This window comes from Argiope bruennichi, chromosome 10 (genome assembly GCF_947563725.1).
Source record: "Argiope bruennichi chromosome 10, qqArgBrue1.1, whole genome shotgun sequence".
Lineage (NCBI taxonomy): Eukaryota > Metazoa > Arthropoda > Arachnida > Araneae > Araneidae > Argiope > Argiope bruennichi.
In genome coordinates, this window is record NC_079160.1 from 63,715,748 (window position 1) to 63,772,176 (window position 56,429).

The 56,429-nt window shown below is 29.6% G+C and overlaps 2 protein-coding genes across 2 annotated transcripts; both read right to left on the reverse strand.

Annotated features, from left to right (window-relative positions):
• Positions 1-2,104: 2,104 nt before the first annotated feature.
• LOC129989352 (uncharacterized) lies at positions 2,105-8,276 on the reverse strand. The gene is made up of 2 exons (XM_056097840.1): positions 6,466-8,276; positions 2,105-2,285 (listed from the first exon to the last, which is right to left on the reverse strand). Exon 1 carries the CDS (start codon positions 8,116-8,118, stop codon positions 6,481-6,483), a length of 1,638 nt encoding a protein of 545 aa, XP_055953815.1. The 5' UTR covers positions 8,119-8,276; the 3' UTR covers positions 2,105-2,285; positions 6,466-6,480.
• An 18,355-nt stretch (positions 8,277-26,631) lies between these two features.
• LOC129987560 (acid-sensing ion channel 1-like) lies at positions 26,632-55,019 on the reverse strand. The gene is made up of 11 exons (XM_056095527.1): positions 54,945-55,019; positions 52,922-53,160; positions 49,654-49,844; positions 47,607-47,856; positions 44,237-44,427; positions 40,599-40,729; positions 38,921-39,077; positions 32,856-32,930; positions 31,977-32,070; positions 29,608-29,684; positions 26,632-26,786 (listed from the first exon to the last, which is right to left on the reverse strand). Exons 1-11 carry the CDS (start codon positions 55,017-55,019, stop codon positions 26,632-26,634), a joined length of 1,635 nt encoding a protein of 544 aa, XP_055951502.1.
• Between the last annotated feature and the right edge of the window lie 1,410 nt (positions 55,020-56,429).

Below are 56,429 nucleotides of genomic sequence, written 5' to 3' on the forward strand. Positions count from 1 at the left end.
TGACATTAGAGTACGAGATTGCGTTTTCTGTTGGGAAAAAGAGTGAAAAAATCACAGAAAGATAATCTGGTTATTCTCAAAATAATCAGGAAAAATCAAGTGAAAAGTGTTCTTATTCTATGGCAAATTTAGAAAGTTTGCTTTCCTGGAAAAATGACTTGCAAAATAAGCCAAAATGTCAACTTCTGTATTATTTATATAACATCTCATCTTTTTCGTTCTTCTTCAGGGTTGTAAAGATCCTGTAGTCTGTAAAGACTCTTTCTAGGGGAATGCCAGGAGTATAGAAAACGACGTTTGTATTCTTCTTCAACTAGGGCAGCATTACTATTTCATACATTATAAATCTTCAGTATTTTCATACGTACATTGTTTTAAAAATACACCAATCTTTAAAAGAACACACAAAGAATTTTCTGTTTTGCATTTCAGAACATTATTGTATTGTGTATAATTGTTGTGTTGTTATTTTGTGTACTATATGCAAACTTAAAACATTGTTTTATTTATAAATCTTTCCACTTATATCCATTCAACTGACAACAAATCCTTGACATTCCAAGATTGGGGTATTCTGTGGCGAAAAGGAAAGAAAAGTGCTTCTATGAGATACCTTAAATATTCACTTTCTCAAGCTTCTTTTCTTTTGCTTATAAAATCGAAATTGCAGTTGTCGTTCGACTAAGGAAAGCAACATTATGCTTGATTAGTAAATATTTTAGTCATGATAACTTGATGATGTACTTTTAGACAAATATTTGCAAAATGGTTGTTTTTCTGTTCTGAATAAATTTGCAATTCTGAAATAAATATTGCCATTTAGTTTTGAAATGGAAGCGTTTTTCGTTTTAAAATATTTGTTTTGATTATTTCATGGCATAAAATGATTTATGCCATAATGTTGTATTTGTTATTAGTTATATTAATATTTAATGTTATATTTGTTATTAGTTATATTGATATTTGATGTTGTATTTGTTATTGGTTATATTAATATTTAATATTGTATTTGCTATTAGTTATATTAATATTTAATGTTATATTTGTTATGTATTTGTAACTATATATCATAATGTAGTACGCGTAATTACACACATTCATACAAATCAAACATTTTGAAAAAACTGTCGGAAAAACTATGGAATTATTTTTAAGCATCTGCTGTTATCACAGAATATTTATTTTGATTCTTTTATGAATTTATTTTATTTTAATATTTTAGGATATTTAATAGCATCCAAGAAACAGTTCTATGTATGTCAAAATACAAAAAATTTCATGCAGATCATATGCTAAAATGTACCGAAAAGAAACAAAAATATTATTAACACTTTCAACGCTACCGAAGAGATAAAGACAAATATCAATTCTTCCGGCTGTTGACATTTTTTATACAAAAAATAAATGAAAAAAGTAAAGGTATTCTTCAGATAGGAAGTTCAACCTACCTAAACTGGCATAAGAGACAAATTTTAGCCTACAGAAACCTATAATTGGAAGTATCTGAAAGACGAGATATCTCGTCGGTAGCGTTGAAAGTGTTAAAAGCTTTTTTGATATCTCAAAAAATTATTTTCTTACTACTAAATGAATAATCTTTGTATTCACCTACAGCAGAATATTTCATAATTAAACTTCATGCTTTAATTGAAAATTGATATATGTTATTAAGAATTGAATTCAAATTTGGCTGGAAATATGAAAGAATTAAAAAAATTGTACTTCGAAAGAATTAAAAAACTTTGAATAATATAAACATTTATTTTACATTTCGTAGGAAAGTTAAGTGTCTGTTCTTGTATGTCCAAGTATTTTAAAATCAATATTTTTAAGGAACCAAAGAAAAGAAGAAACTCAGAAGTAGTTATAGCATGATTTAGTCAGCTATGTTATAGTAATGATTTGGTTATATTAAGTGATATCTGCCACAAAGATATTCAAATTATAATTTGAAGTCAATTTATATAAATTTCATGCAAATACTTATAAATTTCTCATTAGACGTTTTAAAAATAATGTACAATGGAAATGATACTTGGCATAGTTCATACTATTACTGTACAACTTCAACTGTTTTTGAATGAAATATACACTCATGAATAAATATTTTATTATTTGTGAAATTTACACAAGCGACTTATAGCATTATAAATAACATAGAAATGAACATTATTTAAAATCACAGCTTTCTTTAACTTCATGTAAAGAAATTAAAACATAATTTTCTACACAATTTCACAAAATTTCTTATTTCTGATCAATTTCTGCTAAATAGAGCAAGAGTCCTGAAATAGAAAAAAGAAGGCATCATATATATATATATATATATATATATATATATATATATATATATATATATATATATATATATATATATATATATATATATATATATACACACACAAACAGTTAAGTGAAGAACTCATGTTTCAACATTCAATATATTATAAAACAATAATTTCTCATATTTTGATGTATTTACTACTGATTTTAAATATTCAATGTATACATATTCATATTTAAAAAATGTAAAAAAATCATATTATTTGAATTTTTTATAATTTTTTTTATTTGAAAACTTGGTTTATAATATTTTCTTAATTGGACTGTTAGATTCCCCTACCCTTTCGCTCCAACTGCCTTGCAAAAAAAGTCCCCACAAAACGCAAATGTTTGGAAATGAATTGTTCTTATCTGTTGAACTGATCTGTTGTCATCAGGATCGGATTGAACCTTGTTGGAATCCTTAGGCAAAATATTTTTTGAGAACTCCCTTTTCCTTCCTTAATTTTCAAAACCAGATATCTTTTATTGAAACTGATTTAATCCTTATTTTAGAAAATTTTAAATAGCAAATACAATGACAATATAACTTTTGATTGAAAGTTATATATATAAATGCTGATTTTACTATCTCAATTAAAAAAATTTAAAAAACAAAATCCAAATATTATAATACAAAATTTGTCTAAAAATCATTTAGCCACATTAATTGACCAGGAAGCATGAAAAAATGCACAAATGAAGAATAATGCATTTAAATTCAATTGATACTTGTATTAAATTATTAAATAATAATTTAATACACGTTAAGTGCAAACCAAAATAAAATTGATAAAATTAAACACTATCATATAAAAACTTAAATAAAAGATTCTTAAGGTCTCGGTTATCCTAAACAGTTGCCTATGTTGCCGGTTTTATAATATGGTTATGACTGCCAGAAAAGCTACTGCAGGTGTCCAGGCATAGGGGTAGCGCGTCTTCCCTGTGATCTGGGCGTCCCGGGTTCGAGTCCCGGTTCGGGCATGGCTGTTCTTCTTCCGTGAATTATCTGTGAATGTGCCCCCATGTAAAAAGAGGTTGTGCAAGCGAATGTGACGCATGAAGTAGCTAAGTCGCGCTCTTGGCTCTAATTGGCGCTACTGAAAAAACAAGAGACGCTCACTCGGCTTAAATCGCTTACAGATAACTGTCAGCGGATTTGTAAAGTGCCATAATTCACAATAACAACAACAAAAGCTATTGAAAATTTGTTAATCTTTGACGGTAAAAGTTCACAATTTATTCTAACTATTAAAATTATTGTTTGGTAAGAAAAAATACTTGCATAGAATAAATGTATTTCTTCATTTTATAAAGTTGTAACTTCACTTTTCATTTTATTTTTCTTGTAAACTAGCAAGCATTAAACAGAATCTTTCTTTAGCTTTCAACCATGGAAGAATGGAACAAAAGAATAAAATGGAACGACATTCACTCTATTGAATGAATATTTGATGAAACAATGAAATAATTTCAAGGTAACAATATAATCTATTGTTGGAAATTAAACAAAAAAAATATTAAAAAAAGTACTGAAATTCAGGAAAAATTCGCTCGACTGTTAACTTATTATCATGAAATTGACAATTTTTTAAATATCTTAAATAATTAAGCATAAACAATTACCAATTAAAAGACATCAGGCAATTGCCTATGTCATGAGTTTGATAATCTTGTTTTGACTGCCAGAAATCACTATAGATACATTTAATAACCATTAGCATTAAACTCATAATATATTCTAATTTTTAAAATGACACTATTGCAAGAAAAAAGCTTGCTTTGAGTGAATTGATTTCTTCCACAAGCTCGAAAAGTAATAATGTAGTTTAATGGAATTGATTTAATCACTTCGATTCGGTTTCTTATGCATCTAGTTAGATTGATTTAAATTAGGGGATAATTGGATTGATATAAATTAGGAGACTGCAATTTATTGCGACATTGAAGAAATATTTTGGAGCTTCGTTTTAGACTGCGGCATTTGTCAAACTTTTGATATACTTAACTTTGCCCATCCTTAGCAGTTATTGATAACTGAAATAATGAGAAACCTTTAGTTTGCAAAGATAGCTAACAATTTAACTATCATAAAGATAAATGATCCTTTCCTTCAACAGCCTGCTACCACTCAGAGGCGGATTTATACATTTTACTATTTGAGGCAATTCTCATTAAGAGGTTAATCATTCTGTTGAATTTTTAATTTCAATTTTTGGCACATTTTCAATTTAATAATCCTTTTTATGATTTATTATAGATTATTTAATTTTATTTCACTGTAAAATTTACATATTATTTATTTATTTATTTACTAGTCACCTTTGGCTACATGCTGATTCGCCAGAGCTACTGATTATTTTATTTCAACTAAATCATTTAGATAAAGCACTGCGTCCATGAATTTACCAAATTACCAGATATTAAAACATTATTATTTTAATCGTTTTACATCTGTCCATTGTATAAACGAGACCAATCCCTTGACATCATAGCGCTATTAAAAAAGTCAATGTAAATTTCAAGGCATTGGAAATTCACTCTTTTAAAAGTCTTTTAATCTACAAGGATATTCTTTTTTCTTCAAAAAAATGAAAAAAAAAAAAATGGAGCGATTAAATATTTTAGCATTGAAAATGATTTGAATTTTAGGGTAAAAATGTAATCGATTGTTGGAAATTAGGCTATTTAAAAAAAAAATTGAGAGAAAATTAAATTAGTATAATTGAAAAGACCATTTTTTTTTAAATTTTAAGATGACGCAAAAAATAATTTCGCTCAAGTTTTGATTAATTAAAATTTCAAAAGACCACAAAGAAAAGAAAGGTGCACATTTCCATTCTTCAAATTATATCTGTATCATGTTTGGTAGCTCTATATCAAATGATCTGGTGCATGTGTGTGCGTGTCAACACACACACGCGCGCGCACGCACACACACACACTCACACACCTGATTTGAAATTTTCTACTGGTTACAACTCCATTTTTACAACCTATGAGTGGGAACTTTACTTTTTAAGTAAACTCATAAAACAAATAGGCATTGCAAATAGGGAAGTGTGTATTTACATATGCAAAAAACAAATGTTTCTATAGTGATTAATAAAAATATACCAATGTACACTTTATCATATTTTAATGCTCGGTTGATGAACTTTAGTTTTTAAGAGTAACGAGTCAATAAAAACGAAGGTGCAGCAATGCATTTCTGTAGCAAAATCGAACAAAATTACCTTACTTTTTAACAGTATTATTATACTTTCTGTGTTTAATTTTATATGTCAGTATCAATAAAATGTGTAATTTAGGTGTTATTAGTTGCTGCTATAACACATAAACTTAAAAAATAATTTTCAATTTTTAAATTAGATTATTAAAAACTAATATTTTTATTTTAATTAATTTCCACTTATTAGTTTATTCTACTTTTTAGATTTATATATAAATCATTATTATAAATATAATGAAATCCTGAAATTATTTAAAAAAAATTTAGTACTAGGTGGCTCCTCCCATGAGGAATAAAATTTAATTTAATTAACCCATTAAGTACTAAATTTCTGGAAACATTAAAATAAAAAATTGGTTATAAAATTTCATCTTCACAAACATGCAAACAAATTAAATTAAAGAATATAAAAATAAAAATAATAAAAAATTCAATCGAAATACTATACATGTACATGAACTATCTAATAAATAACTGCTGCGTCCAAGAAAAGTTTTATGAACTTAAATGTTCAGTTATACTTAATGGAATAAAAATCCTGTATTAAAATAATTACCAATGGGATAAATAATAAATTATTAATAAGATTTGTAAGTTATGATATCTTATGGACTCTCATAAACATTAGCACACATAAAATTATATCACTTACGTAAATATAAGGATTTAAAAACATGCTTGCCATATGCATGTACAGATTCCATCAAAATCTGTAAAAATAATGTTTACTTGCTTAAATTTAATGAAATTCAAATGCGGTTTTGTTAATGGCTAAAATATGATACATGTTACAGAATAGGGGACTACTATATAAGGGTTTAAAAATTATCATTAAAAAATTTTAATTCCCGTTTTACAGTAAATTTAATACGTGAAATTGCGATCTGAAAGAATTCCTCATTACTTACCGAAACAGAAGATATTTAATTCTTTCTGAATTTCAGATGTATAGAACGAAATGTTTCTATTGTCAGCTGGGGATGATACTCTTCTAAAGATCTCCATTTTTCAGAGTTCAGGATTTCTATATCTTGTTTCGCGATGAAATACTGGACGGCTTGCTTTAAATCTTCATCTTCATGTCTGTCTGCTAAAAGAAGAATTTCGCAGCAGTTTAAAGGGGACAGATTCTGTTTCAAAAAAGACGAAGAAATGTCCTTTAGAGAAAGAATTTTGTATTTATTTGAAGCCATGTACAGACCTTTGGCACATTCCCATTCTAAATTTTCTAATGTGTCCGTGTAAAGGAAAAGTATCATTTTCCTTATAGTTTCTGCATCTAGATCTTTTATGTTTATGCTCATACTTTTACCCTCACACTTGGCACGTGTGAACATGTCACAGAACACAGAAGATCTTATACTCAGAATAAGGCTGTGAACTGGAAAACATGTGGATTCTACCAGTAGTTCTGCATCACAAAACGTGCCTTTTTCATACAAGAGTAACAAGTCATCATTCCAAGTATGTAAAGAGTTAAAATTGTCATTGAATTTTAAAGATGTTGTTGAATTATTCTCTGTATGATCTAAAGACACCAACTCCTCTTTCACAGAACCGGGATCATCAGACGATTGCTGATCATACTTTCGATCTGCAAGTGACTTAGAATAATTTTTAAGAGATCCAGAAATATTTTCTATTTTTTCATTACAGGATATATTATGAATATCCTGAAAATCAGATTCGAGCTTTTGGATCGGTTCTGCTTCAATTCCTGTAGCAAATGCGATTTCACACAGTAAAGTGAGGGTGTCATTCCGTAAATAAAGTTCTTTATTCTCCATGAGGTTTCTTTTGGTAAGAGATAACTGAAATTTCCAATCTGGATCAGTTGTTTTACCAACTGTAACCACTTCGAATCTTCCACATTTTAATTTTCTTCCTGAAACATCTACGAGAAAAATCTGACATTTAAAGTGTTCCACCAACTTTGGATCCAATACAAAAATTTCAAAAATGTAATTGTTTAATTTATCCAAGAAAAGCCCAAAAGAAATGCATGGTTTTCCTGTTAATGTATTTTTTACAAACTCTGTTCTCTGTCTGCCAGGCTTGAGACCGCTAAATGCAACAATATCCCAAGTTAATGAGCATCGTTGTACTTTTATTTCAGTTCCACCTAAGTATTTTACCATCTCCAGTCTCGAGGTATCAGTTGTCCATATTCTGCAGCAAATTCTTAGAGTGTCATCTGGTAAAGAAGATTCCTTATTCTCCAAGAGATCATCATGGTGCAACCATATTGGTACACTTCTGTTTTTATGATTAAAATCTACATTGGAAACCTTTATTGAGTGCAGAGGAGATCCATCTTTTTGAAGGAAACTAAGTTCGTAATCCACTAAAAAATCGAATAATTCTCGACTTTCTTTCCGAAGAATACAAGAAACACAATTTTTAGGAGTTGATGGATAAAATAATAATGACCATGAAGTGTTATTATTTCCTGTCAAATCGAAAATCCATTTTAGAAATTGATGTTCTCGATACCAGAGGAAACTAAAATTTTTTATTCTCCACGTAAATGTGAAATTTCTATCACTCGTTGATACTTCCATTCTATTCAATGATATACATAAGATAAGAACATTTTCATTAGCAGTTACAGCTGTATTAGAATAGATAGCAAAACAACTTTTGTAAAAACGATTATATCTTTTTTCGTATTGAGCCGAAGCGTTTCACTTTAAGACTCTATTTACTTGTCTGATCTGCGAATGTGACCGAAAGCAAATCATAAACTTGTGATAACATTAACTCCCTTATCTATATCACGTCTGCATTATTCGAAGAAATCGAATAATGTAGACGTAACACTGTCTGATTGACTGCAGCAACTGTATTTTTGTAAATGAAAACTATCTACTCAGAGTTGATTGAAAGATTCAAGGAAAAAAAAATCATCTGAAACTCTAAATGACTTATCAGTTTTTTAATTGCGTTTCTATCTTTCTGGGGCGGCCTTTCTTTCTTAATCTTCTTTCTTGTCAATTAATGCACCAAATGTTGGTGAAAGATAAAAATCACAACATTTCTTTATGTTTAATGACAAAATTAATAACATAAGAAAAATCTGAAGAGTCCCTTTTTTTCAGTTTCGTTTTTCAGCAAAGAAAAAGACAAAAGCCCTTACAACTAAATTAACAATAGAATCTAGAAATTTTTGTGAGATCGCACAGAAGTTAAATAAATGCAATAGACTCTCTGCTCTTGAAAATGCCAGGCTATAAAGGGGGCTGGATTGGTGCGTGGTGAATTTGAGAAAAAATTCATAATATATTTACATTAATGTATTAATAAATTAAAGACTAAAAAGTAAGAAATAATTAATGCAAAAATTATTTTTACTTTTTGGAATCATGATAAAAATACTTTAGGGAACTTCTTAAAATTAATATTCTTATTTCAACAAGAATAAAATGTTATGAATAATTAAAATTAATAAGGAAAATGCATGAAAAATGCGATAAACAATTGTATAAGGAGCAGTTCAATTAAATAGCATGTTTTATATTCATTTGCAAACATAAGTGAAATATGAATTGTATCTTGAATTTCATGGTTGATATATGTATAAAATTCAGTCATTTCACTTGACATTACATTTAAATGAAATTTATTCCTTGAAGGATTTTTTTTTGAAATGTTAAAGAAGGTTTTTAATAAATACAAAAAAAAGAGAAAAAAATCAATGAAATTGCCAACTCCCACCCCCTAATCCCGTCTTAATCAAAGTTTCATTGAAATCCATTAAGCATTAAACTACTACACACACAATGGTAAGTCAACCATCTAACTCTCCGACCCGCCCTAAGGCACACGGATTTAAACCATAAAACTGAATGACCGGACAGCCGCAACAGCAATTGGCGGGAACTGTGGTTGAGTCCTAAGGGCCGTCACCGGCCACGGTACAACCCTCCCCGAAGGAAGTACGTCCCGTCATCGATGGGAGGAGCCAGATCCCCCACCTATTAGTGTACCCTCCAGGGTGGCGAGATCCAACCACCATGCCGGAAGCATCTCATCCTCATTTCGAGGTGCCCCCCCGAGGGTCACACACAATGGTAACAAAGAGATTAACAAACAGTTAAAAGAACAGTTAATAATGTAAAGAAACAGTTTTTCTAACAAGATAATCAAATTTTTTACTAGTACAAAATAAAGGAATTCTGATAGTGATTTTAGTTTCAAATTTTCGTAATGAAAATTTTATAAACTTGGTGTGTACAGAAACTTTTGTGAAATCGAAATCCTCTTTAGAATTTCAGCTGTTGTTATAGATGACAGTGAGCAGTTTAACTAGTTTATTCCAGAAAGTAATTAATTTCTGTATCACTGTTGTGGTATCTGCTGCATAGTTATTCTTTTAATGTTAAACGGATTTAACTGTGTTTTGATCAAAACATTCTGGTATTTTTGTGACAAATTTAATAATTTATTATTCACTTCTTTTTTTTAAAATTTTTTTATTAAGCATCTCAAAAGGTCAATTGAGGCGAATACTATCATCTCTTATATCCTATCTCATCTTTTTCAACCACTTCCTTTAAACCTTAATGATTAGTATGACCGCCAAACTCGTATGGAACATTGCATGCGATAACTTGCCAAGTTTGATATTAGGTTTAACTTTTTAAGACTTAACGATTAGCAAAGGGATGACGGATGTTTCATTAACTGAGCGATGCACAATACTTCATTCTCTCTACTCTAATCATCTTAAATGATATGGCTCTAAAAAATATATCTCCTCACATTTCTTTTTCCCCAATTATTTCTGTTTTTAAGCTGTATGAAAACTTTTGAAGAAAAGGACAAACTATTCAATATTTTTACGTCTTAAAAAATAAAAATGATGCATTGTTTGCAGGTGAAAGAAGGAATATCCAAATCCTGCGACTTCAACGAGGATTGTGATGCTGATGAATGTTGTGTTTACAACACTTATAGAGAGTACGGCTTAGGATGGTGTGGAAAGCTTCAAGTAGAAGGTGTGTAAAAATTGGTATTTTTAAATAATTAACATCGGCAATAAGATAAGTACCAGGACGTGACACTCCCTGCAATCTCCTCTCACATTCATTTTTGGATCACTACGAGATCCTAATTCGCTCGTCAATTATATAGTATATAGCCGATAGGAACCGAGATATGTCTGATTGGTCCAGAACCTTCACGGTCCGTAACCAGGGAACTATAAAAAGCCAGCAGTTTCAGTCAGTAGTCAGTCATGTCCAGAGTCGTGTATCGAGTCGTCGAGAGGATAGACAAGAACAAGCGTTATGTGGAGCTGAAGCGATTGCTGAACTGAGCTGTGTGCCGAGTCCTGACGTTTATTGAAGAAGCAGCATCGAGTCGTGTGTGGAGTAGCCAGTCTTGTAGTTGTGAGTCGGCAGTTGGATACAGCTAAAGCGAGGAGACAATGGTGAATTGCAGATGTTTGGAGACATCGTAGAGTGAAGCTACACAGATTATCTCCTTCCGCTGAATTCTGTCTGGTCGCTTTGTGTGCTGTGTTTATTACTATTTGTGGGCTAGTGTTTGCTGTAATGTGCTACTGTGTGTTGCCTGTGTTAGTCTCATCTGTATATTTGCTGTCCTTGTGTTAGTGTTTTCGTGTTCAATAAAAGTCGTTATTGAGACCTGCTGATTGTTTTCATACCATACACCCACTACAAGAGAACCTGGTGATTTTACCGACTTAGTGGAATTTAAGTGAAGTTCCGTAACAATATTATATAATATATATAATTGTTAGGAAACAAAAATATATAATTATAAAATGTCTAAAAATCAAAACTGAATTTATTTCCTTTATCTTCTCCCTGTTTTGATAAGATGTATTTCATTAAAACTGGTCGATTGAATCAAAGATTGAAAAGAATGTTGTATAAGAGTGCAGCTAAAATATTCAGAGCTTATGAATTCCTTTTGGAAAAAATAGTTATATGTAAAAGTGGTCACCAACACTATTTCGTTAAAACTAACCTTTATTTCAAAGCTTTTATTTGTAATTAATTTCGCTATTCATAATTTGGCAGAGAAAATTTAAGAAAAACACTATGCAATGATAATATAATAATAATAATATTAATTTATTCGGTTATTTTAAGGTAATCTTTGTCATGAGAAAAATATTTTGTTCTTTGATTATTTATTAATTAATGCAGATTCGCGTTGGCGAATCTATAAACTTCTTTTGGAAAAAAACAGTTATTGGTGATGGCGGTTACAGACGTTATTTTGTTAAAATTAAATTCAAGGCTTTCATTTGCAATTAATTTCGCTATTTATTCGTCTGTAAATAAAAGTTACGAAAAACACCAAGCAATGATAATAGAATAATAATACTACTATTTTATTCAGATATTTCAAACTAATTTTTGTCACGAGTATAATATTTTGTTTTCTGTTTATTTATTAATCAGTGCAGATTCACAATGGAGAACTTATAAATTCCTTTAGGAAAAAAGAGTTATATGTAAAATGGTCACCGATATTATTTTGTTAAAATACCTTTTTAATTCAAGGACTTTATTTGTAATTAATTTCTATTCGTTGATAAAGAAAAGTTACAAAAAAGTAATATGCAATGGTAATATAATAATAATAATAATAATGTTATTTTATTCGGTTATTTCAAGCTAATGTTTATCACGAGAAAAATACTGTGTTCTCGGATAATTTATTAATTAATGTAGATTCGCGGTGGCAAAAGCTTTCATCGTTAAATGAAAAAGATGGTGACTAATCATGAATCTAAATTAGTTAACGATTATCTTTATTACATAATTATTACCATCATTATTTAAGCGAAGTAATACCACGTCATCGGAATGTCCTAGTTCTAATTCGATAATTTCTTTGCCTAAGTAGCAAATTCAAATTGAAGACAAAAATAATAGCATTATATTTCAACGAAGAAAAACCTTAATGTGTTTTTGCAAAGCACCTATTATGTTTATAGAAGTGAGATTAAAATGTAACACTAACTTCTCTTTTCTATTTCCTTCTTATAGATCTATAGTTTCAGATTAAGGAATAAATGCTAAATTTATGCTGGATAAATAAATGCTGGATTTTCGAGTTTTCATACTCCTGTGTGCAAGGACCCAGAGAAATAGTTTCATAAATGTTACTTTTGAGGGTAGCTGGATATGAAAATATGACATCCATTGAGGTCAAATTTTTTAGAAGTCGCAATACTTTTTAATTTCTTGTATATTAAATCTGGAGAGTATATTAATCATTAAAAAAAATCGAACTCCAAATTTTGACCATGCCCACGTTTCGTATTTCCATGAGTCAGATCTTTGGCTTATATCTGCCTGTCTATGAACACGTTTCTCAAAAGAGCTTTGAGATAGTTGGATGAAATTTGGCAGAGAATTTTATCATAAAAATATAAATTCTCAAGAATAAAAATATTAAATATAATAAGAATTCATAAAAATATAAATTCTTAAGAAATTATATTCTATCTCTGTCAAAGAGCTGACCGTCTGTCACCTCTGTATTTTCACATGCATATAAATGCAATGGAATTCGGCATGCTATCTTGTGATTGTAACTGTAGTTCCATGTCAAAATTTGGCCGAGAAAAAGCCGTTTAAAATATTCTCACGATAAATGCAGTTAAAATACTAAATTGGCGCCAAAGATCTACATATATTTCGTAACTACTTTTCGCCAACCTTATCCAAGGTCTACAATTTTATACGAGAGAAGGGGAATTAAAAAAAAAAGGCCTTTATTGCAGATCATGCGAGATAGGTTAAGGAAGACTACTCTTGTAGGATTATGTTTCGTGTTTGAGAGAATAAAAATGGAATTTTATTTTTTTTCCAATTAGGAGAGGAATGCACGGAGAGACCAATGGCAATGGGAAGGTATTTGTTTCGTTGCCGCTGCATAGATGGATGGACATGCAGACCAACTCGAAAGGGACTTGTTAAGGTAAGGAAAAATACTTTTACATTCTTCAATGTGCTGTAATGAAATAATATTCAATCGATTTATTTAATTTAAATTTTTTATTTTAGTATCTTTATGAGAAGATTCATTTTTTAATATCTGAAAAAGTTAACCATTTCTACCAGTTAATTATTTTCTTATTTATAAATAAAAGCATTTAATTATTGTAATGGATTACTATAAAAATTTTCAACAAAGTAGAGTTTAAATTTAATTTGTCAGTATTTGTCAAGTATAAATTGAGTCAGTTAAATGAATAATTAATATTCCTATCGATTGCAATTAATTAAGCTAATTTGCAATCATTTTAATAATTCAATCTAAATATATATTACAGCCTATTATTTTATAATCCACAGAATTTGTATTTTCTTACACATTATTTATTTAGCAACTATGTAGGTAATTTGAGCAGGGCCGGCGATGGATGCTAGGCACCGAGGCCCCGCGGTTGAGGAGGCCCCAATATGATTAAGATTTAAATTAATATTCTTTACAAGAATAGAGGAATGGAAAGAAGTGAAGAAGAAATTTAACTGGACCAATCGACGAGGTTTGAAATATCCGAAATTTATAGATAAATTATAGTCTAGTGCAAGGGTCCAACATATTATAAACACATGGTAAATAGATTTACGATCATTCACTTTACTTACTAAGTTAGATTGCACATTGCAATAAGATAAATCATAATATAAAATGTGTAATATTGTTGATATAATTATGTACATGCCAAGGAAATATCCTTCTGGCTCTTAAAAAAGAAAATTAGCAGAAAAGAAAGAAGAAAAGCTAAATTTCGAGTAAACCTGTTTTTTGTCTACGAAGTAATTCTGTAATGAAATTGCTCCGAATTCAGAAGTTACAATTTAAGCTGCAACTGGAGAAGAAAGTTCCGTACAAACTATGCAATATCGCAATAAAAATGTAGAAACTGTGAAATTTGTAGAATCATATGTATATGCAAATATGATTGAATCAGAAAATGACTATAACAAATATGATTAAGCGAATATAAGTGATCTTATTATAACTGATAAATTTAGAATGTTTTATGTTAAAACCGGACCTGTACAACAGAAGGGAGTTTTCCCTAAGAATACTGAAGGTAGACTAATTTTCCACTACGTACAACTTTTAAAAAATGCCAAATGGTGAATTTTAATTAATTTAAAAACTTAAGACTCGGTATTTTGTTTTTGTTGTATACTATTTTCCAAAAGAAAAGGAAATGTACATTCTACACAATTTATGGTTGGATATAATAACTGGAATAAGCCATCAACTGTAATTTAAGATGATCATGGGCATTTTATTTCTAACTTTAATTCGTTTATTTCTTGGAAAAAAATCACTGGAAAGGCTAAATTTATGTTCTGGATGTATAAAACACACAAGACGTATTGAAAAACATACTAAATAATAATTATAATAAGTTATTTCTAAATGCATTAATTGTGTTGAAACTTTTCTTTACGTTTCCATAGTACCATCTTAGTTGCCATTTAATTACCATAGCAAATGCTGATAGTTCTTTTCAGGAAATTAAAATTAATAAATAATTATCTTTTGTGAAGCATGGGTGCAGATTGCTTACAAGCATTAAGCATCGAAAAAGAAACCGTAAAACATTGTGATTTTTCTAAAGTAATTAATAGAAAAAAAAAAAACAAAATCACGCATTAAATAAACATGCAATAGTAGTATATGTTCGTATTTGTAATTTTTTTGTTTTTTACTTTACAAAACCCTTAGGGCCCCAAATGGTTTCTTGCATCCAGGGCCTTTTGTAGAGAAGGCTGGCTCTGAATTTGAGATGCCTCTAACCTAACTGTAAAGTAAAACTCAAAGAGCATATGAAAAATATATTTGTTTTTATAATGTATTAATTAATTTATTTTGCATTATAGGGTGTTGTAATGCAATTGGATTGGAAATGTGTGAATCCTGCTTCATACTAAGCTGTAACAAGATGATGCATACTGACGCTTTTTTTTGTTTAATTTCAAAATTTCTTCTTTAGTTATTTTTGGAGACTGAAATAAATTAATTTGATACAAATAATCTTTCAGTTTTTATAATTATAATGATTATAAGGTCTACATAATATCTGAAAATTGCAATTTGTATGATGCAAAAATCTGTCAAAACACTGGGTAGACTAAACCATTGAACCTTAAATTAAATTCGGTAATTTTAAGGATTCCTTCTTTATTTTTAAAGGTGATACGTGCTGAAAAAGAAAATTTCTTTTTAAAATTAAAAAATATATTTTAATATTTTTTAAATATATCATGTTCCTAAAATGGACTAAAAATATAAAATAATTTCTTTTATCCCCTTCAAAATTTATAACTCCAAAACAGATTTCCAACCTCCTACAGATTGTCCTGAAAATTTCTGATTCTTAAATTTAAAAATTCATAGTCACAAGTATAAAAAATACTGACATGCGTTTGTCTAGAAGAAATTATTTTATACTATTTAGTTCATTTTAAAAAATCTTATATTAATAATTTTTTCCCCTTGATTATTAACTCTAATTAATAACTTTAGCCTTATGTGCGTAAAAGGGCAATCGATTTAAACCAACTTTCCAATAAACTACACCATATAACAGAACTTGTACCTAATAGACAAGAAAGCATTTCATTGTCATTCATTTCTGAGCTATGTTTTGAAGTTTAAAATATTCATAATATTCATATATACAAGTTCATAAAAACATTAAAAATTAATAAAAGTTATAAAGTTTTTTTTCCGTTTCGGAGCATATTATTTATTGAACAGCACCATATCCGCAAAACTTTAATATTTTAAAATGTTAAAATAATAATAAAAACACCCGCTTATATTTGTATCAAATTTTGAAATAAATCCATCGAATATCTTGACAACTGTCAATTTATATGTTAACATATGTATAAAATTTTAAAAATTCAAAGCAGCAAAGATCAAGATACATGAAACTTAGTATATGGTCTTTGTTATTAACATTTTTTTATATCTCTGACTTAATCGGAAAAATGATCTTAACTGGAAATATGTTCTTTCACATCATATAACAAATCACAAAATATTACGATAATGTAAAAGAAGTTAAGGAATAAAAAATTTTAAGCTGATTCTCTTTTGAAAATAATGAACAAAAAGTTATATCCATATGGCTCTTAATTTATAGGCTAGCAAAACAATTTCCAAAATACATATTCTCGCGATTGGTTCAATAAAAATGCCAAATATATATATTTCTGAATTATTTTTTATGAAGTCATGCAAAATATTCACGGCCTTACCCAAGGTCCACAACTTTATACTGCGGAGAAGGATAAGAATTTTATAGTTTGGAATGAAATCTGAGATTGATATGAAATATGAGATAAAAAAAAAGGTTTTTGAAATATCTGTTTTTTTTTTAATTTATTGTATACGTAGTATAGAGAAAATACCGATATCGCTAAAAAATTCGAACTCAAGATTTTGACGAATGTCTACTTTTTAGACCTCCCTAAGTTCGAGAAACACGTTTTTAGAAAATGTTTTCTGTGACAAAGACAAAGAAAACATACTTTGAGCTAGACGGATGAAATTTGGTACATGGTCTGTATATCAAATTTATAGATTTCTATCAAATTTTGAGAAAGATTCATTCAGAGGAAGTCTGTCTGTCTGACTGCTCGAATATAATTTAACATGCTAAGTTTAAAATGAAAAGAGCTAGAAAGACAAAATTTGATAGACAGAAATAACATCTATGGATTAGACACCTATCAAATTTTAATCCAAATCCAATATACGATTGACCATATGTCGGTCGCTTCCTCAGAAACATGTAAATGCAATAACTGAAAGATGTAATGATTTAAATGAATCAAATTTGGTATGTGATTTTTGTCACTACAAGTGTAGTTTCGTGTCAATTTTTTGTTTCAGCCGGTTGGGAAAAAACGCATTAGAAACACAAATTCGGTTTCGGATTTAATTGTATGACAGGAATTAATCACCAAATAACTCGCCAAATATGATACAACAGATTCAGTAAAAATGCTGAATTCACACTAAAGGTTAATATTTCGAAGTTATTGTACGCAAATGCTATCCAAATCGTTCTATGGGAAAACATTTTTATTAGAGTATATGCGGGAAAATTTTGGGGTGACAACTCCTACTGCTTTGAATTCTGTTTTTTCCTGTTTAATTCTGTTTAATTTTTTTCTATTTAATTCTGTTTAATTCTTCTTTTTTTATTGGTGATTTTCTTTATAAATGCTTTCAGCTGTAGGAAAAGCATTTTACCATGACTGTGCAATTTCAGTTGATAGTGAAATAAACTAATTTTTTTTGCAATGAAAAAACGACAAACGAAATAAAAAACAAATGGTAGAATTTTAAGCGAATAAGATTTAATTGTAAACTGAGGAGATATTTATAAATGCTGAAAACTTGTATTATTATATTATTTAATATATTTACTCAGTCAAAATATATTTTACTATTATTACATTAATAATAATATGAACAGAGAAGAAAACAGAATGGCATTTAAGTGCAAGGATATGTATATTTCTCTTCACATAGAATCATCACATTTTTGAAATACGATTTGTATGACATTTCAAATGCATGCGAATTCAGGAGATAACATTACTCCCTCCCTGCCCCCTCTCTCTCATACACACATGCGTGCGCGCACACACATGCACATGCACACACTAATTAGAACTCAAAAATAGAAAAAAATAAAAAACAAAGTACAAAAAATAATGCACAGAACACAAAGTAAAGAACAATAACAACAGCAACAACAAAAGAAACCAGCGGGAATTTTTTCCTTGATATTTTCTCACATATTCTTTACAAAAAGTGTTATCTCCTCCACACAGATACATTTTGAACCTTGGACAAAGGATTGAGAGCTGCGAGTACTCAAATTTTTATTTCCAGGCGGTTAGGTGTTTAGAAATGAAGAAAATCGAGTATGCACTTTAGACGCCATTTTTATTTCGGTTTACTGAAAACACATAATTATAATTTTAGTAGCGAGAATCACATGTTAAATTTCATACTTACTTGCTTGTAAATGAAAAAAAAAAAAAAGAATCGGCAATCGGTGAATTTTTTTGACTGGTTTTGGTTTAGAATGTGATATTGGTGTTAAAACTGTGTATTAAATTTTTTCCATCTAGCAGTTCCTTACGTTTTTTAGTTAGTATCTATTACAATCGGATAGATAACTTTCCCGTGAATGGGTTCCATTTAAAATTTTATAGAAATCTACAAATATGCTGTAAAGATTACATATGAAGATTCATTCGTTTAATTCAAAGTGTTTTTGAATTATCGTTTTCAAAAAAAGTCAGAATGATAACGATAATTACACATAAGTATTTTTAGAATTCATTATGTCCTGAACACAAAGAGATTCATCAAAATACCGAGATCGAATTTTTAGGAAATTACGATGCTTTTTTTTGAACGTTTCGTATTCGAATATAAGTAAAAAATGACAAAAAATAAAACGCAGAATATTATAATCACAAAAGTTTATAATATGTACGAAAAACAATACAAAAAAAGAATAGTTGATATCTTAAAATGTAAAAAGCATGAAAGCAACTAAATAAAAATTATATGCAAGTAGAAATACAATGACATTGATAAAACAGAAAAAATGGTAAATTGTTTGGCTGTTTAATCAATATTGAAAAGCCGTTTGTCGTCAAGTATAGGGAGAATGAATGATTTGATACTTTGAACTGATTATATTATCAATTGCAATGAATTGATTCGTATCATAACAATGAAGGAAGCAAAACATATGCAATTGATTAATTGATCACACTGCTGTCATCAGCATTTAGAGCATGTGTTTGATAAATATTTTTTGAAGCGAAAGTGACGTCCATTGTTCTTAATTCTTAAAATATTTCGTAGATATAAAATATATCATGGAAAAACAAATAAAGTTTAATCATAGTTTTTAATGCAATATCAAAATATTCTTGTTTCCATAAAAAGAAAAAAGAATACTGAATGACATCATATCACTGAATGGTGTCACGTAAGAATAATGGCGGCGTTATGGCTTAAGAGTAGCACATCACTCCCGTGATTTGGGCGTCCTGGGTACGAGTCCTGGTTTGGTCATGGTTGTTCTCTACCCTGTCTTCCATTTGTGAGGTGTGGGAAAGAGCCTCCCCCCCTGTAAAAAAGGATTGTGCAAAGGAGTGTGTGAGTGTCATCTTCATATGAGCTAAAGTCAGACCTCTGCCCTTGGGGGTTCAGGGGTCCTTACCCTCAGAAATTGTCGGTAAACTGGACAAACATTAAATCACCCCAGAAAACCGCAAGAGGGGTCGAAAGGGGAACTCGTGTCCGTCTGAAGATTTCTCCGGTCGTGGGACCTCCACTTTTCCCGGATCTCTTACTTGGTTTGAATTGGAGTTCAATCCAAGAGGGATAAGCATCAAAAGCAACCTAAGAATAATAATATCGTCACTAATATTATTATTCTTATATTCAATGTGCTTTCATCTAAGAAAACAATGCATGTTATTGTGGTTTTTATTGAATTTAAATTCGGAACACTTTAAAAGTTTCAATTTCAAGCTACACAAATGTAAAGTTCAATTTAAAACATTTATTTTAAATTTTTTTACAGCCTGGTATATGAAATTCACGATAACAGTTATTGCTTTGCTTAAATAAAAATCTGGTAATCCTTGCTGGTGCTCCAATGCCGTTGAATTAATTATTCACACACTGGGATGTTTTAATTGCAAAACAAACCTTTGATACTTTCTTGAATAAATTCGCAAAATCTTACATGCATATCTTTGTTTTTTTTTAAGTAACTTTACGAAAGGGTAAATGTACTTTTCAGGCATAATATATTTGTTTAAATACAAGTTTGAATTTTAAGATAGTAACTTATGTAGAAAATTGATTTGAAAATAATTTTAGTTTAGCCTCAAATCAATATACCGATAATATTTTCATAGTTAAACGTTGATATTTTCATAGTTAAAATTGCTTAATTTTGAAAGATACTTCATGAAGTCCCTGCAACCTAGAAAAACCTATGTAATCAGTCATAACTAAAAATTTAATTATATTGAGATACAGGATTTGAAATATTCCTTACTTTCAAGCATTTGTTAATCCGTATCCATTTATAGCTTTTTGAAATGACATATTAGGAACTGCGTTTTAAAATTGGGGTGCTTTTCGAAGTTGTTAGTGTTCATATTTCCTAATGTTCTTAAAAATGGGACAGATATTTATTTATCTAATTTTGAACTTTTGTAATAGTTCTTTACAATAAATCCTAAAAAACTGTTAAAAATTATTTTAACCTTAAAATGTTTTTAAAATCCTTTTGGCTACAACACCCATGCGATTGCGATGACGGGTAAGTTTATTAGGTATATCCTGAGTGACATGTTATTTTACTTTCTAAAAGTAAGTATAAATTTTATGATGCGATTGATGTCAGGACTTAATTTCAGATCAAATAAAAGAAAGTGTTTATTTGTGAAGTGGGGGGGGGGGTAGGGATAATCGTCATATTTCGGAATAGTGTTAAGTATCACAATGACTTCAACTTAGAGTGCTATGACTTGAAAACATGACACCTTGTTCAACATGAAATTAAGATTTCCTATTTAACGTGCTTGATTTTGATGAGATTGGCTATTTGGGGGATTGAGGTGGTTGGAATAGTGCAAACCACTTCACGGAAGTTTTCGTAGATTCCATATGAATAATCCGTCTGTTTTGGTATTGATTTACTATTTTTTTTCGAACTGATTTATTTACTTTTGTAATCCTCTCTAGCCAAGATTTTTAGAAAAATTGCTTAAATGACTATGAGAGTAACGAATCAACTCACATTACAAACCAAGGCGTCTAAAGTTGTTAATCTTGGTGTTAGTTACATTAAAATTGCTTGCTAATATTCTAGTCTTGCTAATTTTCAACCTTGTGGATGTTTAATAAATTCTTGTTTGTAAGGGTAAAGACTCACACTTTTCGCTCGGTAACATTAATGAAATTTAAGGTTAGAATCTCTTATGATCTGATTCAAACGACTATAAAAAAAAAAATCAATTTTAAAGTTTTTTTTTTCTTTATTCCGGGCATTGATTTGACCTATGAGTTCAAATTACGAGCTATCAAGAGTTTCCATAATTTTTTTCTAATTTTATATGAAGCGATGGCAAGATGATTCTACCCTTCATACTATCCCTCCCCCCTTGGGGGCACCTCGTAATGAGGATGAAATGCTACCGGCATGGTGTTTGGATCTGCCATCCTGATGGGTGTAGAGAAAAGGTGGGATTGGATGCCTCCCATTGATGACGGGACGTACTTCCTTCGGGAAGGTTTGTATAGTGGCCGGTGATGACCTTTAGGAACTCAACCACAATTCCAGCCAGTGTTGATGTTGCGGCGGTCCGGTCATTCAGTATTTATTATCCGTGTGCCTTCGTGCGGGTCATAGAATCGGTGATGTGATTACCCATCCTACTAGAACTTCATGATATTTCTTTCTCCAACAGCTATGATCTCTATGGCAGGTCACACTTTTCTTAGCCAATGGTATTATTTGTCCTGATGGCATTATTTATCCCGAAGAGACGAGTAACAACATTTCATGTGGTCTTTTTAATGAACAAGGGGATAGTCATTCCTTTCTTAGTCCAAGAATTGATGTTCATAAACTCAGCATGATCGAAACTTTGGTATCATATTTTTTTCTTCATTATATTCATTCTGTATGAGAACAAATATCATTATTGTTTCCGTTTTGTCCTTTTATGCGATACGAAGAATAAGTTCTTTAAAGTTTCAAATAATTTGTAATCTAACTACTTTAAATCTCAAAAAGTAGAGCAAATGAAAAAAATAAAAATAAATCTGTTTTTATATTTGAAATCAACATACGAAATATAGACATGATTATTATTTTTTGTTGTTGTTGCTCTGTGTTATGAAATAAATTAAATGATATAATGTAGAAAATGATAAATACAAAAACACTTTTCAAAAGATTTATATTGCTACTTTAAAAAAATAAAAATAAAAATTTTAACAAAAATTTGACTGTAAAAGCCAGATCATACGAGATTATAAAATTTTGAGTTTAAGCGCAAGCGATAGTTGATGGGAATTAAATATTCAAATATACAATCAATGCGTTTGAGATTTTAATTTACCCAAAGAATTTCTTTCTGTTTAGTTTTAGTTAGTTAGTTAGTTTTTTTATTTTTTCTCTAGACCTCAGATGAAATTTTAATTTCTATTTTTTAGCAAATAAATAAAATTACGTTCACAAATATAATTTTTTCCAGTTTGGTGCTAATTGAGATGGTACAATTTATATATTTGCAAGAATTTTTTAAATTAAATTTACTGTTGAATGTCTTTTTAATTGAATCATCAAACATTCTTCATTGCTTACATTCTGAATTTTTCTCATTTTGAGATTTAAAAATATGAAGGGATAGATTATTTTTAAAAAATCTGTAGGAGGTGCAGCCTTGAAAATTCCATGTTTGTACTCATCAGAGATGTAATATAATAACTATCATATTTTTTTACATATATTAAAGTTTATTATTTGTTAATTGAAATTTTATTCTTGAAATTCGTTCTAACCATGAAACTTTGGTTTGTTGCTTCTTAAGAAGATTGTTGAACACATTTTTACGAATTAGTCACTTAGAGTCATATTTTTTATAAACATGTGTTACGATATAAATACGTTAAATATCTTTGAAAAACTCATTGAAAAATGTATTATTTTTTAAAATTAAAAAGTAATATGCAATTTTATAAAAAAAAATATTTTAGAGAGCTTAATTATTTTTTGCTTGTTAACTTATAAAAATACATTTGGAGAAGAAATGGGAATGATTTAATAATTTAAATTGTGAGTTACTCTTTAAAAATATTTTTATGCACATGCTCTAAATTTTTATAAGAGTTTTGTGCTTTTCTACATTGAAATTGGTTTTTAACTATACAAAAATGATATTTAACTAAAGAATTCAAAATGTATAAAGTACACAATGAATTTTCTTTTAATAACCAATCGAAATACTCATTTTCAATTTTATGTAATTTATTAAAAAAAATGAGCAGATGAACAAACAGAGCATAATTTAAGTGCAAGGATGTATACATTCCTCATTACATATTCATCAATAACATTCGTGAAATGGGACTGTAAAGAAGATTTGTATAGTATTACAAATCCATACAATTACAAGAGATAGCTTTAGTCTCTCTCTCTAACACACACACAGGTACTAGGTGAGTTGCTCTTTAAACTATTTCTTTATTTCTGTTCTTTATTAATAGGTAAGAAAGTCAAAGAAAGGAACTAAATAATAGGAATGCTTCTTGGATTTTTTTTCAAGGATGCCCGTTTTAAAAATGTGACCTCTTACTCTATTTTGATGTGTGATTTTCATGTGATATAACAGCTCGACGTTAAATATTTAACGTTACAGAAATTAAAACGTAAGGAGCGTGGAAGAATTTCTGGGTTAAAAATGATCGTAAGGTTTTACTATTAAGGTCTTAAACCTCTAACAAAAAAAAAAAAAAATACGTGGCTAAAAATTAAAAAGCGAGGAACATTAATGAAAAAATGGATGATAATAATAATTGTTCATATTTTTAATGATTTTAAAAAATAAGAATTTCAGTAAAAAAGTAATTTTATTTAACAAATATTATACTTTGTACAAGATCTTAATAAATAATATACAATACTTTAAATACAAAAATTTTGCAACAACGTTTGAAAATAAATAGGTTTTGAATAGACAGACACAAAGATTTGAAAAATATATGAAATTATTTTCTACCTTTCACTGAAAACATGGCAAAACAGTTTAGTCTTTCAGATAGTCCTTTGTATTGAACAATTACTGAGAACTTTAAAGAGTCATAAAAATTAAAATTAATTACAATAACTGAGGAATAAAAGTAATTGTTTCAAAAATATTTTTTAACAATTTAAGTTTTGGTCTAATTATTTAATAATTATAGTATATTTCTAACTAATCAAAATGATCTAAAACTGTCCCTCGTATTTTATATTATGATAAAATAAGAAAAATTGAAATTTCCGAATGAAATGTACAATTTTTATCTGAAGCATTATTTGTAATTAATCAATGTAAATTAAGAAGAAATAAAAATATTAAAAAATTTTTTTAAAACAAAATTGGATAATTCATTGATGAAAAAACTAATGAGAAATCGTAAAATTCAAAACAACCATATGGATAAAATTTCTGCTTATTTTTCCATGTATAGTTTTCGCAGAGTTTTGCATGCTAGAGAAGGATTTTGATCTTCCAAATTTCTCCACACAACAGATACAAAAATTATTTCGTCGTGACTCGAAATGAAACTTTGTACAGCAGATATTAGATTATGATCTTGATACTTATCTGCAAACACAATATATAGCAGCAATTGGTAGATTCGAGATTTACTTTCAAAAAGCACGAACATAAGTGCTTAAGAGAAGCAATTTCATACTTGGAAGCGGAATGTAAGTTTTTAGCACTCTCCCAGTCCATATCATCTAAGGTGTCAGTGTACAGGTACATGATCATTTTGTGCACTGTATTTGCATCCATGTCATCGATGTTCACATATCCTTTCAAATGTTCACAATCACCAGCATTTAGCATGTCATTAAACACAGAAGATCTGATGCGCAAAATGAGGCTATGTATAGGAAAAACTTCTGTCGATGCTTTCAGTTTTGTGTCACAAAAATGACCGTCATTATGTATGGCTAACAAATCATCTTTCCATGATAATGACGATGTTGTATGCATTTTAGTAGATGAAGGAAAATTATCAGATAAAACACTATCATTCACATTCAGTAAGTTTTCATGGGAATCTAGGTTTAATTTTTAATTAACCTAGGTTAATTCTATTTCGTACTGCAATGTCAGAACATTATTTGGTAAATATTGAATTTTATTTTCCATGAGATTTCTTCTAATAAAAGCTAGTGTAAATATCCAGGGTGGAATAGACTCTTCTGCGTTTGGTAGAAACTCATATCTCCCACATTTTATCCTTTTTCTTGCGACATCCATGACAAACATTTGGCATTTGCAGAGTTTTACTCTTTTAATATCAAGTGGGCTTATTTTTATATTGATATTTATCCCATCTACAAGGTAAATGCTGAAGAAAAAATATGCCCTTGTTGATGTGCTACTAAGAGTTTCAGTTATTTCCTCACCTGGTTTTAGATTGCTGAATCTTTCAATAGTCCAGATGGATGAATAGCGTTGAACTTCGATTTCGGTTTCAGCGAAGCATTGTTCTGTCTCCAAAATCGAACCCTCAACTTCCCATATTTTGCATTGAACGGTTAGGATATCATGTTGCAGTAAGGCAGCTCTCTTTTCTCCAAAAAGTTCATCGCGGTGCACCCTCAGAGGGACACTGTGAAGTTCCTTTTTAAAAATAGCATCGGAAACTTCTACAATATTTAAAGTTGATTCGTCATGAGAGAGAAATGAAAGTTCGTAATCCACAGAAAAAGTTGATGGAGCGTCCTTTACTTTCCAGAGGAAACAAATAACTTAATTTTTTATAGTGAATGGTAACAACTCTAGAAGCCAAGAAGTGATGTCTTTGGTGTACACTTAAAAAGGTGGACTACAGATGCGCTCATAATTTCCGTGCCAACATTAACTGAAGTTTTTGATTTTCTAAATGAATGTAAAACTAATGTACATGAATGTAATGTAAATGTAATGTAATGAAATGTAATGTGTATGTAATGTAATGTGTATGTAATGTAATGTAATGAAATGTAATGTAATGAAATGTAATGTAAATGTAATGTAATGAAATGTAATGTATATGTAATGTAATGTAAATGTAATGTAAATGTAATGTAATGAAATGTAATGTAAATGTAATGTAAATGTAATGTAATGAAATGTAATGTAAATGTAATCAGCACTTGATGTTTTTCGTCTCTACATATGTGCATTCCACACTAATCTAGAAAGATCCATTGGTATTCCAGAATTCAGATTATTTTATATAGATGCTTTTTTGACATGCAGTTTTTCTTTATTATCAATTCTAGTAGGGCAGAACTTGAACCAAAACCATGAAGAGATAAAGGTGATTATTTCTACTACAGTGATGATACTGGCACCCAAGTAAAGGCCAAGAGCACCTCCAATCTGACCTATAAAATCGAAATTTTTATTAGAAATCAGAAAAACCTGCTAATCCTTATTCTTGTAAAAAATTGTAATTCTGAAATGGAAATTTAATGTAGTTTTCCAAAGTTTAAGAAAACAATCAGTGTGCTCTAGAATATTATGGAATTGCTTTAATTAAAATGAGAGCATTAAAATATTTAAAGATTTATTTTCATTTGCACTAGAATAGGGGCTTAGTTATTAAAATCAAATGAGAGTTCGACTGTAAATAAAAATTACTTCTAAAAATATTTTGATGAGCAGTTAGATTAAAAAAAAGTTAATTTCTACTGAAGTGATATAAATTAATAAAAAAATTGAATTTGAAATTTTAATCAAGCATTAAGAAGAAAAAAAAAACGACGTATCATACTATCACGCTCGATGACAAGTGTTATGTTTTCCATATGACTGTGACATATTAAGTGATCCATTAAAAATTCTTTTATGAAGTCGAATTATGAACTTGCGAATTACAGAAAGCATTTTTGTTTTCTTTTGCCACAAATGACTAAAGAAAATATTGTGTCATTTTATTTAGAAGAATGCTTTACTTTTTACTGCTTGAGATTGTGCAATCTCAATTGACTGATGATTATTGACTTTTATAAAAAAAAATTGAAAGTTCCTTACAATCATTAAATATGTGACAGCAAACAGAATTATAATTTCTGAACATGAGATTTCAATGCAAAGGGAAATCTGTCTGTATGGAAATTAAGAAGAAGAAAAAAAAAAATCCCGGTTAAATTGATACTCCGATTTAATGAAATAAAAATTTACTACAACACAACAACATAATGGCGTAAATAACAACATGACATGTAGTACGCAACATGACAGATAATATAATTGCAAGCAGGAAGTATTACCTAAAGTGTTGCGGGGTGATCAAAATTATTCAAGGGATCTGCAATCTGAAGTAATCAACTCCTCGCTTATTGTTACTCATGAAACTGGATTGTTGTGCAACTGTATATTTTGTATTCCCCTAAAGAGGTGTAGTATGTTTCCTTTATGTTTAATTCACAGACAAAAATGCGACTACTTCTTCTTTTACATTTCCATTCGTTCCTATTGCAAATATGATTTGTTTCAGCATGCCTGACTTGCCGTTTAGAATATACAAACACCTTTTAATAAATTCATATTTTCAGAACTATTTAAAAAAATAATAATAATATGCATGCGTAAGAACAAATGAAAGAAGATAGAATGAAGCCATCTGCAACGGAAGTGTAAAACGTGAATTGATTATTTTTCTTATAAAATCATTGTTTATTATTAATCTATTATATATAGCAAGTTAAAAAATTTCCCGGTGATCTGCGCGTCCCGGGTTCGAGTCCCGGTTCGGGTATGGATGTTCTTCAACTGTGTTCTATCTGTGAGGTGTGTGAATGTGTCCCCCTGTAGAAAGGGGTTGTGCAAGCGAATGTGTGTGAGTTTCATCTTCATTTGAGCTAGAAGTCAAACTTCTACCCTTGGGTACTCAGGGATCTTTACCCTCAGAAGCTACTGCAACCCCTTTCCGTGGTAACACGGACACGAAATCATCATCAAACAATTTGAAGTTTCTGCATTTGGTAGAACGATGCATTTTATAGGATTATACAATGCATTATATGGAATAATACCATGCATTGTATATGATTATACAATGCCAGAAATATGATATTTTTAATACAATTTATTGGAACAACTATTTTAGCTTTTGAATCGAAATTCCCAAGAGATTGACAATGCGGATACTTCTTAAAGAGTTTTCAAAAATGTTAAATTTAAAAGCTTGTTATTTTCTGCATATGTTCCTTAAGATAAAAAGTAATTAAGGAATTCAACTTTAAAAGAAATCTGTTCATCAGGAAAGATTTAGTATGTTTTATAAGAAAAATGGAATGAGTTATTTGAGATAAAAGCTTAAAATTTAGATTAATGAGTATTCATTCATTTGTATTAAAAACGGCCACCATTGCATTTTGATCCGATGGTTGTTAGATCTATGTAACTTTAAAATTTGGAGGAGAAAGTAAGTTTAAACGAAATTCGAGATAATGATGCCACAGAAAAATTGTTAGTATTGCTTGCCAACGGATTCTAAAATCCTCCGCGCTTTTGCGCATGCGTTAGGATGGATTCAATTTGGCAAAATAGGGATGAGAGGAAAGATGAAAAGAGGAGACTTTTACATTTAACACTGAAATTTATACCAGAAATTCGCACATCCTTCCGGCGTCTCACCCCTTAGTGAAATAGAATCGTCGAAAAGTGGTGGTCTCAGGATACTGAAATAAACAGTTCTTGCTATAATTTTTATAGGTAGTTCTTTCGCCGACGTCCTAGGGGTAGCGCGTCTTCCTCATGATCTAGGCGTCCTTGTTCGGGCATGGTTGTTCTCTTCTTTATGTTCTCTCTGTGAGGTGCGTGAATGATCCCCCTGTAAAAGGGGGTTGTGCAAACGAGTATGTGTGTGCTATCTTCATTTGAGTTAGAAGTCAGACTTCTGCCCTCGGATGCTCAGGGGTCTTTACCCTCAGAAGCTACTGTTCCCCTCTTTCTCCAATCTCTTCAACTTAGTTTGAATTGGAGTTCACTCCAAGAGGGATAACCAGCAACAACTTAATCCAACTCTGCTCCTTATCAAAATGTGTCTTAAAATAGTCACAAGACAGAAAAAAAAAGTAGTTCTTTCAGGATAACAAAAGAAAGGAACACGAATTACAAGAAATAACGAATATATTGATGGGTAAGATCTTAGAAAACAATTTTAATGTTATTATACATTTATATAGCTTTTTTACTTACTGAACAGACTGGAAAATGTTGTTTTACGATACTCTCTGTACACATACTGCTTGGCATTGTACAGTATTTCCACTCGGCTGAAAAATTTATAAGTTGTTTTAAAGTTTATTTTCTATTGGAATAATCTTTGTTCAGAAAATGTATTGAGCAATGAAATTATGTATTAAATAGTTTATAATAAAATATAATCTGAAATAATAATAAAAGGTAATGTTTTAAAGTAATGACCATTCAAGGCATGCAACATCCAACTGATTTAAAATAACTCTTGGGTACCTCATATTAAGTAAAAAAAAAAGCATAGTGCGTGTTTTAAGTCACTAAAAATACAATATTTATATAAAGAATTTAATGGAATATAAATGTTATTAATTAATACAATGAAACAATCTTTGGTATAAATAATTTTGCTGGAATGATTTTTATACACGTCATAGGAAAATTTTACATCGTTTATTTGTTAAAAGTTTTTAAAATAAAAATTTGAATTCAAAAAAAATAATTGATAATACTTATTATATTTTATTAACGACTATAGAATTTTGATTTGAATTTGTTTTTGATTCCTAGCCTTTATTGTTTTGTATTAAGAATTAAGAGTTCACTTGTTATTTTAGAAATCGATAATAACACAACAGATAATTACAATTTTTTACATACAATTTTTTGGCGGGTTATTTCTTTGATTTCATAAAACCGAGAAATTTGCATTCTTTAGTAAATATATTTAAATGAACTATTTATATTCCTAAATATTCATCTTAATATCAAAATTTCATCAAAAAAATTTTCAGTTTTGCTCATTTGAATTTAATTGGATCAGATGTAAAGTCAAGAACATCCTGAAAGCATCTGACTCATTATACCTGGTACTTTTGTCATGCGATTGAGATATCACAAGATCTGACAGCATTTCAATGAAAGATCGGCCATTAGGGCAATTAGGACTCGTTAGGGCAATTGCATTTCTTGAAATTGTATAAAAAGATTGCTTTTCTATTCATAAACATTTTTTGTTTTAAATGTTTTCTATATTGCGATCAATGTGCAAATAAAATGAAAAACAAATAGAGAAGACAGAAAATGAATCAATAAATAGAAGTACAGAAGTTGGTGTTGCACGGAGTTCAGATCTAAAATGCATATTAGCTCATCATACAAGATCCCCTAACATTGAGTTTTGAGGCAGTTTGGTTACTCAGAGTGTATACAAAGCTTGGCGTACAGCCAATTGTTCTTATTTTTATATATCTTCTATGCTCAGCTCGCTTTTGCACTTTTGATTCGTTTTTTTCTCATAAGCAATAATTTGGTTCCGGTTTCCCTTTCATGCTGTTCCGACAAAATTTATCTGCTTACATCTTCTTCCTTTGTTTTGTTTTATTATAAATCTACTTATTGAAGAAAAAAAGATATGGGTGATAATTTTTAAAAACAACAAAAATAATTAAAATTAAAAAAAATTGGGTTATTTATAAATAAAACTTTTTTTTACTTTCTCATATAAAGTAGCATAGAATAAGTATAGTAATCCTCGAAAAATTCGAACTCGAGATTTTGGCGAATTTTTGATGTGTTAGACCTCTCTGAGTTCGAAAAACAGATTTTTCCAAAATGACCGTCCGTCTGTCTGTAACAAAGATAATACAAAAAAAAAATGAGTTAAGACTGTTGAAATTTAGCATACGTACCAAGTTTCCAGATTTTATAAAATTTTCAATAAATTCTATTCAAAGGAAGTCCATTTGTACGGCTATTCTTATACTTCACATAATAACTACAAAACAAAGTCATTTCGATAGACACAGATTCAACATTTGTAGTGTGGACACCTTTCAAATTTTAAGTCGATTCCAAACATGGGTTGACCGTCTGTCGGTCTGTGCATTCAGAAACATGTAAACGTGATAATTCAAAAATGATTGATTTAAATATATCGAATTTGGTATGGAATTTTTTGACTCAAGTGTAGTTTCGTGTCAAATTTTTGTTTTAATCGGTTGGGAAAATATACACCAGAAGCACAAATTCGATTTCCGGATACTATTAACCTCATGCCAGGGATTAATCGCCAAATAACTCGCCAAGGATGACACGATAAATTCAGTAAAAACACTAAATTCTTGCCAAAAGTTAAAATTTTGTAACTATTGTATTCCAATTCCATAAGAGGCGTTCTCTGGCATGATAAGCTTATTAGAGAGTATGCCAGATAATTTAACGAGACCACTCACGCTTTAATGATATTTCTTGTGATTTTTTTGCAGCATTAATGAGAAGCTGCCACTGATTCATACAATCATATTTTGAATGGTATGATATGCTATTGCATTCAGTGCTGTATATGGTCTATTATATAACTTTTTCACCTTATGTTCTGACCACCTAAACTCATGCAGGAAACTTTGCTTTGGAATCTGTAGAATATGCACGGTTCATGACACTTCTTCCCAACGTCGGTTACTAGAAAAAAAATCATCAAATGTAAATGCATAAAGAAAATTTTTCTAAAATAACGAAACAAAATAGAGCTATTAACATTATAATTATCTACCTCTCTTTTGTAAGGTTTCTCTTTGTTAATCATATGCTTTTTTTATTAATTTTAAAATGGAATATAATAAAGAATTGCGTAATTCAGCTTTTTTATGTTGTAAAAATGCATATGATTAACGATGAGTATACTTAAGATTATCCTTAACCCTTGATTTGAAAATGAAGCCGCATTGGTCATAAAGTCATTATCTACCTCTCTTTTGTTAGTATGCATGTATATGCCTTTTTATTGATTTTAAAATATAGTAAAATAATGAATTGCATAACTTGCCTTTTTTATGTTGTAAAAATGCATATGGCTAATGATAAATATACTTACGAATATTTTCAACCCTTTTATTTTAAAATGCAGCCGTATTGGATATAAGATTATTATTTATTTCTCTTTTGTTGGGATGTATGTATATGCATTCTTATTAACTTTAAAATATGGTATAATAAAGAATTGCGTAATTCATCTTTTTTATGTTGTAAAAAGGCTTATGACTAATGATAAATATACTTACGATTATTTTCAACCCTTTATTTTAAAATGCAGCCGTATTGGACATAAGGTTATTATCTACTTCTCTTTTGTTGGGATGTATGTATATGCATTATTATTAACTTTAAAATATGGTTTAATAAAGAATTATGTAATTCAACTTTTTTATGTTGCAAAAATGCTTATGACTAATGATGAATATACTTACGGTTACTTTTAGTACTTGCTTTGAAAATGCAGCCGTATTGATCATAAGGTCCACAGATTCTTTTAGATTTAGAATCTATAAAAATAAAGTTCACAATAAGAAAAAGACGCATTTTTTCTATAAATGAATGATTAATATAAGCACAAAAGAAGGTTTTAATTCGGCTAAATAACATCATTTTTTGTAACTGAAAATGATACATTTTTTGAATAGCACAATGAAATAATTAAAATATTAAAACATATCTGAACTTAATATGAAAACCTTTAACACATTGGTACTCCTGTCAATTACTGCCGTTAATTGATTTTGATGAATAGTTCGACCACAAGAACTAGTTCTCAAGTTCTTGAAGCTGATAAAATATGGAAATTTTAATACATTAATACACCTGTTAATTACTGGTGTTAATTTATTTTAACGAATAGTTCATCCACATGAATAAGTTCTTAAGTACATGAAGCTACGGCATGACTTAGCATTTCCACAAAACGCTTAATGCAATATTCATCATCAATGCTGCATTAATTATACAACTTAGAGTGACATCGTAAATGATTCTTGCAATCGTAAGATTTCATTGAATATGGATACACCGGATCAATAGCTTCAGATTATCTAAAATCAAACATGTAAATCACCTGCACTAAAAGGATTTAAAATGCGCTTACTTCTAAAAATTATGGAGTAATTTGTTTACGGAATGATTATATTAAAGATAATGTATGTAAATACTTGAATTGTTCATTATCCAATTTATGATTAAAATTTGCAACTTTACAAATAAAGAATAAGTTACAAATGCGTGATTGCGTTATTCTACGAAAGTGCTTAGATAGAATAACAACGAAATGGAGACTTTACTGAACAAGAGTTGAATTAATTTTATTCATTAAGTTCTTTTCTAATTGAAGGTGTGTTTTATCTGAATGGGAAAAGAAGAATATATTCGGAGTGGGCTTTCTTGAAGCAAATACAAAGTTTCAGAATGAGAGCAGCTAACTACCTCCTTAGAGAATTATAAGAATACTTAATAAGATTAAGATCTGGAGGTCGAACTGGAAGAAGAGCTGGGTCTTCCAGATATTTGAAAAACTAGAAATTTTATTACAAATTCTTCTAAATATTTGAGAACTATAAATTTCAGAGCAAGTTCTTCTAGATATTTGAGGAACTATAAATTTTAGTACAAATTCTTCTAGATATTTGAGGAACTATAAATTTTAGTACAAATTCTTCTAGATATTTGAAAAACTAAAAATTTTAGAAAAAATTCTTCTAGGTGTTTGAGGAAATATAAATTTTAGAACAAGTTCTAGATATTTGAGGAACTAGAAATTTTAGAACAAGTTGTGGTGGTAACAATCATGATATTTTGTTAATTTAATTTGTAATTAAATTTTTTTTAACAAAAATAAATTTTAATTACAAATTAAATTAACAAATATATATCATGATACATTGATTGGCCTTAATTCCATCGACCAGCACGAGGCAGAAGTTCGGAGCAAGCCGGCGAAGGCAGGAAGTGAGTCACTCGTATTCGTTGGAAAGCAAAGTTCATCTCCGTAGGTATGATTGATGCTTATCGCCAACTGACGAAACAAACAGTCATTTATCGCCTGTTTGGCCGCTGCAAAGTTCTAGATATTTGAGGAACTAGAAATTTTAGAACAAGGTCTTCTAGATATTTGAGGAATTAGAAATTTTAAAACAAATTCTTCTATATATTTGAGGAATTATAAATTTTAGAACAAGTTCTTCTAGATAATTGAGGAACTAGAAGTGTTAGAACAAGTTCTTCTAGATATTTGAGGAAATATAAATTTTAGAATAAGTTTTTCTAGATATTTGAGGAATTAGAAATTTTAAAGCAACTGCTATATATTTATTGACAATGAAGCATATTGATTCAAGGGTCTCATTTTGAAATCTCTTTCAATTCAAGAGTTCTCGCATGAAACACAAAGGTTAAGGGGTGGACACTCAATTACCAGCTATATGACATATCTATGGACCGAGGTCACATTAACTTTAGTTATATATTAACGTACCGTTTTAAAGCGTATATATTAACGTACCGTTTACTATTTTGGGACAGACCTTGTAATTTTGAACTGGGGTCAGATGACGCGGACGACAATTAGGAATCACATTAAATCTATAGGTTTCAAACAGCCTTCCATTGTTATGGAAGTGTAGAGAGGGAAGTGCATTTAAACATTATTTTTAAAGATATGAGATTCGTTAAAAAAAGTGTTTTGCAGTTTCGATGCGATATATTGTCCTATATAAGCTAAGTTAAATTTATTCGCTATGAGATTATATTCCTAAGATTTTCTCCTCGGATTTTCATGAATTTGATAAAATGATGCCTTATTCTTAACTCATTTCAACACAGAAACTGATGAGCCTCATGTAAATTTCGGATAATCCAGATCAGGTACAAAACCATTAGATGATACCTCTCAGATGTCTAACAGCGAACATTCTGTTATAGTAACACATACTTTTTGATGGTTAAAGTAATTCACTAAAAATTGAAATACGTTATTTTTTCCTGTATTTTCTACTCTATATTTATGAAAATATCCACGTTTAAAAGAATGGCTCTCAAAGATAAATTAAAATTTCTGTGTTCTAGTGGTCTAACTTTTTAAGTTTTTTTCTTTATTGACAATGTTTTGAATAAAAAACACAAGAAATATAAGTTTTCTGTGTAACTAATGAAGATTGGGAATTCTTCACTGTCAAAACAACAGTAAAAAAAGACAAAATTTGCATTAATATTATATTATTCTGAAATTAACACATTCATTAAAATATTAAAACATTATAATCACTTTCCTAAAACCTTGATGGTTTTCGCTTTTATCCATCACAGCAGCTTTAGTAATGCAGAGTGAATTTCCATGAGACCAGAAGCAAGGTATGCAACTGTTCAAATATTTTCCTGCCAGTTCACGTAATTTATGTGGTGGTATCTTGAATCATCCCCAAAATTTCCACAAATAATTACGATCTCGAGAGTTCGATGGTCAGGTTAAATAATACGGAATCCGCGAGTCATGTTCTTGAAGTCACGCGAACATAATCTTTATGTCGTGGGAGGGGGTTATTGCCCTATTGGAATTCTTATCAGTTTATTTGTTTTTAAATAAAGCTCGCAGTAACTTTCAAGCAGTATGTAGGTTTTACGCATTTTCTACGATAATAACAGTCCTTAGAACTCTCCATCCGAATGTTCCCAACAGCTTAAATGAGTTCACATTAACTTGATTTGTGCTTGATATATACATTGGTTGAACACTTTTTCACACATCAACTTATGATTTTTAGCCCTGATATCGATATGAAGCAAAATAAGTAGGCACCACTAAAAATAAATCGACTATTTAGATGGTTGAATGACGATATTTACATGTCTAGAGTAAACTTGAATAACGATGACATCGAATCAACAATCTAACTTTTGTATGTTGGAGACAATGGAGTCAAATATATAATAGAACTAAGTGCTCTGAAATAGTTTTGTTTATCTTGCATAGAAATCGGTAGCCAACTGAGAAAAAGAGTGGGAAAAATTATGCTTTACCAAAGTAAAAGAATAGGGAAGACCGGGGCAGGTTGACACTGATTTGATTACGATTTTTTTTTTGGTAATGATTAAATGGCTTATATGTATTCCAACAAATTCTTACTAATATAAAACGGAATTAATAACAATTTGGTTAAAAAAGAAGCGAGCAATATCGAAGATGAATGAGCTAATACTGAGCTAAGGCACGTTGACGACATCAGTGACAACGTGCCCTTGTTTGGTTCACGATGGCACCATATGCGGGGCAGGTTGGCATTATATATTTGTACTTTTCTTAATTATATCGTATGTATTTATCTAAAGAGAAAATTTTAAAAAATGTTTTAACTAGGAATTTTTATTGAACTAAAGATAAAATAATTGAATTTAATTAAAAATTGCACTTTTTCGAATTTAGGAACATTTCATCAAGATACAACGAACTGAGATCGATTTCAAATTGCAAAAATGTTTTTATATCATTGTTGCCTCAATGTTCGAAGGCAGTGGCAGAAGCACTTCCAAAACGAAGAATCACTGAGATGCATTAGATATGACTTAAGGATGGTCCGCTACGTAATTTGGAAGAAATTCCGAATCGAGAAATATGTCTGGGTTCAATGGACTTATTCCAGCGGTTGCAAAATCGGCTGTTATTTTGATCTCGGTGGTACCCAGTAGTTCCATATTCTATACCAGTGACTATAGAATATGAAATATGTCTGATACATATTCCTATGTCCATAAGTTCGAAACTCTATTTGTTGTAACACTACGTTAAAAAAATGTAGCAACGATTGTTTTATAAAATGAGGTAGCCAGACTGAGACTCGTTGCTTCAAACTTTCTAATGGGCAAGGAATAATTTCTTTTTAAAAATAAATATAACCAGCCCTCGCGCACTTATTAATTTCCCTTGCAACAATTAGGAGGGCCGCGGTGGCTTGGTGGCAAGGTCTCGGCTTCGGAACCGGAGGACTACAACATGCATTATCTTTAATAAGATGTTGAAGTTCAGCACAGTTGCGCTTATTGCTCGTTTCATAATCCCAAGGTCCATTTTATTCAAAAGGCTTGTTAGATAGTACCTACCACACGGGCATTGTGGATCCAAAAGCAGCTAAAAACTTATTACTTTGACTTTATTTAAATTTTAAGCTGAAAAATATCATAATCATTACGAGAATTTGAAATGTCTGTAGGACAATAAGTTAAATGACTTAATAAAAAATAATAAAGAAATAAATAAATAATAAATAAATAAATAATAATAAATAAATAAATAATAATAAATAAATAAATAATAATAAATAAATTAATAATAAATAAAATAATAAATGACTTAATTATTTTGTACATTGAAAACAACAAATTAGAAATTATAGAACCAAATCAAAGTAATTAATGAATTTGTTACAAATAAAATTCATAAATCTTTAAAAATTGAAATGAACGTATTTATACCCGTCAAATAAATAATTGTAAAAGTGCTAAATAAGGTGCAAATTCTTCATGTGCATATAGTTGATATTATAGTAATTTATGATTTTATCAAAATAAATAACATTTGTTTCTTATATTTATTTTTTGTTCTTATATTTATTTTTATTTAATATATTTATTAAAATATTTTTTTGTTAGTTAATAGAATAATCACAAAATTATAAGATATTAGTCTGAGAAAAAGTATTTTTTTTCTTGATTTTCGATAATTTTATTCTATAAATATATTTTTGCGTCATAGGCAAATTCCACGTTAGGGTTTTGATGGGGAATCAGATTACTCTAGTTCAGGTATTAAAAATTGTTAATATGGCCATTAACATCATTGATCCACGTTCTGTACGTAAAAAATATTTTAGCACCTGAATAGTCAACCAAATTCACTGTTTCTGAAATATTAACTGCAAGGTTTCTAGTCAAGATGATCGTTCCTGTGTTCAGTTTACTTAAATCTATGATTTTACCAATAGGAGTGCAGAGAACATTCTAGTTGAAAGCTGTGATCTCTTTGAACTTGTTTTTGACATTTTCGAGGCAGATATGTGAACTTTATGTCACAAAGATACTAGAAGATTTGAGTTTAGGGATGGCAATAAAGTTTTTGGTTCTTCTTTATAAAATTGTTGAATTTATTCAAGAAGTTTTGATGATTAAATGATATTTGAAGTGACTTCGAGATGAAAATTAGGCAATTAGCTATTTTAATGTCGACCGAAAAGCGGCAAGAAAAAATTTAGCCGAATTATAATAATATATGCAAGTGCAAAAAAAATATATATATAATAAATATATGCATAAATATAGGTCAAATCACCTGCGAATCACATGCTATATAGTTTGACAATTAAAATTGCGAAATCGTGGAAATGTTTTCGCTTTTGAGGGTCTTTTGGCGCCGTTACAACCGACAAGTACTGAAAATACTTTAATTAATCTGTAGCAGGCATTTTAAAATAAAACTAGAATCTGTAAAAGTACTTACCAGCCTGCAACAGTGGCGTGCATTTGCAGATATCTTTCTGGTCTTGGAAAGTCATGAAAGAGAAACATTCCTTATGTGAAAAACGTTCATTGCCAAACAAAGTAGGGCAATTTGTCGATCCTCCATGCCAAGCGGTGTGCAAAGCTGTGCGTTGTCTCTTTTGAAAATAGATATGAAATTTTTTAAAAAAATCCAAACAACAGATACTAAAAAGATGAAAACACTAATGCTACATTAATAAACTTTAATGTAACCAAATTTGTTTATAATTAGTTAGATTTAATTTAATAATTAATATTTTAAGCATAATAAATTTTTAAGGTAAGAAACTATAACAATGGAATATTTTATCTATTGGCTACGAAATATTTTCAAAGCCATTTATTATAAAGATAATCCAAGAATTCCATACATGAACAGGAAAAGTTTGTATAACTATTTAGCTACTAAAGCAACCCAGTGATAATGACTTTGCGTACGCAGTGATACATATTATTTTTATGTTCTTTTTACAAGGTTTCATCAATATATTACATCAGATTTTATTAAAAGATGCAGCGAAGCTCGTTTACAAATCTTTAAACCATTAACAAGAGAATCAATGAATTCCTGTTTCCATTTTTGTCATAAGGGTTTTTGAAAATAATCAATAAAATTTAATCAATAATAATTGTATGCTTGTAACGATTCATTAGAATTCTAAAACTTCGTTTTGTTTATAAGAATGTTAAAAAGCATCATTCTGTTATAAAAATGAATTCTGTTTTGCTAATTCTAGGAATGTTTTTAATATTTTTTTCAATGTTAAGCATTGTCCAATCTCATTATATGAAGTAAAGTTTCATGTTTCACATGAAAAATAATATTTGGTTCAAAAAATTAAAATAGTATCTAGTTGAAGTCCTTAATAAGAACATTTAGTATTACTCAATTCGCTTCCTATTAATTTCAGTCAAATAAATAATTATAAAAATGTTAAATAAAAAGAAAATTCTTTAAATGCATATAACTAATGTTATATTAATTTATGTATTTTATTAACGAAATAAATAACATCTTTTTACTTGAATAGTATTTTTCTTATACACCTAAAGATTTGAGAGAATCTAGCTTTATATGACCTCTATCAAGATGGATTATTCATGGAGCCAAACTTGAATTAAGAATTTTCTAATAAAGATATATAAACTGCTTTCAGATTGGTTGGTACAACTTTACTTATATTTTGAAGGATAGATTTTTAATATGTTTGAGGACTACCACATATCCGCACCAAAATAATGAGTGCAAGCATTTCATACATATTATTTTTTGTGCTGCAGTTTATGAAGATAGTAGAATAACAGATTTTGAAATTACACTTTTAGAAATAGAACTGTGTAAATTAATCGTTTTACTGGCATATATAATTGCCATTAGCCTTCTTAATGTGTTTAAAGAATAATATATTCCTAATTATTTATTTAAACTTAGAAGTTCTTCAGCTTTTATAAGCCAAGGTTCAGCATTCATCTTTTTATAATTACCCAGATATGCCATCAACTTCTTTATAAATTTAGCATTTATTTTTATAAAAATAAATTTGTGCAAACATGGAATTATCTTTAAAAAAGAAATACATTAGTTAAGAAAATTGTTTTGAATGAAATGTTATGGTGAAATATAAACAAAGACTTACTTTGACAAGATGTGTTGAAATGGTTGTAACAAATCCAGGCACTATCTTCTGTCCTTCATCCTCAGTAAACACTTTTGGAAGATCTTTGGGATCAGTTAAAAATACATTGAATCCTTGTTCTACGCCCTTTTCTGAAAAAAAGAATAGGTGCTTCAAATTTTAATCTACATCTTAATGGAAAATCAGGCTAAATATTAATGGGTAAATTAAATTTTAATCTACATCTTAATGGAAAATCAGGCTAAATATTAATGGGTAAATTAAATTTTAATCTACATCTTAATGGAAAATCAGGCTAAATATTAATGGGTAAATTAAATTTTAATCTACATCTTAATGGAAAATCAGGCTAAATATTAATGGGTAAATTAAATTTTAATCTACATCTTAATGGAAAATCAGGCTAAATATTAATGGGTAAATTAAATTTTAATCTACATCTTAATGGAAAATCAGGATAAATATTAATGGGTAAATTAAATTTTAATCTACATCTTAATGGAAAATCAGGCTAAATATTAATGGGTAAATGATGATCTTACAAAGATTTTTAACAATGAAGAAGAAGTTCTACCGGAATCCAATTTTTTTTATCGCATAGCTTAGTTTAGCAAAATTGGTTCATCAAATTAATCCATAAATGTGAACTATGAACTGTTGATAAAGTTCGTTGAGACATTCGTAACAAGTTGAAACATCTGTAAACTCTCTTTCAAATATCCATTTAGCAATGTGATAAGTTCATACCAAAAAAAGTAATTAAATGACCCATATACATGGAAAATTTGGGTTAGAATGGAATTTCATTCTTCATTCTTCTATGAAGAAACCAAGACAGAGTAAATATTCAACTTTCAATCAGGTGAATTTTTAAAGCCTTATTGTTATTACAGTTTGTTAACAGGCGAACTAAATTTGTTGGAGATGTAGTTTAATTATTGAAGAATTGCTAATAAAGATTCTGTTTTCATAGAAAAAATACGCCTGCTATCTGGCTTGGCGAACATTTAATTCAATATTTAATACATTTGATAATAAGTGGACTAGATTGTTGGTGATGTAGGTTTGACTTCGTAATTTAAAATGCTGATAAGGATCCAGTTTCCAACTAAAATGCACTTCCTATTCTGACCTGACGAGCATTAGATTTGAAGATGAATATATTTGGTAATGTTTGGACTGGATTGTTGAACATAGAGACTTGGCTTTTCGTTTGGATAACTGCTGATAAGGTTCAGTTCCCATCAAAAAGTCCGTGTACTGAACATTTGAACGTTAAATATGACGCAAAATTATTAATTATAAATTATTTGGCAAAAGATTGAAGGAGGCAAGTGTTTAATTTCATGATTGGAGAACAGTTAGTAACGATTAAAGTTTCCAACTAAAATTCACTTGCTATTCTGATCTGATGAGCATTGGATTTGAAGATGAATATATTTGGTAATGTTTGGACTGGTTTGTTGAACATAGAGGTTTGGCTTTTCGTTTGGATAACTGCTGATATGGTTCAGTTCCCATCAAAAAGACCGTGTACTGTACTGAACATTTGAACGTTAAATATGAAGCAAAATTATTAATTATAAATTATTTGGCAAAGGATTGAGGGAGGCAAAGGTTTGACTTCATGATTAGAGAACCGTTAGTAAGGATTACGGTTTCCAACTAAAATATCACTATCTGTGCTGATCAAATGAATGTTAAATGATAAATTATGTTAAATAATGAATCTTGTTACTGTTAAATGATAAATTTTGCCATAGATCAAAACTGCTTTTACTAATATTTTAAGAAAATTGAGAGAAACATTTATCATCTGACCATTATTTATTAATAAATACCTTGCATGCTTCTAACTAACAATTATTGCGTGTTTCTTTGCATTTTTGAAATGATAGTATTATCTTGTACAGTGATTGTAAAGAACCTTGTTACTGATAAGGAATCTAATAATTACTTAATAAATCTTGCAATGAACGCCTTCATTGTGGTAAAATATATTTTACCACAATGAACTCTTTTTTCCAACCTTGAAAAACACTGTTTTTTATATTATATAATTAACAATCCTAGTGTGAACGTCTTCTTTTTATTCTAAGAGTGGTGAGATTTTAATAAATCATCGATTTGGAATAAGAGAATCTCAAATTTATTCAAAGATAGAGCTCAAAAAATTTTCATATATCTTTATTTAATTTAATTTCCACGTGTGGAAAGAAAGTTTTTAAATTAATTTGCCATTCACTTCTTATCTTTCTCTAGAGTTTTCAAATTTTCTTTGGTTTTGTGTCCGCAGTGGAATATAGTGTTTTTCATACTTATTTACTTAATTATATCAACTAATAGATAAATTTTTAATAAAATTTTATTCTATCATGAGAGCGCCATCTAGTGGTAAATTTCAAGAAGAATCGATTACAAGATTTCATAATATTTATAATAATGTATTATTAAGTGCATTAAGAAATAAAAGGCTAGAAATAAAATAATCAAAATGGTTTTTAGAGAATAATTTTATAAATGAAATAAAAATTAGAGAATAATTTTTCCTTATAAAAAAAGAAGGAAGTTTATACAGGAATCATAAAAGCTTGAATGCAAAAGTCCAAGTCACAGGTTAATTAAGATGCAATGAATAATAAAGGTCATAAAAATCCTAATTCTTAATTATTCATCGAAATTTAACTTATGATTAGTATATTATAATTGCAAATAATTTTTCTTATTTATTTAGAGTACTTTCGAGAGCATCGAAATTTTTTCTATTATATTTAATCACCATATTTAGAAATGCATTTAAATAAAAATAATTTTTTTTTATTTCCATGTATAGATAGTATAGAGAAAGTTTAGTAATCGGTAAAAAATTCGAACTCGAGGTTTTGAGGGATCTCCCCTTTTAGACCTCCCTGAGTTGGAAAAACACATTTTTGGAAAATGTCCGTCTGTCTGACTGTGATAAAGATAAATCAAAACGCTTAAAATTTGGTATATGGTCTTTACACCAAATTTGCAGATGTTTATCAAACTTTCAGTAAGATCTGTTCGGCTGTTCAAATATAAGTTAACACAAAAATTTGTAAACGAAGAGAGCTAGATATATGAAATTCTGTACACAAATTTAACATCTATAGTGTAGCCTTTCAAATTTTGAGCCAAATCCAACTACGGTCAACTGTCTGTCGGTCTGTATTTTCAGAAACATGGTTAAAAACATGTAATTTAAAAACGTAATGACTTAAATATGTCAAATTTTGTATTGGATTTTGTGACTATAAGAGCATTTTGTGTCAACTCTTCGTTTCAATCAGTTGAGAAAACATGTATAAAATGTAAATTTGATTTTTGGATACTATTAACGCATACCACTGATCAATCGCCAAACAACTCTCACAGAATGGCCGGATATAATCCAGTAGAAATGCTAAATCTACATAACTATTGTAATTGTAAATTAATATTTCGTAAGTATTGTACGTCATTGCCATGTAAGGTGTTTTCTGGCATGACAAGTTTATTAGAGTGTCTACGAGAAAATTTTAAGGAGACCGCTCCCGCTGATTATTTACTTGTATAATACTAATAGAAACGTCATTTATTAATTTTTAAATTACTCAGCTTGTTTTAAGATTATTTACCTGGATGAGATGGAGAAATAAGGTCAATTATAAAAGGCCTCTCAATAGGTAAATCTTTACTTATATGGACGAGTTCGTGGTTGTCTGTCATAGTATAGCACAAGCCGTTGCTGGTCAAAACTGGTTGGAAGATTGCACAGCAATTCATTGGAAATACCAAGGCGATACACCTGGAGAAAAATTCTTTGCATCTAAGATAAAAATTAGAAATTAGCCGTTATGATAGAATCTTTACATATCTTAATTGTGCTACAATGAACCGTAAAAAAACATAAAGGCAGGTATAGCCTGGTTGGTAGGGCGTGGGATTCACATTTCTTGGGTTGGGTGTTCGAATCTGCCGACCGAAGACTCTCCGTGTATATGATGGCTGGTGCATGTATAAATCTTTTCTAGTCACAAAGTCCTCCAAGGTGAGGCAATATCACAGGGATATTGTATCAGAGGTGATCGTTCTGTGATTTAGGTCTTAATTACAATCTGTGAATGAAATGTAGGAATGAAGTCCGACCCATGAAAAAGGCTGTGACGCACGATCAGCTAAGACGTACTCTTGGCACTACTGAAACAGCAGACGCTAAAACTCGGCTTAAAATTGCTGGCTTGTATATGACAAGTGCCATAAGCAACAACAACATAAAAATTATAAGAGAAGTTTTTAAGCAGTCACTGATGATTAATAGTATTTTATAAATACCGTTCAAAGAAAGTAAAGAAAATTGTGAATAACTTTTACTGAATCTTCGACTTTGTTTTTAACAAGATCTCAGAATATGAAGAATCGTCTGCTAGATTGGCTATAAATATCCTAAAAAATATAGGAAGTAAAGTTTGATTGATTTACTGTTTTTATACATTGAGTAGATGAATTATATGAATGGATAATATATCAGAATACCTACCTCTGGTTTAATGTATTAATCCTTATATTGGCGGTCTGGAGCTTATCATTTAAAGAATCTATTAAGATATTTTTAATTTTTAATTAGATGACGCCAGATACAGTTGAGAAGTTTGAACAACTGGAAGTGTCAGGAAATATGTTTTGGTTATGTTCTTAACTAATATCATTTGAAAAATGGTAGGCCGATGGACTTTAAAAAATTAACTGTTCGCTAATGTAGAGTAGGTTCCCATGAAGCGAAATACAAATGGGGAAACTTATACTGTCATTGTAACTGCCAGATTTTTGGCTTTTAGATACTTAAGAAATCTTGTTTATCAAGGACATCTAGTAACCTTGGCAGATTTGAAATACAGTATCATTCTGTGTGTGAGAAGTATTTCAATCGACCAATTACGATCAGCAGTAGAACAAGTTGTCCACAGAATCCATATTTTACATCTGGAAGAAAGGAACCATATTGAGCAATTTCCCCTGCATTGATAAAGTCCTTGTGATTGAATGTTTGAAACGTTCGAATGAAATGTGCTAGAAATGTGTATTTTGTGTCTTTTCAGCATATATTTTGTTGCACTCCGTCATCTGTTGGTGTTTCTGGAACTAATTTTTTTCGTGTAATCAATTTCCCCATGTTTTGAATAGTATGTTCAACAATTTTGCAGCCTTTACACTGAGTAGCTTGCTGTATAGGCAGCTCAGAGTTGAAGTACTTTAATTTTGATCACCTTAAATACATTCAAAGATTCAAGTTGCATTTAAATACTGTTTAAAAGCAAGGAAAGCAAATCAATAATTATATCACTCATTCATAGCTTATCAGCTAATTATAAAATACTAAGATCGTTAATTTTTGCTATCTTTTTGATTTTCCTCTTTTTATGTAATTCACCATTCGTAAAATATTTTTTGATTTCATCTATTTTTACTATACTTTCTAATTTAAATATTAAACATCTGATTAATTTTCTGTTTATTTTAAAAAATCCACGTTTCTTATGAAATAATATTATACTTCAAGATTTAATTTCTTTTCAAATCAAATTTTTTCCCTCGATAAATAAACTTAAGAGCAAAAAATGCATTCAAACGCCATAAGTTAATTTTGTGGCTGAGAATTACATAATTTTTATTAATTTTCAGTCAATAGTTACAATACAGTCTTCTCGGATAACTACATAAAGACAACAAGAGCACAAAGTTTTTTAGAAAATTCTTTTAAAATTTTTTATCTAGTTTTTTTCTATTACTCCAAAAATAATCTTACTTTCATAAAATAAAAGGAAATAAGTTGGATCTGTCAAACAGATTTCAGCTTTTTAAAAAAATATTTAGATCCGTTTAAAAGAAATTTGTTAACAGAAAAGGAGACTAGAAGAAAATAAAATCCTAAACAGTAGACATTTATTTTACAAAAAGAAAAAATAATAATAATTTGATAATGAATAATAATATAATTTGATAATGATAAAGGATAATGAATAATAAAATGATAATAAAATGATAAATAAATGATCCTGGAGACCTAAATTTTATATGACAGAGATACATTATTTTTTCTGTAAATTAGTCTTCCAAATTTCATATTTTTGCGCTTGAAAATAAATTTTGCATTCTGATTTTGTTTTTAGTAAAATTTTAGTCCATGTTTCTGCGTTATGAATTCACGTTTTAGACCGATTCCGATAGACCTAAATATCTCAAAATTTGACCTAAGTGTTTTATCAATTTCAAATTGTAATTTCCGAGAAAAAATGTTTTCAGATCAGACCTTAAAAATGAAATTGGAAATTTGGGATATATAATTAGCGGATATAATTGGGAATATATAATTATTGGAATAACGTATAATTGTGGGTATTGTTGCGTTAATGGATATACAACCGATGAATGACATAAAAAGTTTTTTTTATGTGTCTCAAATGTACAGAAACAACTCAGTAAAATGAACTAGTTTCCACTTCCACAAATGAACTTGTCACACAGGATACCTATTATTGGTTTTTAAAATTAAATTCTGAGAAAATATGTCAATTTGCTTACCCTATTTTAGGATAATATTCGAAACCACTTAACTGGGAGTAATGATATTTCACGAAACTTTCTCTTTACTTCAAGATGAGTTGCAACTGTTCATTTAAAATCGAATTTATTCTGGAGGATATAGGAGAATTTACCCTATACTATGTAACCTCCGGCGGGATACCTCGAAATGAGGTTGAGATGCTTCCGACATGGTGGTTGGATCTCGCCACCCTGGAGGGTATACTAATAGGTGGAGGATCTGACTCCTCCCATCGATGACGGGACTACTTCCTTCGGGACGGGTTGTACCGTGGCCGGTGATGGACCTTAGGACTCAACCACAGTTCCCCCCAATGTTGCTGTTGTGGCGGTCCGGTCATTCAGTTTTATGGTTTAAATCCGTGTGCCTTCATGGCGGGTCGGAGAGTCAGATAGCTGACTTACCCTATACTATGTTCAAAGACAAATTGTGTCAAATTGAAGTTTCCTTGGGATTCCAGAGCTTGCAGCCGCTTTTCAAGCTTTATGAGTTTGTCATGGAAAGCCAGTGTTTCATTGTCCAGTGTAAATGTATCATTGGAATGCATGGCCATCTGAACGACCATGCTGAGCTCGTGGGGGGTGAAACTCACCATGGGAAAACCAAGAGACAGAAAAATGTATTCCACTAATTCCATATAGCTTTGGTTGAAATCTGAAAGATAAATATAACGTGAATGAGAAAATCTATACATAGTATAAAATGAAGTCTTCTGAAAGCGTCTGTATGTTTGAAAGAGAAAAACTCTAGGAATACTTAACTGATATTGGAGATATTTGTACCATTTTGTAGGGCATTTATTGGGGAAGGTTTTAGTATATTGAAGTCATATCAAAATTTAAAAAAAAAGTTTTATAACTGCGATTTTAATTCTTTTCCTACAATTCGTGCACGTGTAAAACAGCGGTATCTATGCTTTGCACTTATCCGCGCATGTGCGAAAACCTCAAACTGCGCATGCGCAAATAGCAAGAGCTGTGGTATGCATATGCGATACATTTCTTTGTTTACGTCTGATTTTAAACAGCTATTCAAAACTCATTATGCCCAAGAAAATTAACTGATATTGGACATATTAGTACCATTTTGTAGAGCATTTATTAGAGAAGGTTTTAGTACATTGAAATCATAAGAAAACAGGAGCTTTGTAATTGCGAATTTAAATTTATACGACGTGCAAGTAAAAAGATTTACTTTTACCTGTAACTGGAGACATGAATTTCCTCACGTGCCCCAAGACAGGGAGTCAAAATGACTCCATTGTTATTTTTCTTTTTTGTCTTTTGTCAACAGCATTGGAAGTTATTTTGGAAACAAAATACATTCTGGAAATCATGTAATTGCCAGAAATATTAAAAATGTTAAATGTTGTAATATTAAATGCTAAAAAGATGTTATAAGAAAAACCTAAACAATTTTTTAATGAGTATTTACATCGTTTAGATATTGCGGAATTACACTAAAGTTAATAACTGTTAGAATTCAACAAACAAAAATGTAGAATACAATATTTAAAAATATTATTTTAAGAGTATTTCTTTATTTTTTGCATTATTCAAATTTAAAAGCAGCAGTGTAAAACAGTAGACCTATAAAGCCGCATAATCCCACTATATTCAAATCACGCAAATCTGATTTCTCTTGCCTAATTGCAGTAAATTTAAAATTTATATATCTTATAAATATAAGCAACATGTCGGTCGAGAAAATGTAGGTCCAGGCTTCATTTTTAGTCAGATACAGCCGTTGAAAATTAGGGCTAATTCTGAGGAGCTTCAAAACAATATTTTAATGAGGCGTCCCGGAATGTGAATTCATTAGCGGTTTCTTGGATCACGTGAAATTTTTTCCTTACCCATAGAAATAATTTTAAATGTCAACCATGTCGTCTTTCTCTTATTCTGATTTTACGTCCGAAATTAATTCACTTTTTTCTTCGTTATCGCATATAATCGCTTCTGCATCGCTAATATCAGAAGCATCCTCCGACATTTGCCATTCTTCAAACCATTGCATTTACAGTTTTATCAAAATCTGAATCACACGAGAGAATTTTTTTTCCTTGAAGATCCTGGTTGAGTATTATTCCTTTATTCCCAAACAACATGTTATTTAGACAAAGGAAGCGAATTGCAATGTGAAATATGTAGAAAATAACAGGTGCATTATGTATATTTTTTCAATCACAGTTTCAGAGATGTAGAGTCAATGACTCCATAAATGACAACAAAAACCTGTAAAAAAATAACTTGGTTATACGCACTTTTACCAACATAATACTGAAAGAACAACTTGAAGGTACTGAACAGATGATTGTATTCAAAGACAAATTAACATCCGTGAAAATCAGAGCTAATGAAGAACGCTGTGTTATTTTGACAGCCGTTTTCAGTTGCGTGTTAAATAATTATATAAAATACCCAGCAATTTATGATGTGTTGAAATTCTCACCTGTTCTGTAAGGTGGTCTGCGGCAAACTGTGATAGCGGGATAATCGGGAAAATACCCAGGATCTTCTTCCTTACCTAGTTTCGAGTCTTTATTGATGCTGTTTATGTAAGTGGATTCTTTACTAAAAGCATCTTGAAGCAATCCGACTTCAGTGGCAATCAGCAACACAAAGCAAAAGGCAAAGATAATCCTGAGAAAAGATAATCAAATGCCCAACTTTAGATATCTGACTCGGTATTTTATTTTCTTGTACAAAATTAGTAATCTGAAAGTAAAATAATTAAGGAAAACTACTATTTATTTCAGAATGTATGAAAATAATTAAAATGTATGAAATTATTCATATTTATTGTTTTACTGATTACTAAACTCATTTTTTATATTGTATGCTAACCGCCTGGCTACTCACTAGTTAGATGAAAATTTGCCGTCGTTGTATTTCAGTTATATCTCTTATAACTATTGATTATATTCTCAATAAACAAAGTTTAAACACAAAATTGTAATAGATATTAAAGTCATGCTATATTAATCATTTTTATATCTGTTCAGTTAATTATACAGGATGATTTAAAACTTATAGCTCAACTTTCATGAGAAGGTTGGAAGAACGTTCAGGAAACCGACTTCTCATAGGAAAGTAGGTCCGAAAACGTCATCTGCGTGGACAAAATGGACAAGTGAAGTGGACAAGGAAACAACACAGTTAAGTGGTAACGAATGTGATTTTTAATCCTACAAGGTAAAGGTTCACATCAGATGCTCAAAATTGTGACTATTTACATGAACACAAGATTCATAATGCCGTTGCATTGACCACCGAACATTTTCAAAAAACGCCTGGCAATGCCCGCGCGGCCACTATTTATGCAACAAGATCCATTTCACTGTCGACGGGGGTCTCGTACACATGGTCTTTCACGGTCCTAGACAAATAGAAATCTATGGGCCCAATCCGGTGAGCTGGGTGGGCAAGCGATCGGTCCAACTCTGCAAATCCAATCAACCCCGAATGTCCGGTTCAGGTAATCAATAGCAACAATTGTGCTGTGGTCAGGAGATCCGCCATGTTGATACCATATATCACGGCGGATATGCTGCAAGCGTTGTACGTTATACGCCAGGCATTTGTGAAAATGTTCGGTGGTCAATGAAACGACTTTGTGAATCTCGTGCTTATGTAAAGGATCGAAATTTTGAGCACCTACTGGTAATGAATGTACTTTACCTTGTTGGAATAAAGGCAACATTCGTTACCATTTAACCTTAATGTTTTCATGTATTCACTTCACTTGTCCATTTTGCCTATGTTGGAAGTTTGCGGACATACTTTCCTATGTGAAATATATTTCCTGAGACATTCCCTACCTCCTAACGAAATTTGAATGTTAAGTTTTGAATCACCCTGTACAAATGAGAAGTTCTAATAAAGATATAACGATGTAAAAAAATTTTACGATGTAAATAGGAGTTCATTTCAACGAATTACGAAAAGTTGAATTAGATTACAAGAAAACATCAGGAATATTAAAACATGTCGAATATTAGAGGAAACTTCTGTTGTAACATTGTTATTCCATGTACTAGAGCTTTGAGAATTCTCTGACAGATAGACGCGCAAAAAATGATGAGATTTTTTCTTTAACGCATGTGATTAACCAGGTTGTGGCATGTCAGACATGATTATATGTCATTGATTAATACTATTTTACCATCGGAAAATTGCATTATGTAATGTGTCCTATATTTATAGTCGTCTATAAATGTCAGTTTCAGAAACAACTTCGATCGAGAAATTTTTTTAAAAATTGCTTCTGAAAAAATTCATGACAAGATATTTTTTGTCACTTTTTTTCACTTAAAAGGTTAGGCATTCTTTCAGTATTTTTAGATTTCTCCTGCCATCCACCAGAGAAGTCTCAAAGTTGAAATAAATGAAATAATTTCGTATAGTAAAACTTTTGCGCCATTTATGATATATGATGTCCTCAAACGCCATTTGAGGATATCATATATCATAAATGGTCTGGGTGCTTCCTTCAACTTTCTAGTATATTTACAGTATATGAATGCCTTGTGTTTTGTCTCTTCTTAAAGTTAAGAGAATCTATAAATTTAGAGCAGAAATTCTTTTTTAACGATTGATTTTTCACAGTTGATATTTATTTATAACTTTAGAGTAATGATCACACAACAAATGTCACTTCTCTAGATCATTGTGGTTTTGAATTATCGTTCTCATAAATTGATAAATAACAGGCAAGAAATATATACTTAAAGATTTTGATTGAAAATTTGGCAAAATTGTGTTGTAAATATTACATTTAAGTTTTCTTACGTATTTGATATATCGATTTCAGATATAAATGGGTAGATTGGAAAATAGTTTTGCTACTCTCAGATTCAAAATTTAATATAAATCTACTCCTGCATATCGAATTTCACCCATATATATATTACTATTTTAAAAGTATTTTTTTCGGATTCAGGGTATAAGACATGAAAATTCGTAAATATCTTTTGATCAAATTTCTTGGAGATTATAATTCTTTTTATTCGCATAGGAGAAGATTAAATGCAAAATATGATTTTTTTGATAACTTAAACTATGAAACAAAATTTTTTGGTGCAAAAAAATGAAATAATTTAGAAATAAATAACCTAAAATTACTACATGAGAGACATAGTGGTTAGCTCTTAATTTTTGGAAAATTCTCACATATTATCCATTTCAAGCGTACGACAGAAAATAATTTTTAAATTCTTTTCAACCAAAATGTGCATATTTCAAGAACAGATAATAATGTTCTATTATTTAACCATTACCATTTGATTTTGAAATTTACAATACTATGTAGTATTGTCACTATTTGATATTGACATATAGTAAAGAAAGGCCCAGCAAAAGTAAAAAGGAGACACAAAATTACTATTTTTTTATAATGGCTAAATTAGAAATTTATAACAGGAAGAACTTACTATGTAATTTTTATTCATGATCAAAATAACTATAAAACAAGCTTCTAGTGGATATATAACCACTACAAACCTGTTATCTTGGCATAACACCTTATTTAGATTATAATATTAAAGTAAACCTTGTGATATTAAATTAATTTCTGTGATTTCTTACGGATTTCTTTCAATGAACCTTTCTTTATGATTAAAATTAAATTTATTTTGTTTGAAGTTTTTTAAAGCTGTGCATAGTTCTACTAATGATTTTGGCCATTGGTATGCTCTTTTTTGATAAGTAAGTTAATTTACCTAAAGAGTAATTTTAGGATCCACGTTGTTTTCCATTTGGAACATACATATTGAACTCCGTGCAGACTCGTCGTTTGTACGAATCGATTAACAGCTCTTTTCGTTTTTTTAGGATCTCCATAGCTCCACTGAGATTCTTTTTCATGTCTTTGGCTTTTTTGTTGTGTATTCCAATTCGTTAAATTCGGATACCTATGATGCAACTGCAGGTCGTATTTATCAATGCCAAAGCTGTTCATCTGTAATAATGAAAGATTTAATTGATGTTAATAAAAGTACAGAGTGTTTCAGAATTCAGTTTACGTATATAATAGAATCTTCCTTAAAAGGTACAATGGAACATCTTTGATATTATGAGAGATTTTTTTGGTAATCGATTGCTAAATGGATTTGTAATTCTTTTGGTAGAAGATGCGGGATCTGAAATCCGTTTATCCTATATTTCGAGTTAGTGACTTCAATTAAATAAATAACATAAAAATTGTTAGCTTATTTAAAATTAAAAGGTACACATTCTCTTTCATAATTCAGAACAATAAAATTTTCCAACATTTCAAAACGTATTTTTAATGTGATGGCATATAGCTTAGGAAGTTTATTTTTGTAGGAATTTAAAAAAATCACTAATAAACAATGAAGTCTCATCAGATTATCTATCAAAGAAGAATATTGCATATCATAGAAGAATATTGCATATCTATCATAGAAGAATATTGCATATCTATCATAGAAGAATATTGCATATCTATCATAGAAGAATATTGCATATCTATCATAGAAGAATATTGCATATCATCTATCATAGAAGAATATTACAAGATAACTAATAAAGCGAACAATGTTTCATAGGCTTTTGTCCATTGTCTTGCTATGCGTGTCGTCTTCATCATCATCCTTCCTCAACATTTTTATCTTTACTCCGTATATGTTCAATAACAACAGAGTTTTTATGTTTCTCATCACTATATCGCCTACATTTATACAACGCTTCATCACAGTATACCGATTTTTTTCGTACAATGTACAATGCAATTAAACTTCCCGATGCTTTGGTTATACATCATTTTTTTCTTTTTTATAAAAATTACAATTTTCTGTCTAATCACTTCTCTCTTCCTATTACGGGTAAAGCCTTAAATACTTGGGAACTATTAAGAAATGAGTGATTATTAAACTACAAATTGCTTGGTGTTAATTTAATTAATAACGAATTTTCGAACTCAAAACATTAATGAAAAATATATCTTACATTTCATTCGACATAAATCATATAAAATAAGAAGAATTTTGCTATTAGCATACAAGAGATGAAATAAGGATATCATGTTTTTCTTATTCTTATGATAAATGTTTAATTTAGAAACATTATTGTTTTCAATAACATATAAATAAATATAATAGCCCTATCTTTTAAAAAACTTTAAAATTACTACCTTTAAGGAAGTTGTATTAGTAGCATTAAATTTACAATATCGCAACTGTTTATTAAGATTCCTATTACATCTTTTTTCATTTATGTATGGTTTTACACCAGTCTCTTGGAAGTTATATAAATTATGATTCACTTTATTTCATTGTTTCCAAGAAAATGTATAAAGAGATCACAATTTAATGCATACATTCAAACCTGCACCTCTTCCGCATTGATTTATTAATATTTTTTGAACTCATATACCTAAAATTTGGATACAAATTGAAAAAGTGTCGCTGTTTTGATATTGCGGATTAATTTAATATCAGATGTAAGCAATTTTGCACTTAGATATTGAACTTTTAATCATCGTGCCCGTACTAGATATGGGCAAAGAATTATCGCTTCTCAATTTTATAAACATAAGCTTAAAGATGCTATGATTCAATATAAAAATTACATACAATCTACAAAGGCCTCTAAAGGTATTCTATAAATTTTTAATTGAACCATCAAGAAAGTACATTCCCGGAATAAAAGGTGTCATATAATTAGATTATGAAAGTACTAGACAGTTTAAATATTAAAATATGTTACACTTTCAAAGCTTACCTTCTGAAATTGCTTGCTAGTCACTTTAGATTTCTCATTCGTGTGATATTCTAAAACTACAATGTAATCTTTCATTCTATTTAAAAATATTAATGGCGATCAAATTTTCGCCATATATCAATATCGCGTGCCACTCTGGAAATTAGTTTTCAAAGACCGCGAAAAAAAGAATGAAACTGGGAAATCTATTAAAATGTAAATGTAAACTTAGAAAAAACATTTCACTCTTCTTTTATCATATTTTAAAACCAAATAGATCAATAAAGCTATTAGAAATACAATTAACTTCATTTGTGCAAGTTACTATTTTAATTCTTTCCGTGACTTAACTGAAAAGGACATTTTGAAATCTATTAACAGACTTTTTTCTTTGAATAGCAAGGAAAAAAAATTGATCGCATTCTCAGATCTTTCAGCATTCGGTTATTACCTGAAAATGTTTAACATTTAAAACACAACTGCAGGAGATAAATAATGCATACCTTTTTAACAGAGATATTTAGAAAAGTGAAATTTTCGTGTTTACATAAAGATGAGCTATTGTTAAAAAATATGACTTATTATGTGCAATTATTTTTTTCAACGAATTTTTACTAAAAAAACATTTTAACAGAAGTTACATGAAAAAAATTATCCATTGACAGGATATTCGATTTTAGAATGATTTTTTTTAAAACGTTTTTTTCCCTTCCAAAACACTATAAAATGGAAAATACGTCTCAATTTGGCCATTTTTATATGCTATAAGGGTAGATATAAGATATGCTATATCTGTAGCGTTTTTTTCCTTCCAAAACACTATAAAATGGAAAATACATTTCAATTTGTGCAATGATTCTTATACCTTAGTGATTTTCTTTCAGAAAATAAAATATTATGAGGCACAAAGACTATGAGATAGGTTATCCAAATTAGCATTATAAGAAAATAAATAAGTGTTAATTGTCAAAATTGGAAATAAAAAGTTTCCCTTGACATTGGATAATTAATTTAAATATTTAAACTATAGATATTCCTTATAATCCCAAAGATACTTTTTTGGGCAATTTTAATGTATAACACCATAAAGATATTATTAAGATTTCGTGTAGCATTTTGTGTAATTTCGGTTTACTGTCCCGTAATACCATGAAATACGACCATGTTACCATTTTGAACGTCAAAAATCATCGCTTGAATGTGTCAGTATATCTGCTTATCTGAAATTCTCTTGTTAAGACTTCCGGAGAGGGAAAAACAACGCTATCTGGTGGCACTCTGAAAAAGGATGTTGCATGCAAAGAATTGACTACAGCGAGAATCGATTTTTGAATGATTTTCTCCTATGTACGAATAAATATATTTAATTATATTTATTTGATATTTTAGTTTAATTGGAATCTTCCAATTAATTGGATCTCTTTGGTGAATTTTATTTTAGATTTTAAAAAAAAATCGCGTAGAAGGAATAACAAGACAGAATTCACTTTAAATCGTTTTTTCTGT

What these genes read in the sequence shown, in the direction of transcription:
- LOC129989352 (XM_056097840.1), bottom strand. Translation starts at nt 8,118, where the DNA reads ATGGAAGTATCAACGAGTGATAGAAATTTCACATTTACGTGGAGAATA.
- LOC129987560 (XM_056095527.1), bottom strand. Translation starts at nt 55,019, where the DNA reads ATGAAAGATTACATTGTAGTTTTAGAATATCACACGAATGAGAAATCT. An exon ending in CAGACCACCTTACAGAACAG is followed by an intron (nt 47,857 to 49,653) that starts GTGAGAATTTCA and finishes TTTATCTTTCAG; the next exon opens with ATTTCAACCAAAGCTATATG. An exon ending in TTAGGTGGTCAGAACATAAG is followed by an intron (nt 29,685 to 31,976) that starts GTGAAAAAGTTA and finishes TAAATTTTTCAG; the next exon opens with CCGAGTGGAAATACTGTACA.